At 42.8% G+C, this 72,089-nt stretch overlaps 3 long non-coding RNA genes and 1 pseudogene across 3 annotated transcripts; 1 reads left to right on the top strand and 3 right to left on the bottom strand.

Moving 5' to 3' along the window:
- Positions 1 to 45,805: 45,805 nt before the first annotated feature.
- LOC119002129 (uncharacterized) lies at positions 45,806 to 45,953 on the bottom strand (annotated as a pseudogene).
- A 2,217-nt stretch (positions 45,954 to 48,170) lies between these two features.
- Positions 48,171 to 51,360, bottom strand: LOC119002121 (uncharacterized). The gene is made up of 3 exons (XR_005069688.1): positions 51,133 to 51,360; positions 48,367 to 48,370; positions 48,171 to 48,183 (listed from the first exon to the last, which is right to left on the bottom strand). It is a non-coding gene; the product is annotated as an uncharacterized LOC119002121 (long non-coding RNA).
- LOC119002119 (uncharacterized) lies at positions 49,917 to 57,060 on the top strand. The gene is made up of 3 exons (XR_005069686.1): positions 49,917 to 49,960; positions 53,846 to 53,849; positions 56,721 to 57,060. It is a non-coding gene; the product is annotated as an uncharacterized LOC119002119 (long non-coding RNA).
- A 2,125-nt stretch (positions 57,061 to 59,185) lies between these two features.
- On the bottom strand, positions 59,186 to 61,349 carry LOC119002120 (uncharacterized). The gene is made up of 2 exons (XR_005069687.1): positions 61,263 to 61,349; positions 59,186 to 59,607 (listed from the first exon to the last, which is right to left on the bottom strand). It is a non-coding gene; the product is annotated as an uncharacterized LOC119002120 (long non-coding RNA).
- Positions 61,350 to 72,089: the final 10,740 nt, after the last annotated feature.

Genomic DNA, 72,089 nt, shown 5'->3' with positions numbered 1-72,089 from the left:
GAGCCAAAGAACTTGTATGTATGATCCATGGACATAAAATAAAGGGGGGGGATGTGGTTGGGAGGGAGTGTGCAGAGGGAAGGGGAATAAAGGGGGACAAATGGGAGAATTATAACAAATAATCAATAAAATATAAATAAATATCAATAAAATATATTAAAAATATACTGAATATGGCCCTGGCTGGTATAGCTCAGTACACTGAGCGCGAGCCTGCGAATAAAAGGATCGCAGTTCGATTCCCAGTCAGGGCACATGCCTGGGTTGCAGGCCAGTTCCCAGCAGGGGACCCATAAGAGGCAACCATACATTGCTATCCCTCTCCCTCTCTCCTTCCCTTCCCCTCTTAAGATAAATAAATAAAATCTTCAAATATATATACATACTGAATACCACTGAACTACTTCATTTTATTATGTCAATTTTACCCCATATAATAATTATGCTGAATTAAAAAACCACATTGAAAAGAGAACATACTACATGATTTTATTTACATAAATTTCAGAAAAAGTAAATGAATCTACCAAGAAAAATAGAAAAGGAGTAATTGCTTGAAAATTCTAGAGGTTGGGTGGGGAGAGGAAGGGATTACAAAGGCATGCAAAAAGCTTTGGGTGAAATGGAAACACATGGAGTGCGTGCCAACACTCATCAGACTGTAAACCTTGTATATATGTGGGTTATTACCTGTCACTTCTAGATCAGTCGAGATGTAATCCACGCTTAATATCATGGATTGTTTGTGTGGTCAGAAGAATAGTGTATTGTTTTTCTATTAGTGCTGTTTCCAAGTGGGCAGACATAGAACATGAATCCACAAAAGTGTAATAATGAGAACTGCAGCAATTTCTTAGCACTGACTGCGTACTGTGTATGTGAAGCATATTGGCTCATTCAATCGCAAAAATGTGAGTCAGTAAAATTTATTTACTTCACTCAAATTTTCTACCTCCTGCCCTTGGCACATGCTGTGTCCTATGTCTGGACCTCTATTCCTGCCCCTCATTGAACTCTAGGTGTGCGTTAGCTCATTTTTTTATCAAATGTTTCTCTTTAAAAAGTTTTTACTGATCCTTTATCTAGGTCAGAATTTCAGTTATGTGATGTCATAATGCCACAGATTTTACTCTTTTAACCATTATGATATTTGTAATTTTTTTACTCATGTATCAGAGTACACCAGCCCTGAGATTACCATTTCCCTGAAATTCTTGTAATCAGTAGAAATAAAACAGACAAAATCTCAGTCCTCATAGACATGACATGCTGATGGGAGAGTCACATAATAATCCAAACAACAGTGACAACAATATTGTATGACAGTATGTTGGAATGAAGTAAGGCATACTTGGAGTGATTTTCTTTGTTCAATTCCAATATGTTGGCTCGACACAGAGGATGAGAACTGACTGGAGTAGAAAGATCAGAAGATGAGATTACATGAAGTCAGAAATGAAGAATCCATCAGCCAGAACCTTGGCTTTCCTCTGAGTGAAGTGGGGAGACACTGGAAAGTTGAAAGACAAAAAGGGATTTGAGTAATCTGTGTTTATGAAAGAAACCAATGTTTTGTCACCCTGAAAATTTGGTTTTAGGACATTAATTTTAAGCTATTTATTAGGAAATAAAATGCAGAAAAATACTGTTGACCCTCCCCAAGGGATTCCAACAGGAAACATGCTTCAGGAGAATTCACTGTAGGCTAATTGGCTATATATGGTACATGATAGGGCTTTGGGAAAGTACCTGTTGTTTAGATACCCACTCTGTCCATGGATTCTGAGTTGCCCACAAAATTCTCTTTCTATGTAGGATCTGCTCCTCTCAATTACCTGTAAAGTACTTTCTGACTTCTGAAATATAAGAGACCACATTCCCTTTTCTCTCCTTCTTCAAAAAAATTGTAGGTACCCAATGTCGCCTAGAGTCATAGCAATGTTTATGCTTCTGTGAATTATCCATGATCACACGTTAAAAACTATTTTATTCTGTTAATCTGTGTCTGTTATTTAGATGATTAGGCAACCCAAAAATATTTAGAAGGTGGGAGGAACAATATAATTTTACTTTAGCCTCCTAATTAGCCAGCATTAGTAAGGCTGCTGGGTTGCAAGCAGGGAGCTCAGTAATAAGACAAGTGCATCATCGAGGTGACAGGTAAGAATGGTTGGACCAGCGTGAAAAGGAGTTACAGTTTCTGGATTTGTTCTGAGCACCTAGAGTCAAAGAGTTTTCTGAAGAATTTAATGCCCTCCAGTTGCCCTCCAGCTGCCTTAACAAATCTAACTGAAAGCTCAATCCCACTACACCTAGGCATTAACTAAAGTCACTACACACCTAAATTATTATCAAACAAGATAAAATACTGACATTCTTTTGTCAATCTAAGTGTAGCAACTTTTGACTTCTTATTATAGAAAATTTAGCCCTGGCTGGTGTAGCTCATTGGATTGAGCTTGAGCCTGCGAACCATATGATTGAGGTTCGATTCCCAGTCAGGGCACATGCCTGGGTTGCAGGCCAGTTCCCAGCAGGGGACTCACAAGAGGAAACCATACACTGATATTTCTCTTCTTCTCTTCCTCTCTAAAGATAAATAAATTAAATAAAAAACATTAAAAAGAAAAGAAAATTTAAAAGATACATTTGAACCTGCTAGTAAAAATATCCCAAGCTTTGGTGTTACTGCTTCCCTATCATGGGGACCTTAATTCCTGGAAAGTAACTCAATACATGTGTTGTGATGTTACCTACGTCTGTTCAGGAAGAACTGGGAATCCTGTGACCCTGGCTCATGTCTCAGTTTAGTGTTTATGGTATCATTATTTATTGCTTAATCAGATCAGTTGTGTTTTCACATGTCCCTAATTTCAATTAGTCTGTGTGAGCATGTTGCTGCCTGAAAGACTCCAGCCCCATTTCTCTTGTTGAGGCACTGGAACTAGGAAGTCTCCTAAAGGGGCACCTGCTCAGTTTCATTATCATTCACATACTCCTACATTTAACTTAATTTAGTCCCTAAATTGCTTACAGCACAAATGCTCCAGAGAGGTCCTGATGTGACCACCACAACAGATGAATTTATAAGTGTTACAGAACAGACGCACAGGGGTTCAGACTCTGGAGGATGGTATACTAATACTGTCTGGACCACCTACTGGGCTTGATTGCCCACCTCCAATCAGAAAGACATCTCTCAATGCCAGAGATTTGTGACAAGGCAAGGAAATGTTTATTTAATGCTATATAGACTTAAAGTAGTAATCTAATGTCTTCATTAAAATGTCAAAGTCCTTTAGGATATTCCCCAATGCACACAGTGCTCCCCTCTCTCCCTGTCCTAATTCAGGGTCCCATAACTCAGGAAAAGAGCAAAAATCCAGGATCCAGGCTCCTGCCACTGTCCACTGTGTTGCTACCCAGGCATGATCTCTAATTAATCCAAAGTAATGTGGCACCTTCTCACGGTCTACTGGCAAGAGTTCTTTGTACTTATTTTTCCAGGAAAAGTCTCTCCTGGCTGAAGGGAATATCCCAAAGCCGCGTGGGCCTCTTCTACCAAAGCTGCAGGGGTCTGCACTCTGGCCAAAGCCAAGTGGTCCTCTCTTCTTCCACCAGAACCAAGAGGAGGGTCCTCACTCTGCCAAAAGTGTGTGGCTCTCTTCTTCACTTGGCTGCAGTGGTCCCCACTCTGGCAAAGCTGCGTGGTTCTCCCCCTCAATGGCTGCCATGTCTGGGTTTAAATTCCTGAGCCAATCTTCCTTTGTACCCCATTTCTGATTCCTCTCATAATCAGTTACACCTGCCAGCATTCCTGTATTATTCCAACTTTATTGAGCTGCCATCGTGAGTCTGGGCAAGTATGGCCCCATGTCCTGGAGCCAGTCATTTCCAAGCTCCCACACAGGCACCGTGCCTTGGGGGACCTGCCTCCAGTTATATCTTGGGAGGGAGTGACTTTCATCCCCCTGTCTCCAAGCATGGCCACAGCTATTTAACATAGCCAAGTGACCCACCAAAGGCTATAGATATGTTAAATGACCATGCCATAGACTAGCTGCAAGGCTGTGGCTGTACAAAACAGCCCTGTGTATTTCTGCTCCATGTGTCCCTTTCCCCAACTCACACCTGTGGGGGAAGGGGTGAGGACATCTTATATGTCTCTGCAATATTTCCTAGACACCTTGAGTTCTGGACCCCATCCCAAATTCGTTTTTGGGCCCCCCACTCTTGGCTACACCCTGTATCACAAGGGCCTCTGCAGTCATGGCAACTTTGTAGTGTTGCAGTATTGTCTTAGTCAGTAAGAAATATTGTGTGTGGGGGGTGTTCAGGAGGCATTTTGATTCTTCATTGCTTGTTCATTTGTAGATTCTATAAATGTGTGAGAAACACACACTGTAAACCTACCAGGAACTCTCTGAGGCACCGGGGACACAGTAGCATATGAAAGAGACAAACTGGACATCATTGCTGATGTCTAAGTATTTACTTGACAAACAATGTTTAAATGGCACTTCAGGATGCCTTAATTAGTCTGTGTGAGGGCAGGAGGGCAGTGGAGGGCAGTGGCTGGGCTGTGAAGGGAAGCATAGTTGTCACCCCAGATGTTGATTCTGATCTTGCTATTGGGAACTAGAAGCCTCAAAAATATAACAGTGCGAACTTTTCTCTTAACTGCCTAGGAAGTATTTAGAAGGAGGAGCAGCTGAAGAAGGAACATGCACATAGAAATGCCAAGCCAGTATCTATTTACTATTTATTTGCTTTGGAATCTCTGTGCTATGGTGTGTGTGTGTGTGTGTGTGTGTGTGTGTGTGTGTCCTGAAGCTTCAAATTGCAATGCTTTCTATTCTTTATCTGCAGGACAGCATATGTCTTAACTAACCAATAGTTCTTTGGATCTCTGTTTTTTACTTCAGAAAAACAGATTTTACTAATATTCATTAGTAAAATAGACCGTTTTTATGTTTTTAATTTACTAATGAATATTAGTAAAATCTCTGTTTTTCTGAAGTAAAAAACAGAGATCCAAAGGACTATTGGTTAGTTAAGACATATGCTGATGAGTTCCTGATGAGGTCCATGTTCATTAGTAAAATAGACTCTGTACATTGTCTCCTATTAACCTGCCTCTATTGATTTGATTATTAGATTAATAGCTAGAGGAAGAAAGGTGAGAGAAAAAAACATATTTTGCTCCCACAGCTGGCTATCATGATCTGTAGTTGAATAATAAATGGAAACCTGACTGGTTTGTCTCAGTTGGTTGTCCCACAGTGCAAAAAATGTCTCTAGTTTGTTTAGAGGTCAGGATATATGTCTCTATTTCAGGCTTGGTCCCCTGTCAGGGTCCACAGTAGACACAACTGGTTGATGTTTCTCTTTTACATCAATGTTTCTCTCCCCCTCTTTGTCCATTCCTTCCCCTGAACGAAAGAAGGAAGGAAGGAAGGAAGGAAGGAAGGAAGGAAGGAAGGAAGGAAGGAAGGAAGGAAGGAGAGAGAGAGAGAGAGAGAGGGAGAGAGAGAGAGAGAAAGAAAGAAAGAAAGAAAGAAAGAAAAGAAAGAAAAGAAAAGAAAGAAAGAAAAGAAAGAAAAGAAAAGAAAGAAAGAAAAGAAGGGAGGAAGAAAAGTTTTATAAAAGAATAAAAGGTAAAAGGAAAACACCTGGCTGCTGTAAGTAAAAATGTGGAAACTCGTCAGGAAAACAGGTTGCAAGAGATACATTGACAAATAAGAGAAAAATGTAGCCTGCAAAACATGAGGTAGATAGACCTGTTTTCTGCTCTTAAATTAACCTCACCAACACAGTCCCATAACTGGGTGCCATACTTTGTATTGTCTGAAAGCAGAAAGGCCTCTGAACTCTAGTAACCAATAACCTCCAAAGAATGATGCCAGGGGAGAAATAATTTAGATTTCAAAGATAATAAAAATGGTAAAATGGATGTGGGAAGCTAAGCCTCCAAGGCTACAATCTCTTAGCACAAGTCCCCTCATTACTACTCCAGCAGGCAGACAATGAATAAAGAGAATTTATTTGCAAGTGCTTAGAGAAATGTAAAGATTTTATTAGAAGAGGTGTCAATTTAGCAGGGCTAAAGTAGAAATCTTTTGACATATAATTGATCTAGACATTCAAATTTTTTTTAATTAGGCTCTAAATTTTAACTGAATAAATGGCAAGTATATTTTTATTGGAAATTAGAAGCTTCTGGAAGCACAGAAAAATCCTCTCTTAAAACCTAATAAAAACTTTTAGGGACTATCTATGAACTTAAAGAAGGCTCCTATAGGTAATAAATGCCAGCACCACATATCTCCTCCTTCCCTAGTCCCTTCACTGTCTTCTTTGCCTCTGAGTTACTTTATTATTTAGTCAGAATTGTCTTCTTTCTTTCTTATTTTATCCTTTTGTATCTCCTTTGTATCTGTTCCGCTACCACTACCTAGTAGTCTTAGAGAAAATGACAATAGAGATTTAGACAAAATAATCCAGAAGTTCTAGAAGCCCCCTTCTGAAAAAAAAAACAACCCTTCTTTTATGAAGATGGCAATTAGAGATTACATACATTTCTAAAACTAAAAAATAATATAAAAATTTACCTAAGAGTTTCAAAGATTTTCTGCAGGACTCTGACGGTTTTACAAAAAAATTCTAGTTGAACAGTTGGGACATCATGGCTACTCTAACCTCCTCCAGTGAATGCACCTACGGGTTCCTGAGAGTGAAGCCATAAATTCGCTGCATAAGGTCCACTGGGAAACTCCTGTAGAGAAGTGGTTTTGCCTTAAAAAGTAATATAGAAGCACTGACTGGAATAGCTCAGCAGATTGAGCGCCAGACTGCAAACCACAGGGTCACCTGTTCAACTCCCAGTCAGGGAACAAGTATGGGTTTCCGACCAGGTCATCAGGTGGGGGTGGGTACATGAGAGGCAGCCACATATAGATGTTTCTCTCCTTCTATTTCTCTTTTTCTTCCCCTATCACTAAAAATAAGTAAATACATTCTTTTCAAATGTATTAATCAACATTATAAGAAATGATAAATTAGTGATATTCATCTCACAAGTGCATTCCTAGGCCTTCATGAGGACTTGAAAGACCATGACCTTTTTTGTCTAATGATAGAGACATCAATTAAAAACACTCACCACCATTGTAAGGAAAAAACCTTAACAGGGGACCAACAGCCAAGGAACACCTATCCCTGTCTCTGATGCTTGCCTCTACTGTTTGTAATCAAACGTATTTTGAGGATGAGAAGTTGTTGATATCAGAGATAAACAGCAATCCCAAGATGTCAAAAACAATTGTGTCTACAAATTGATGTTGAACATTATATATTGTTTGCCTTTACCTGTCAATATTAGTCATACTAATAACTATAGTTGTCCTTTGGGCTTTTCTCAAACAGTGTGCATATAACACAACTGTTAATTATTTTTAAAGTGTTATATAATAACACTTTCTATTATAAAATACTCTTTTGAGATTTTCCTTTTGAGCCAAGTTAGTAATAATCTGGGAATATTCCTTTGCAGTTGAAATGGGAAAACTGAGAAAGATGGCCAAACAAACTGGGAGAGAGATTTAAAGCCAGATAACAAGGCCACCAGGGTGAGAAGGCCTGGGTTCCTGGCAATGAACGAAACTTGTGCCGGACCTTGCTTTCAGGGTGGTCTTTCCTCTCCTGGCATATAGCTGGTCATGTAATTTAGACCTTCTGGCCTAGTACTGACCAATTAGTGGAGACCACAACCCCGAAAGGGCACACCTGAAAAAGCTGATGAATATTACCTGCAGAAATTTCCAGAGAACTCACCTAAAATTTTTATCTTTGAAACCAATAAAACTCATCAGGACAAAGAAACCAGTGTGCACTCATCTTGAGGTACACCTACTGAATTCTTTTCTTTTATTGTTTTTCAAGTAACATTGTCTCCATTTTCCTGCCACTATTTTCCCCCATCTCACCCACTCCCACCTCTCACCTTTAATCCTACCCCTTCTTGGCCTTTGTACAAGGATCCTTTCTGTGTGTTCCTTGTAAGATAAATCATATTTCTTCTAATCTCTAGAGGGTTTCCATGAGACTTGCCACCAGGAGAGCAATGGGCAGCAGCAGCTTCTACCAGACAAATACCCTAGGTCTTTCCACAAGTCTTTATCTCTGTGATTCTGCAATAAGCTGACAGCAGCTGCTCCTAGTCTCACATCTTTCCCATAGTGTTGTAACGGAGCCACAGCAGCACCACCCAGTCTCTCTTCTGCTTCTCCTTTTGTTCTAGGCTATTCTGTGTTTCAGTGTCCCCAGGTTTAATGAACATGCCTTCAAAATTACCTGGGCTTGTCTGTGATGTTCTTCTTGCTGATGGTGCTGGGAACCAGGGGAGGCCTGCCATTAGAGAATGGATTACTGAGAAGAACTGGGAGAAGTGAACTGCAGACTTCTGTTTGTTTGTTTTTTCTTCTAGAGGATGGGTACTTGTGATTGGCAGGTTCTGACACCAGCCTACCAGGGGGAAGAAAGGACTGTGTGTGTTTGGGGAGTTGTAAGGAACTTTGGGATTTTAATACAGACATTAAGTCATTACTCTAAGTCTGTATATCTTTGAAATAAATAGTTCTTCTCTTTTCCACCAAACTCTGGCATTGAGAATCATAATTGCAATTCTCTGGTGGCAGGCAAAGAATCCACAGTGACAGAGGGACCCTGTAACCTCTGAGTTCATTCTGTAACATCCTCACCTGTGGAACTTTTAGATGGTAATTGTACTCAACAGCATTCTGTTCTTACAGTCTGGTCTACAAATAAACCTTAAGGTTATACCTTCCAAGTGTACAAATAGCAGAAATCAGATTAATAATTAATAATTAATAATAGACTGGTCTTAGTAAATAAGAACCCATCTTATGGTCAAATGATTAAAACTGGGTTGGTGTATAGTGTGTTCTCAAACTATGAGTAAAAGTAATATGAGGCCCTGGCTGATATAGCCCAGTGGATGGAGCATGGGCCTGTGAAGCAAAGGGCTGCCAGTTTGATTCCTAGTCAGGGCATAATCCTGGGTCGCAGGCCAGATCCCCAGTAGGGGACACATGAGAGGAAACCACACATTCATGTTTCGCTCCCACTCTTTCTCCTTCCCTTCCCCTCTCTCTAAAAATAAATAAATAAAATATTTTTAAATGTTTAAAAAAATAATACAAGATGCAAAACACAGAGAAGTGAGACACCACAACTTAGATCATGAAAGCTTATAGGATAGAAATGACCCAGAGTATGTTTCTAGTAAGGCCTGTGGGTTATGACTGCCTCCCATTCACCTGCTTTTCCTTTTGAGTCCATTCGACTTTGACTTCAATCCAAGGCTGAAGTCCTGCTGCATCACCAATGGGCTATTATTGGTGATAACAGCAATAGTAAACCCTACCATTAAGCAAGACAAACCCTACCACTAAGACTTCCTAAGATTCCTTCCTAGGACTTGAGACAATATTATCTAACAGAAAGTTCGGTCACCAATGCATTTTTCAGATTTATTTATAACCAAAAGTGTCAATGTGGGAAAAAAAGGGACCACGTAGTAAACCTGACAAGCTCAGGGGAGAACTGCATGGTAGGACTTATAAACTCAGAGATCTGAGGTGACCACGTACAATGGTCTGAAATTAAAACTTTTAACACAAAGTGACTCATGGTGGGGAGGCATGTCCTAGGCTGGTATCTTTCCTGACAAAGCTCAGTCTTTATCTTAACTGAGTGTGTTATGGTCTTTTTGCTTCTAACATAACATACCTCTAGAGGGTCAGAGTAATTTTTATTCCGGACCCCCATAGCACCATAGCAGAGACCACATAGCTTTGCATCACTATTGTTATTGCCTTCATCATTAACTGCTAACAGCTTTGTACCAACCAACCTAACAATTGTAGGTGTGTATTTACTTTTGACTCAAATTGCAGAGATTTGAGCAATTTCCTTGCTCCCACCTCCCTAATCTTTTGCCACTGGATTTCATATGACCATGTAGGCCTCGGCCTGTAGCTGCACTGTATAAAACAAGGGGCAAAATACCCATTCTTTGGAGCATTTTCTCAATCCATTGTGATTTTGCTTCCTGTAACTATCCTATTTGGCTTGTGTAAGCTCATAAAAAATTCCCTTCAAGTTGAAGTATTTCTTACGTTAACAGCTGAAAATTCTAAGATTCTGATCACAACTTGGTCTTTCTGGTGATGTGCCCTCACTCTGCAACTACCCAGAGGCCTGCCAAGGGTTGCTTCATCACAGCAAAAGGCACTTTTAGCACCCACATCACTTAGAAAATTCCAGGAGTTTTAGATGTCCTTGTCTATGATCCAAGAAAAAAAGTCAAACATTTTTTCATGACATCACATGAGGGAACTGATGCTAACTGGGGTGAGGTCACTCACCCAGGGTCACACAGCCAGCAAGTGGACTGAGACATGTCATGTGTGGTCTGTGGGCACCTGGCATATATCCTTCATTTTTCTTAGGTTTTCTCTGATTCCAGAGGGATTGAAAAATAAACAGTACCTTTCCCCTACTCCTAGTGATTGAGAACCCAGATATCAATTAAAGGAAGTTTCTCAGGTGCAATGAATCATAATTTAGCAGCTGCAATTGAGATGGGGCCATTATTTCTGCTACTGTGTTGACAGATGGGTACGCTGGGGCAGACACAACTTCACGTGAAGAAGTAGGTGATTCTGTCTCTCTGGGTGTGGCTGTGGCCATGTGACCTTAAAACCAGACTTCCGGGGTAAACTCTCTGCCTTCCATTCCTCTGCTTATCTATTGGTTTTATAATTACTAATTGTTTGTATTACAGAGTTTCCTGCACACATCTTCATGGCTGGTTTACTTATAATAGCCCCAAAGTGGAAATAACACATATATCCACAAAATAGTCAATCAGTAAACAAAATTAATGCAACCCTGGAATGAAATATAACTAGACTATAAAAAGAATGAACTATGTCAAAATATTTGTATTCAGTGAAGAAGCCAATGTCAGCTGAAAATTATATATTTTATGATAAAGCCTTTGAAAATTCTAGAAACTGCAAGGGAATTTATGGTGAAAAAAAGCCCCTGAGACTTTCCTTTGCACTAAAAAGGAGGTAAAGAGGTGAAGAAATAAGAGATTACAACAAGGCATGAGAAGATTTTGATAGTATGAGACATGGTCTTTATGTTCTTGGTACAACTTATCTGCCACATGGACCTGAGAATACTTCATAAATTATGTACTTTCAATATGTGAATCTGATTATACTCAACAATAATGTAATAAGTATGCATAAAATTATATAGGAAATATTACCTAAACTGTAAGTTGAACGAACAGTACTAAATTACAAGAAAAAATACTTAATTAAAACATGACATTTTCTTGCCCATTTTTCTGCTTTTCCACCAGGCTGTGGCAGAATTACCCTGCAGGTTGAAGTCTTTCTTGGACACTGCTGACCCCATTTAACACAACCCACAGCCCAGCAAGGCCCAACCCCACCAGCATTAATCATTACACACTCTTTCTAGCTCTCCACGCTTCCCACAGTGGGCTGGGTCTGTTCCTCTATCCAATCAGCCCATCACCTGCCAGTCCTCTGTAAGCAGACTTTTTTTTTAAATGCCCTCTCTCCATCAAGGGGAAAATGGCTACTAACTCTACAGGTTGCAGCCAAGAAATTACTTTTTCACAAGTGCTCTCTGTCATCTCCAGACAAGCTGAGACTCAAGTACATGCTGTGTATGCACCCAAAGTTCTCCTTCACAGCCCATCACTGGATTATAAGTAACTCCCTAGAGCCAAGATTCATCAAAGACCCTGTCTCTGTTACAACAAATACAATAAGCTCAGGGCCCACATATGTCTTGTTCTCTTCGGAGCTTTCAGAAACCAGCCAAGAGCCCGAAATGTCACACATGTTCGAGAAACACTCATTAAATCAATAAAGTAAATCACACCATCACCCTGGGTGACACTTACAGTCAAATTATGTTTCTTATAGGCATAAAGGCATTGGTGTCAGCATGACAGGAGGCCTCCCCATGCTTGGGGACAACATAGAGTCAGGTCTTGTCTCATAGAGTCATGAGGAAGAACAGGAATCCCATAACACTATGGGGTTTGACTGTTCTTTATTCCCCCCAAAATCACATCCCTACATAGTGCCACCTTGTGAGTTATGTCTCATCATCCCAGCCCTGTGTTTTGTATGTTCTCACAGATACCTGACTGGGCAGAAACTCTGGACTCTCAACCCCTGGATGAGTTACTGTCAAGGGAGGAGGGAGCACACCCTGATCTGATAATAAGAACTGTCCTTTCATTCACAGGGTTCACAGTGTGTGGGACACCTGCCTGTTGTTTCTGAAGACTTCTCCTTAGGTCATGATGCCCTGGGAAACAAGGGAGACTTCCTGGGCCAAAAGGAACAGGAGAATGTGGAATCTGTGGTTGCTTCCATCTCAGAGGGGCTAAGATTCCTACAAGAACCTGTCTTCCCCTAACAGAACACACAGGGCCCCTGGTTGAGTATTCACCTGAAGATGCTCTTCCTCCTCAGCCTTGTGGGCACACAGGACACAGACATGACTTATATGCAACGTCCCAGTGTAGTGATGGTAGATACTCACGGCATTTTAAGAATCAGCCTTTCAGGCCAGCACCCTCCTCTAGGGAAGCAAAAGCCAGTCTGTCTAGGGAAGCAAAAGCCAGTCTGGTGAGAACTTGAGATTAAAAAGGGTCCCTCTTCAATTATCACCAAGCTTGACACCTGCTCACACCCACAGTCATCTCTGTGAGCTTCATGCTGAAAGGAAAAAACAACTGAGAGCATTGAGAGCATGGGGAGGACCCAGTGCCCAGCTGGGTTTCTGTGTCACAAACAGAAGTAATCCAGGCTATTCAGGACACCTGTGGCTCTCTGAGTGGTGCTGACAGTACCAAGACATAGTCACAGCAGTGGCCAAAGTTGCCCTTAGTGTATCAGCCCCTCAGGGACACATGTGCCCCATCAGCATTGCTATTAGAAGTATACCCTACAGGCCAGTTGGGTCAACCTCTCCTGACAGCTGGTCAGATGCAGAGTCTTTGACCCACTGCACCCTAGATTCTGAGGTATAACAGCATCTGGAGACTTCCCCTGTGAGCAGGAGAGCAGGACAAGTGCTTCCACCTTCATATCAAGCCATCACAATTCAAATGGGCACCCACATCACCTGGACAGCTGCTGAAGCTGCATTTTTAAGATTTCACCGGGAAATGGACATGTTTTAAAAGTTTCACAGGGGATCTGATGCATAGGAGGGGTGACATCATTTTGACAGCTTTCTCAGAGTTAGCTCTAGAACTCCTGCTCTGAGCAGAAAAGTCAAATGTGAAAGAGAGAGGGCTGTGAGGGAGGCTGCTGTACAACCAACACGGGCTGTGGGGAATGCCTGAAACCCAGACATCACAGGCTTGGACTTTTCATTACACAACATGGGAATGGGTGTTTGTGTGTGTGTGGTACTGAGAGGCCTTAGAAGTTCTCAGGGAACAAAAGTGTGGGGGGGGCAGTACTGGTTACAAGGCATAAGGGTGGCAAAAATGAGGGCAGGGAAAAGGAGGGAAATGTGCTCAAACCTGCCACCAGCCCACATGACAAGAATAGTAAACGTGCCACAGAATAAAGCTCAGTGCACAGGTAGGACACACAGCAGATTGGACCATTCTGGACAGAGGCACCTGTGAGCCTTGCAGAATCACAGGCTTTCCTCGAAGAGGCAGCCACAGGGCAGGCAGCAGAAACCATGGGATCCTTGTCAGTCTCTACCCACAGAGGACTTGTCCACTGGCAAGGGCTCCTGCTGGTTGGTGAGTAGGAGACAATTTCTTGGAGTTGACCAGGGATCTGACACAGAGACTGGTTGGTGGCTGCTGTAGAGACCAGAGCTCTGAGAAAAGAGGGAAGGCTTCTGTCTGGACCTGAGGGTGAAGGAGAAAGGAGCAGGATGAGGAAGGAGGCTCAGCAAAAGGAAAATCTCATAATCTGGAAGTGGTGAGAGGCAGAAAACCCTGCATTGCTGTGCATTTCCTGTTATTTGTCATTGAATTATTTGTCATGCTGATATATTGATTTATATCAGGAAACACCATGAAAATTTAACCAGGGGTGTTAGACATTATCTTTATCACCAACCTCCTAAATAGGCCAATGAATCCCAGGATATGCAGGACACTGGATCAAGCATTCACTCAACATCAGGTATTTCCAGGCTGTTTCAATCAGAGATCCAAGATGAGACAAGTCCTGTTCTCATCCAGTCCATGTTCTATGGAGAAGAGAGATACAAGGAAGGATCTAGATGTGAGGTCAGGTACCCACAAAACCTATAAAAAAGAGAGTAGGGGCATGTCAGAAGGTGAAGGCAGAGAATCTTTAGATAAGGTGGTCAGCAAAAGGTGCCAGTTCAAAAATGCCCCTGAGTATCAGGTAGCATCTGAGCACAGTGAAGACGTGAGCAAGACAAACAGCTAGAAAAGAGTATTTGAAACAAAATAAATAAATAAAACCTTCAGAGGTGCTGGAGTAAAGGGGGCCATGTCTCTGACCTTGACCTGAGAGAAACAAAGACACCTGCAGACCAATGATGAGACCTAAAGCAGACTGCTCAAGATTCAGGGGCTCAAATTTCTATCCCAAAACGTACATGCTAATAATCATGCTTTTTTTTTTCTTATGTCCTAGTCTCACTGTTAAACTTCTGGAACCAGCCCACCACAGCCCAACTGCCAGTTCACTTAATCAGTGCTCTCGAAGGGACAGATGTGACTCTACGTATCCGCAATAAACCTCCTAATGCTGAAAGCTTCACATGGTTCAGGGGAGATGGCACTCACAGCAGTCAAATAATCGCATTTCTTACACAAAACTCAAGAGTCTACATGAGAAGTCATCCAGATGGACTAGTGGTAATAAACTATGATGGGTCCTTGGTGTTAAAGAATGTCACCATGAAAGATGCAGGAAGCTACACCATAGTAGCCCAACTACCAGGCTGCAAAATAATGCAAGGACTTGTACGGCTTCATATATACCGTGAGTGATTGCTCTCTGACCTCTGGGTGTCGGGTGGGGTCAATTCCACTTCACACACAGGACCAATATAACCTTGACACTACCTCCATTTCCCTTGGCACTTTGATTCAGGGTGGATTTTGCATTTAATGCAGGATACACAGAGAATGCAGACAAACTCTCTAAGACCTCAGTTCCCTTCTCAAATTTCAGCCTTACAGACTGTCAATGCAGACAGAAGGATCACTGTGATGGGACTAGGTAAGCAGAAGAAAACCAGATTAATTTCAGCCTCCTGAGCACCTGCCTATTCACTGGACCTTGAGAATGACTCTGCTGTACTAGGTCAGAGCACAGTCTGAGAGGCCCCCTGAAATTCTTACACGGCCCAGCTCAGGAACCCCTCCCAAGAACCCTGTCCCAACAATCTTTACTCTAAGAACCTTGGTGAGCCTGTGCTAACTTGGGTTTGGCTTCCTCAGAAGCACTGAGTGTGTAACACTGTAATGGGTGCCCAAGTCACTAGGCTCCTGGGGCAGTCACCAGTCAGGGCTCTTGATGAAGAGTCACACCTCACCAGAAATGGAGTTTGGTCTCTCATCACCTGCATTTTGTGTGAAGATCCAAGTTAGACAATGTCCTGGTAGATAGCTGGCTATCTTGAGGGGTCCTGGGAAAGTTCAAAGAAGGGTCAGCATCCCCTAAAAGAAACTGAGAAAAAGAGATGCTCCTGGAAGTTCCTCCTTCACCAGGGATGAGCCAGGGGTTCTCTCTGGGAGTCGATCAATAACAGAGTTGTCTTTCATTCAGCTCTTCTATTTAAATATTTAGGTCAGATCGTCTAAATATTTTATACTCATTAAACTGACACCCTTACAGCCAAATATTCATTGAGAAGAAACTGAGAAATGGGGAGATACAGTCACTAAAAAAGAGTCACATAGACAGTGAGGAGTTGCAGCTAATTCCTTAACATTTTCACCTGAACTTAGACAATTGTCCTCCAAATGCCTGGACTACCTTCTGGTAATCTTTACATAAGTCACTGTGGGCTGTGAGTGGCCGAGATCTCTAAGGAAGCCATGTGGCTGCATGTCTGAAGCCCATTCTCAATGAGTCCCTTTCTCTGTTTCTCCACAGCGCATGTGAGTGTGCCCACCCTCCTAGCCAGCAACACCACAGTCACAGAGAATAAGGATGCTGTGGTCATGACCTGCTACACAAATGCTCCTGCCATCCAGTGGTTGTTCAATGGCACAAATTTGCAACTCACGGAGAGAATGAAGCTGTCACCTGACCACAGAGACCTCACCATAGACCCTGTCCAGAGGGAAGATGCTGGTGATTACCAGTGTAAAGCCTTCAACCCCGTGAATTCTGCTAAAAGTGCATCCCTTGCACTGCATGTGAAATTTCAGTGATTTTCCTTTCCCCCTATATGTAGTTAAACTCTAAATAAAGTAATTTGGCAATATTATAATTGATTCATTGTGAGAGTGAATAGTTCTTGAAGATTTGCGTTGAGTCAATAAACACTAGAAAAATGTGAGCTGACATTTCATTATTGTTGACTTAAGGTCACATTTCAGACCGACCCCCACCTTGGTTGGGTTTCATGTGTACCATGTGCACAGTAAAGGGGCCATTGTGACACTGTGCCCCTCAGAGGATGAGCAGTAGTTGTGTGATAACAAATGACAGAAGGCAGAGAGCTTAGAGAATCTGAGCTCTGTGTCTCATCCATGAACACACATGCAGGGCACCTGTTGTAGACAATGGGAATGGACAAGAGGACAACAACATGAGTAGGAACACTGATTTTTGTGTTTCTCCTTGATGTTTTTTAAAAGACTTCTAAAGTCTCTTGAGTATTCTTCCTTCTGTGGCAATAAAATTTTTGCATGACTTTAGTACATCTCTGTTCTTTTTGTTAATGAGGTATAATGGGAGACTTTGGTAATAAAACCAAGGGTTTAGTTCAAATGTTCTAGTTCAGACTAATGCCCATGGAATTTTAAATGACCTCACACTTTATAGAATCTGGGAATATTCCTTTGCAAGTGAAATGGAAAAATTGAAAAAGATGGATGAGCAGACTGGGAGAGCAATTTACAGCCAGATACCAAGGCTACCAGGGTGAAAAGGCCTGGGTGCCTGACAATGAACAAAACATGTGCAGGACCTTGCTTTCAGTGTGGTCTTTCCTCTCCTGGCATATAGCTGGTCATGTAATTTAGACCTTCTGGCCTAGTACTGACCAATTAGTGGAGACCACAATCCTGAAATGGCACACCTGAAAAAGCTGATGAATATTACCTTGAGATAGTTCCTGAGACCTCACCTAAAATTTTTACCTTTTGAAACCAGTAAAATTTGTCAGGAAAAAAAACAGTGTGCATTCGTGTTGAGGCACACCTACCGATTTTTTGTTTTTATTGTTGTTCAAGTACCATTGTCCCCATTTTCCTGCCACCAGTTTTCTCCATCCCACCCACTCCCACCTCTCACATTCAATCCTACTCCTTCTTGGCCTTTGTCTATGGGTCCTTTCTGTGTGTTCTTTGTAAGGTAAATCATATTTCTTCTAATCTCTAAGGGGTCTCCATGAGACTTGCCACCATGAGAGCAATGGGCAGCAGCAGCTCCTCCAAGACCAATACCTTAGAATTTTGCACAAGTCTTTATCTCTGTGATTCTGCAATAAGCTGACAGCAGCTGCTCCTAGACTTACATCTTTTTCATAGTGTTGTAACAGAGCCACAGCAGCCCCCCCACACACAGCCTCTTTTTCTCTTCTCCTTTTATTCTAGGCCATTCTATGTTTCAGTGTTCCCAGGTTTAATGAACATACCTTCAAAATTACCTGGGTTTGTTTTGTGAAGTTCTTCTTGGACAGAGTCAGGAATCCCTGCACTACTGGCTTCCCTTAGGCAAACCTACCCTGGGCCAGGCCCCCTTTCTGGCAACATTTTGAAATTTAGAAGAAAGGCTATGGCAAAAAGAAGTAAAGAGATGTATAAGTGTTAAGAGGCATAAAAAGTAAGTGCTTTGTCTTAACACATTGGTCATGTCCAAGTGAGTAAAAAGAGACAAAATAAGATCAAGGAAAGTTGTAGAAGGCTACTGGAATAGAAACAATGAGAAATAAATTTTATGAATAAATACTAAAACCTATTTATATTAATGTCCTTAAACCCTAACTCAACAAGGACTACTAATTATATTAATTCAAATGGAAGCCAAAGTGGCTACGAAACATGACCCTCCATACCTGGTGCTGAAGCACAGGAAATTTACTTATAAAACACTTAGTGTCTTCCCTGTAATAGGGTATAGCCAGGCCCCTCCTAAATAAGGGTTTGTAATGGGGTACAGAACTCAAGGTGTCAAAAAATATAGGATATCTTAACCCCTACAAGTCTGAACTGGGGGGTTGAGACTTGGGGGAACAGGGCCACTGAGGGTTATCTTGCATATCAGCAGTTGCCCAGCTTTATTAATGATATGGAAAAATAGTTATTTTACATATCTATAACTACTGGCTAGCTTCATAGATATCTTAAGTAGCTGCGTCCCTGCTTTGAGCCCTGGAGATGGGAGTTACTTTGACCCAGGATGTAACTGGGAGGTAACTCCCTTTGGTTACAGCACTTGCATGAGAGCTTGGAGATGGTTCACTCCACACCACAGGGCTATGTCTGCCCAGATTTATAATGGCAGCCAAGAAAGGGTAGAAGAATATGGGAATGCTGGCAGGTGTGGCCAGTTCTGGGATAAATCAGAAATGGGGGTGCAGAATGAGAGTCACACCGGGATTTAGCCCAGCCACAGACAGCCATTAGGGTGGAACCACAGGGTTTGGGGGCATCCTTTTGCCATGTGACTTAGGAAGCAAGAGAGACAATGAAGGACTAGAGACAGGGATAATGCAAGACTTCGCAGGGGAGGAAAGGAGTGGAAGAACTCTTGCCAGTGGGTCACGAGAAGGTGTCACATGGTTTTGGATTAAGAACTAAAGATCCTGGCAGTGAAATGCAGATGGTGCTGAGGATGCTGGAAAACAGGAGAGGCCTGCCAGCTGAGAACAGATAACATAGAGGAACAGGGAGAAGTAAGTCGCAGATTTCTTTGTGTTTTTTTTTTCCTTCTACAGAATGGGTACTGGCAAATTGTGATTAGAAGATCTGACACCAGGGAGAAGGAAGGACTGTGTGTCTTTGTGGGTGTTTTAAGGGACTTCGGGGTTTTAATGCAGACATTAAGTCCTTACTCTAACCCTGTATAACTTTGGAATAAATAGTTCTTCTCTTTTCCACCAAACTCTGGCATTGAGACTCATAATTCCAATTCCGTGGTGGTGGGCGAAGAATCCACAGTGACAGAGGGACCCCAAAACCTCTGGGTCCATTCTGTAGCATCCTCACCTGTGGGACTTTTATACAGCAATTGAATTTGACAACATTCTCTTCTTACAGCCTGGGCTGCAAATAAACCTTAAGGTTACACTTTCCAAGTATAGAACTAGCGGAAATCAGATTAATAATTAATAATAGATTGGTTTTAGTAAAGACCAATCTATTGGTCTTGGACCCATCTTGTGGTCTGATGATTAAAACTGGGTTGGTGTACAGTGTGTCCTCAAACTACAAGTAAAAGTAATATGAGATGCAAAACACAGAGAAATGAGACAGCACATTAGCACTAACTTAGATCATGGAAGCTTGTGAATTAGACATGTTCCAGAGTGTTTTTCTAATAAGGCCTATGGGACATGACTGCCTCACATTTACCTTTTCCTTAGAGTTCACTAGGCTTTGACTTCCTTTGATGTCTTACTGCATCACCAATGGTGTATCATTCAGCAAGACAAACACTGCCACTAAGACTTTCTGAGATTCCTTTCCTAGCACTTGGGACAATTTTATCTAACAGAAAGCTCGCTCACCAAGGCATTCTTTAGGTTGATTTATACCCAAAAGGGTCAGTGTGGACAAAAATGGAACAACATACAAAACCTCACAAACTCAGGGGAGGCCTGCATGGTGGGACTTACAAACTCAGAGATCTGAGGTGACCACAGAGGATTGTCTGAAATTAAAACTCTAAACCAAAGTGACTCATGGTGAATAGTTGTGTTCTAGGCTGGTGTCATTCCTGACAAAGCTCAGTCTTGACCTTAACTGAGTGTGTTATTGTCTTTCTGCCTCTAACATAACTTACATTTAAAACGTCAGAGTAATTCTTATTCCTGATGCCCACTGCACCACAGCAGAGACCACATAACTTTGAATAACTATTGGTATTGTGGTCATTGTTAACCACTATTGGTTCTGTACCAACCAACCTAACAATTTTAGGTGTGTATTTGTTTTACTTTTGACTCAAATCACAGAGATTTGAGCACTTTCCTTGCTCCCACCTCCCTAATCTTTTGCCACTGGATTTCATATGACCATGTAGGCCTCTGCCTGTGGCTGCACTGTATTAAATAACGGGCAAAATATCCATTCTTCAGAGCATTTTCTCAATCCATTGTGATTTTACTTCCTGTAACTATCCTATTTGGCTTGCGTAAGCTCTTAAAAATTCTCTTCAGGTTCAAGTATTTCTTACATTGACGACTGAAAATTCTAAGCTTCTTATCACAATTTGGTCTTTCTGGTGACCTGCTCTCACTCTGCAACTATCCAGAGGCGTGCCAAGAGTTGCCTCATCATAACAAAGGCACTCTTAGCACCCACATTACTTAGAAAATTCCAGGAGTTTTAGATGCCCTTGTCCAAAATCCAAGAAAGAAGGCCAAACAATTTTTTATGACTTCACATGAGGGAACTGATGCTAATGGAGGTGGGGTCGCTCACCCAGTGTCGCACAGCCTGCAGGTGGGCTGAGACATGTCATGTGTGGTCTGTGGGCACCTGACATATATTCTTCATTTTTCCTAAGTTTCCTCTTATTTCAGAGGGATTGAAAAGTTAAACACTACCTTTCCCCTACTCCTAGCGATTGAAAACCCAGATGTCAATTAAATGCAGTTTCTCAGGTGCAATGAATCATAATTTCGCAGCTGGAATTCAGACGGGACCATTATTTCTGCTACTGTGTTGACTGATGGGTGGGCTGGGGCAGACACAGCTCAGGTTAAGAAGTAGGTGTTTCTGTCCCTCTGGGTGAGGCTGTGGCCCTGTGACCTTAAAACCAGACTTCCAGGGTAAACTCTCTGCCTTCCATTCCTCTGCCTATCCGTTGGTTTTATAATTACTAACTGTTTGCTTTATAGAGTTTCCTGCACACATCTTCATGGCCGGTTTACTTGTAATAGCCCCAAGTGGAAATGACACAAATATCCATAAAACAGTGAATCAGAAAAAAAATTAACGCAACCCTGGAATGAAATATAACGAAAGTATAAAAAGAATAAACTATGTCAAAATAATTGTATTCAGTGAAGAAGCCAATGTCAGCTGAAAATTATATATTTATGCTAAAGCCTTTGAAAATTCTAGAAAATGCAAGGGAATTTGTAGTGAAAAAAATGCCGCTAACACTCTTCTTAACAATAAAAAGGAAACGAAGGAGTGAAGGAAATAGAGATTAAGACAGGGTATGAGAAGACTTTAATAGTATGAGAAATGGTCTTTATATTCTTGGTACAACTTATCTGTCACATGGATCTGAGAAAACTTCATAAATTGTATACTTTCAATATGTGAATCTGATTATACTCAACTATAATGCAATAAATATACATAAAATTATAGGAAATATTACCTAAAGTATAAATTAAATAAAGAGTACTAAACTAAAAGATAAATACCTCATTATGACATGATATTTTCTTGCCTATTTTTCTGCTTGTCCACCAGAGTATGGCAGAATTACCCTGCAAGCCAGAGTCTTCCTTGGACACTGTTGACCCCATTCAGCACAACCCACAGCCCAGCAAGACCTAACCTCACCAGCATCAACCATTACACAGTCTTTCTAGTTCTCCACACTCCCCACAGTGGGCTGGGTCTGTTCCTTTATCCAGCCAACCACCAGCCGATGCATCACCCACCAGTCCTCTGTAGGCAGGTTTTTTTTAATGCCCTCTATTCATCAAGGGGAAAATGGACACTAACTGTACAGGTTGCGGCCAAGAAATCACTTTTTCACAAGTGCTCTCTGTCATCTCCACACCAGCTAAGACTCAAGTACATGGTGTGTATGCACCCAAAGTTCTCCTCTACAGCTCATCGCTAGATTATAAGTATCTCCCTAGAGCCACGATTTATCTGAGACCCCGTCTCTGTTACAACAAACACAATGAGCACAGGGCCCACATATGTCTTATTCTCTTTGGAGCTTCCAGGGCCCACCCAAGAGCCTGATGTGTCACACATGTTCCATAAACTCTCATTAAATCAATAAAGTAAATCACACAGTGGAAGACTGTCACCCTGGGTGACACTTGCAGTCATATGGTGTTTCTTATAGACACAAAGGCATTGATATCAGCATGACAGGAGGCCTCCCCATGCTTGGGGACAACATAGAGTCAGGTTTTGTCTTACACAGTCATGAGGAAGGAGAGGAATCTTGTAACACTCAGGGGTTTGATTGTTCTTTATTCCCCCCAAAATCACATCCCTACATAGTCCCACCTTGTGAGTTATTTCTCATCACCCCAGGCCTGTGTTTTCTATGTTCTCACAGATACCTGACTGGACAGAAAATCTGGATGCTCAACCCCTGGAAGAGTTACTGTCAGGGGAGGAGGGAGCACACCCTGATGTGATAACAATAAGGACTGTCCTTTCATTCACAGGGTTCATGGTGTGTGGGACACGTGCCTGTTATTTCTGAAGACACCTCTCAAGGTCATGATGCCCTAGGGAACAAGGGAAACTTCCTGTGCTGAAAGAAACAGGAGAACCTGGAATCTGTGGTTGCTTCCATCTCAGAGGGGCTAAGATTTCTACAAGATCCTTTCTTCCCCTAACAGAATACACAGGGCCCCTGGTGTCCACCTGGAGATGCTCTTCCTCCTCAGCCTTGTGGGCACACAGGGACACAGATCTGACTTACATGCCACATCCCAATGTAGTGATGGTGGACACACAGGGCATTTTGGGGATCAGCCTTGCAGGCCAGCACCCTCCTGCAAAAGCCTCAGAAGAATCTTCACCAGACCCTTCCTTTTTACACGTGAAAGCAGAGAGCTCTGTCTAAAACAGCACATCCCTCTGGTGGGACAGTTCTCCTGACACAGGACACATAATACTGGGGACATTGCCTGCCTTTTTACTGAGCTCATCCTACACTGGTCAACATTACTGTGCAACCCCTAACATTGGCTGCAAGTCTATCTCTGTCCTCTACATAGCAACACTGAGACATACATGAAATAGACACAGGACCCTGTCTTTGGCTAAGAAGGTAGTGGAGGCTGAATTTCAACCCTGTGCTTTAACAGGATTTTCTTGGTCCCTCCCTCCTGCCTGTTCTTTCCATCCTGCTATTACTAGAGACTGTTAACAGAAACAGTCTGTGAGGCAACCCTGACAAACTCAGGGGGCCATATGGAAGGTCTGACAAGCCTCACAAGATATTCTGATCAGAAATTTCTAACTGGGCAGGTGATGGCAGGTTCCCACATCCCTGCCCTTTATTTTCCTTAGCAAAGCTCAGTGTTTACCTTCAGTGAGCCCTGATGTCTTTTTTTTTCTTTTCCTCTTGGATGGCATAACTTTGACACATCAGAGGGATTTTCTTTGCTCAACCACTCAAAAGCACAGAGTCTGGGACAACTGTATAAAAAAAACACAGATTCTTTATGTTATCCAGTCCCCTGCACACCTTCTCTGTGTCCTGTAAATGTAAATTAGCCTGTACTCACCAACATAAAATATATATATGTGTGTGTGTGTGTGTGTGTGCATATATATATTTCTCCATTTTGCCTTTTATCCAGTTCTGGAGATTCCCCTGCTATGTTTTCCCTGACCTTCTAATAGTTTTATGCATCTTTATTTGCTTTCAATTTTCATTATAATTTGGAAAATAAGCTACAAAACTTCCTTCACCAGGTTTAAGACCTCACTCCCAGACATATGAGGTTAGTTTGGCTTGCATAAATTTATTAAATTGATCTATAGGTTTGGGCTTTTTTTACTCTGACAGAGTCTTGGAGCACCTCCTCCTTCACGGGACTCTGTCCTTCTCTGTACCTCATGAATGGCATCACCCATGGCGAGGCCAGGTGAACACAAGAAAGCCACCCAAGAAGAAATCAGAGGTTCTCTCAACAGCCAGGCAGCACAGGGACAGGTCCAACAAATACACAAGGAGAGGGGTGGTCTACATGAGGCAGTCCCCTGAAAAACAGAAAGCCCATAGGCACCCAACTTTCCTCACAGTCCTTTCTTCCTAGGATGTGCAGGATACTTCCCACTTCACACCCCAAAACTGCAGGTCTTACTGAGACTCCTGCTTTTGCATGTTTGTCCTGGGAAGCAAAAGCCAGTCTGGTGACAACTTGAGATTGAAGAAGGGTCTGCTCTGCAATTATCACCAAAATTGACACCTGCTCACATCAGGAATCATCTCTGTGATCACCGTGGTGGGAGGAAAAAACACCTCAGAGCATTGAGAACATGGAGAGGACCCAGTGTCCAGCTGGGTTTCTGTATCACAAACAGAAATAATCCAGGTTTATTAAGACACCTGTGGCTCTCTGAGTGGTGCTGACAGTCCCAAGACCAACTCTCAACAGTGGTCAATATTGGCCTTACTGTGTCATCCTCTCAAAGACACATGTGCCCCTAGCAGCCTTGCTATTGCAAGTGTACCCTACAGGCCAGTTGGATCAACCTCTCCTGACAGCTGGTCAGATGCAGAGTCTTTGACCCACTGCACCCCAGATTCTGTAGTATAACAGCATCTGGAGACTTCCCCTGTGAGCAGGAGAGCAGGACAAGTGGTTCTACCTTCATATCAAGCCATCACAAATTGAATCAGTACCCTCATTACCTGCACAGCTGCTGAAGCTGCATTTTTAAGATTTCACCTGGAAATAGTGATGTTTAAAAAGTTTCACAGTGGAGCCCCGGCTGGTGTAGCTCAGTGGATTCAGCACAGGCCTGTGAACCACACCATCACGGTTCAATTCCCAGTCAGGGCACATGCCTGGGTTGCAGGCCAGTTCTCAGCAGGGGACTCATGAGAGGCAACCGTACATTGATATTTCCCTCCCTCTCTCCTTCCCTTCCTCTCTAAAGATAAATAAATAAAATTTTTAAAAAAAGTTTCACAGTGGATCTGATGCATAGGAGGGGTGACATCATTTTGACAGCTTTTTCAGAGTTAGCTCTAGAACTCCTGCTCTTAAGGGAAAAGTCAAATGTGAAAGAGAGAAGGCTGAGGGGTGGCTGCTTTTCACCTGTCAGCGGGCCGTGGGGAATTCCTGAAACCCAGACACCCCAGGCGTTTGCTTTTCATACACAACATGGGAGTGGGTGTTTGTGTATGTGTGGTACTGAGAGGCCTTAGAAGTACTCAGAGAACAAAAGTGTAGGGCAGCAGTACTGGTTACAAGGCATAAGCATGGCAAAAATGAGGGCAGAGAAAAGGAGGTAAATGTGCCCAGATCCCGCCCACAGCCCACATGACAAGAATAGTAAAATGCACCTGAATAAAGCTCAGGGCATAGGTAGGACAGCATTCTAGACAGAGGTTCCTGTGAGCCTTACAGAACCTCGGGTTTTCCTGGAAGAGGCAGCCACAGAGCAGGCAGCAGAAACCATGGGATCCCTATCAGTCTCTACCCACAGAGGACTTGTCCACTGGCAAGTGCTCCTGCTGGTTGGTAAGTAGGAGCCAATTCCTTTGGGTAGTAGGCTAAGGATCTGGCACACAGACTGGCTGGGATCTGCTGAAGAGACCAGTGCTCTGAGAAAAGAGGAAAGGCTTCTGTCTGGATCTGAGGTTGAAAGACAAAGGAGCAGAGTAGGATGAGGAAGGGGGCTTAGCTAGAGGAAAACCTCATAATCTGGAAGTGGTGGGAGGCAGAAAACCCTGAATTGCTGTTCATTTTCTGTTATTTGTCATTGAATTATTTGTCATTCTGATATATTGATTTATATCAGGAAACACCAGAAAAATTTAACCAGGAGTGTTATATATTATCTTTATCACCAACCTCAGAAAAGGGCCAATAAACCCCAGGATGTACAGGACACTGGGATCACTCATTCACTCAACTCCATGTATTCCCAGGCTTTTGCAGTCACTGTAGGTACAAGACGAGACAGGCCTGGTTCTCATTGAGTCCATGATCTATGGAGGAGAGATACAAGGAAGGATCTAGATGTGATGTCAGGTACCCACAACATCCATGAAAAAAGAGAGTAGGGGATGGTCAGAAAGTGAAGGCAGAGAATCTTTAGATAAGGTCATGAGCAAAGGTGCCTTTCAAAAATGCCCCCACTTATCAGGTGGCATCTGAGCACTGTGAGTATGTGAGCAAGAGAAACAGCTGGAGAAGAATATTTAAAACCAGAAAAATAAAAGTTTCAGAGGTGCTAAAGTAAAGAGGGCCATGTCTCTGACCTTGACCTGAGAGAAACAAACTCATCTACAGACCAAGGCTGAGACATAAAGAGACCTTCTCAGGATTCAGGGCCTCATATTTCCATCCCAAATGTAGATACCAAAAATGATGCCTTTTTTTTCTTGTTTCCTAGTCTCACTCTTAAACTTCTGGAGTCAGCCCGCCACAGCCCAATTGACAGATGAGTTGATCAATGCTCTCGAAGGGACGGATGTGCTTCTACGTATCCACTACAAGCCTCCCAATGCTGTAAGCCTCATATGGTACAGGGGATATACCATTGACAGAAATCGAATGATTGCATTTCTTACAGTAAAGTCAAGAATCCATAAAAGAGGTCTTCAAGTTGGACAAGTGATAATAAACTTTGATGGGTCATTGATGTTAAAGAATGTCACCAGGAAACACTCAGGAATCTACACCTTACTGGTCCAACTGCAAGACTGCACAACAATAACAGGACATACACGGCTTAATGTATACCGTGAGTGATTGCTCTCTGACTTCTGGGTGTCAGGTGGGGTGAATTCTACTTCACACACAGGACTGATATACCCTGGACACTACCTCCATTCCCCTTAGCATTTTAATTCAGGGTGGATTTTAGTACTTCATGCGGGATACACAGAGAACGCAGACAAACTTGCTAAGACCTCAGTTCCCTTCTCAACTTTCAGCCTTGCAGACTGTCAGTGCAGACAGAAGGATCAGTGTGATGGGACTAAGTCAGCAGAGGGAGACCAGACTAATTTCAGCCTCCTGAGCACCTGCCTATTCACTTCACCTTGAAAATGACTCTGTTGTACTAGGTCAGAACACAGTCTGAGAAGCCCCCTGATATTCTTACACAGCTCAGCTCAGAATCCCTTCCCAAGAACCCGGTACCAAGGATCTTTACTCCAAGGACCCTTGTGACCCTGTGTTAGGGTAGTTTTGGCCTCCTCAGAAGGGCTGAGTGTGTATCAGTTTAATGGGCGCCCAAGTCACAAGGCTCCTGAGAGGGTCACCAGTCAGGGCTCATGACCAAGACCTGCATCTCGCCAGAAATGGAGTTTGGCTTCTCATCACCTGAGTTTTGTGTGAAGAGCCAAGCTAGACAATGTCCTTGTAGATAGCTCACTATCTTGGGGGGGTCTCAGAAAAGTTCAGAGAAAGATCAGCATCCCCTGAAAGAACCAAGAAAAAAGATGGCCTTGGAAGCTCCTCTTTCACCAGAGATGAGCCAGGGGTTCTCTCTGGGAGTCAATCAATAACAAATGCCTCTTTTGTGCAGCTCTTTTATTTCAATATTAGGTCAGATCCTCTAAATATTTTACAGTCATTACACTGACACCCTGGCAGCCAAATATTCATTGAGAAAAAACTGAGAAACAGAGAGATACAGGCACTAAAGAAGAGTCACACAGACAGTGAGCAGTTGATCAGGGTGACTAGAAATCTGTCTGTAGCTACAGACTTAATTTCTCTATCTCTGGGGCCTTATGAGGGAGTCTTCAGATTTCTAAACCAACAAAGTGGTTCAAAGCCTTTTCTCTCGGGTGTTTTCAGTCACAGGAATACATTTTAGTGTGTGAAAAATTGAGACAATTTATTTTTACTCTAGAAAAACATTATCTTCAGTAGCAGTCAGAATCACTGCATAGATTACCCAAGCATCCACCTCAGGTGGCCCATCCACACCTCCCTACACTGGACTTGATGTCAGATATTTCTTTCCTGTTCTGGTGCAGTCTCTCTCAGTAGATATAAAAGTAAGGACTTTTCTTTCTTATTCTCCACTCTGCTCCTGAAACCAGCTCAGGATGAACATTTAACAAGCTCTCAGTTGCTTTTGATGAATTAGGAAGAAATAAATGGTGGTTGAATGAACGAATGAATGATCTTAAATCTCTTTAGATCCAGGAACCTGGATGCAGAGTCCTTGGAATCTTTACCATAGAGAACAGGCTTTTGTGGCCCCAGGAACTAAGACCATTATCTCAGATCCTTTTCTTTTCTCTAATAAAATAGGACTTGCTCTTGGTCTTAGGCCCTGGGGTATTAATAATAATTTTCACATACAGAAGAATTTTAAGTGATTTTCCCATTTCTATCTCATAGCCACTTAACACAAATTGCCCACTAGTGCCAGAATTTCAGCAAGTCCATGCTGCCCACCTGCTCTAAGACACTGATTTTGCATTTGCACAAGTCCTCACCTGCCCTCAGGGGAGAGAGAATGGCTTTCATGGTCAAGGGCAGAGCACATGATTCTGCTGCCATTATCAGCTTCTGCCAGTCCTTCTTCCTCTTTGCTAAATCATTTCTTGGACCTTGCTCTATCATTCACTAGCTTACTTGCTCATTTCAGTCACATGCACCTTGAAAGACCTAATCTACCTGTTAGCCCAGGGCCTGAGTGGTCAACTTATCACTGGTTTGCTTTGGTTCTCTATGTGTTATTTCTCCTCAAACCCCACCCAGTTTCTAGGATGTTCTTGAAAATAGTGATTCATAGAAACATACCTCAGCTGGACAATAGATGTCTGTGCAGCTGGAATGAATGGCTTCTGGTCAGGCAGACAGTCAAGTGGTCAGTGACGAAGCAGGAGAATTGCAGTGTTCTGTCTGAATCCCTGTCTTATGTCTTTCCTTAACCAACAATGGTGCTTAACTGACATTTGAGAAAGTCTGCAGTTCCCCCCAGATGTATAACTGGAGGATATGCATCCTCTGAGTGCTCTGATTCCCAAACATGTTCTTGTGATATGCTGACCTGCCTTGTTAGTTCTAAGACTAAAGTTGACTGAGAGGTGAGAGGTACCAACTGTGCTTGAAGAAGCTTTTGAAGATATCAAAGGTAGCACACAGAGCATTTTTTTCTCTTTCCTGCAGAGCAAAGTTAACCACAACCAACATAAGAAGCAACAAATTCAACCTTGAGAGTTTTGATTTTTATTTTTGTACATAATAGTGGTGTTGAGCATCTTCTGTAACTATGTGCTATTTGTACATATACTCTGGAGAAATGTCTATTCAAATGTTTTTTTCCATTTTTAAATAAGATTATTTGGTTTAGTGGTTGTTGTTTAGTGTAGATTTACTTTGTGTGTCCTAGATATTAACCTTTTATTTTTCATATGATTTGCAAAATATTTTCTCACACTTCATGGATCACCTTCCAACGTGTTATATCTTTTTTGATGAAGAGACATTTTCATTTTGAGAATATCCAAGTTGTCTGTTTTTTGTCTGTCTTCTTAGTGTCACACACATAAAATCGTTGCCAAATTCAATGTCATAATGCTGCTCTCTATCTTTTTTATAAGAATTTTAAAGGTTTATGTCTAAGCTTTACAATTTGAGATAGTTTGACTTAATTTTTGTTAGTTTTCATATTTACTTGAAATTAATTTTGATACAATTTTTACTTAATTTTGTGTAGTGTCAGACAGGAATCCACATCATTAATTTTCACATGAATATTGCTGTTCAATAGCATTCATTGAAAAGACTGTATTTTCTCCTTTGAAATACTGGCCTTTTCTCTTTTTAAATTAATTAATTATTTTTTATTGTTGTTCAAGTACATCTGCCTCTATTTGCCTGCCACCACTTTTTCCCATCCCATCCACCCCCACCTCCAACCCACAATTCTTCCCTTTTGGGCTTTGTCCATGGATGCTTAATACATGTTCCTTGATGACCCTTTCCCCCTTTCTTCCCCTGTTGTTCCCCTCCTCCCTCCCCTCTGCTTACTGTCAGTTTATTTCAGTGTCTCTGGATATATTTTGCCTAACGTTATATAGGGACAGAGAGGAGTTGCAGATCTTTCCTTATTATTTTCACCTGAACTTAGACAATTGTCCTCCAAATGCCTGAACTAGAGGCTGGTGAGTTTTACATAAGTCACTGTAGGCTGTGAATGGCTGAGATCTCTGAGGAAGCCATGTGGCTGCATGTCTGAAGCCCATTCTCAATGAGTCCCTTTCTCTGTTTCTTCACAGCATTTGTCAGTGTGCCCACCCTCCTAGCCAGCAACACCACTGTCACAGAGAATAAGGATGCTGTGGTCATGACGTGCTACACAAACGCTCCTGCCATCCAGTGGTTGTTCAATGGCACAAATTTGCAACTCACAGAGAGAATGAAGCTGTCACCTGACCACAGAAACCTCACCATAGACCCTGTCCAGAGGGAGGATGCTGGAGATTACCAGTGTGAAGCCTCCAACCCTATGAATTCTACTAAAAGTTCATCCCTTGCACTGGATGTGAAATTTTGGTGATTCTCCTTTCCCCCTATATGTAGTTAAACTCTAAATAAAGTAGTTTATGCAATATTATAATTGACTTGTTTTGAGGGTGAATAGTTCTTAAAGATTTGCACTAAATCAATAAACAGTAAAAAAAAATGTGAGCTGACATTGTCATTATTGTTGACTTAAGGTCACCATTCAGACCAACCTCCACCTTGATTTGGTTTCATGTGTACCATGTCCACAGTGGAGGGGTCATTGTGACACTGTGTTCCTCAGAGGATGAGTTGTGTCATAACAAATGAGAGAAGGTAAAGAGCTTAGAAATTCTGAGTTCTGGGTCTTGTCCATGAACACATGTGGAGGGCACCTGTTGTAGACAATGGGAATAGACAAGAGGATAACAATGTGCATAGCAACACTGACTTTTGTGTTTCTCCTTGATGTATTTCAAAAGACTTCTAAAGTCTCTTGAGTATTTTTCCTTCTATGACAATAAAATTATTTGCATGACTTCAGTACACATCTGTTCTTTTTGTTAATGAGGTATAATTGGAAAGTTTGGTAATAAAACCAAGGCTTTAATTCAGATGTTCTAGTTCAGACTGATGCCCATGAAATTTTAAATGACCTCACACTTTATAGAACTAAGCTGGTTTCCTTTGCTGGTACCATAGACATACAGGTGTTCACATCTTCAGACTTTTGGTTCTCTTGCAGAAAAGACATCACCCAAAGCAAGTGAAACTGGAGGTGAAGTGTTTAGGTAAAGCTACCTAACTTCAAGAGGCTGTTAAAACCCCCATCATATTTGTCATGGAAAACCCTCATCAGAGCACACTATGTAGTGAATGTCAGTTCCTCTGCACTTAGGTAACTGACTAATCAGGCTAAATCAGGTGACACCAGCCATGTTGTAGGGTCAAGAACACACTTCTCCCTTAGTGATTCATTTTGATGAATGGGAAAGTGACTGTAAAGATAAATATAATGTCTGAATGGAAATCTCCAGAAGCACAGCCTTCTGGGAGATCAGGTTCTGGCCCTGTTCAGGGAGTCTCAGTTATTTTGCACCTCTTTATAAATTGCAGGAACTGATGCAGATGCAAATTATGTCTTGGCTGCAGGAGATTTAGCTGTGTTTCCCTCCACTGTGCAGAAAGCAGTTTGGTTATGACCCAGAGGTCTTAATGTACTCTGAGAGACGTTAACCTTCAGACAGTTTCTTTCTGATTGCTTGCCTCCAACCTCCATATTTTAGAGAATTGTATTTAGAAATGTAATTGCAATTTGTAATTACAGATTATTTTGCCATCTGGAGTACACACGAGTCCCCTTAAATTATCTCGCTTGTGTTATGATTCAGAGAGTATTTATCAAAAGGACCTGTGCTTATCTCTTCAAATTTAATCAGCCCAGTGTTCCTGTGTCTCAAATTCTGTGGGACATACAAGTGTAACTTGGATGAAGACCTGTAAAGCCATGATGTAAGAAGACCTTCTGTGAAGATTTTAAGAAGAGTTTTACTTTAATATCTTTTAATTGAACTCCCAGTTTGTTTTAAATTATTTTAATTACTGATATTTTTGTGTATAAACATTATTATATTTTTATTATTGTTCAAGTACAGTTGTCTCCATTTTCCTGCCACCACTAGACCCAGACCATATATATCTCCTCTTCCACCCTCCATCCTATACCACTTTGTCTTTGTTCATGTGTCCTTCATATATGTTCCTCAATGACCCTTTCTATTTTTCTCCCATTATCCCACTCTCCCCTCCCCTATGGATATTGCCAGTTTGTTCTTTTTTTTCAGTTTCTCTGGTTATATTGTGCTTGCTTGTTTGTTTTGTTGTTTACCTTCCACTTATAGGTGATGTGACATGGTATTTGTCTTTCACCGCCTGGCTGATTTCATGTAGCATAATTCTCTCCAGTTCCATCTATGCTATCACAAAGGGTAGGAGCTCCATCTCTCTCTCTCTCTCTCTCCCCCTCTTTTTTTTTTGGTGCATAGTACTTCATTCTTTTAGAAATCTTTGATAGTTTCCAGGGTATACATCTTCCACTTTCTTGGTTAAACTTATTTCAAAGTATTCTAGTCTTTCTAATGCTATTGTAAATGGAACTGTTTTTTTAATTCAATTCTTTAATAGTTATTGTTGATGCAAAGGAATGAAATGATGCTGTTTGTCTCCTGAAACAGCACTGAATTTATTAGTTTTAACATTTTGGAGGGGGTGGAAATCTTTAGTGTTTTCTACATGAAACATTATGTTTTCTGTTAAAATAGATCATTTTCTTTTTTAATTTCTCATTTTGGTACCTTTATTTTATCTTTCTGGCTAACTGTTTCAGCCAAACTTCCAGTACAATGTTGAATAAGTAGGAATAGAAGCATTTTTATATGGTTCATAATCTTGCTAACATTTTTGGTGTTTCTCCTTATAGTATTGTGCTAGCTGTAGGCTTTCAAGCATGACATTTAACATATAGAGTGGTTTCTTTCTATTTTTACAGTCCTTGTCTTTTATCAAAACCATAACTACTTCCCTCTAGAGATTTTACTTCAAGGAGATATTCAGGTCACAGGCCAAGAAAGTAAAGTTTCATAGGATTGAGAAATATTTAGATGAAACTTCTCAAAATTCAAGATTATGAATATTGGGTTGGTTCATCTTTCTTTCCTCATAAATTACTTAATGAAAGGTAAATGTCTTTCCAATTACTGTAAAGTTTCATTCTCCCCAGAGACTTTTAGAGGTGGTAAACCTGCCTTCTTTGACATTTATGGAAGTCTACATGAGGAATGTGACTTGAACATTTTCAAAGTCTAAGAAACTTCTAGGAAAGAATCAATAAAAGCTTATGAGAAAAAAATTTCATGTGATAATGTGGACAACACATGGGCCAGGAAGTGGTTTCCTTTGCTGGTACCATAGACATGTTCACAGAACAAGTCAGGCTTAACCCTGGAGTTATCTGGCATCAGAGAAGGTGATGCCCACTTTTTATACATTGTCATCTCAATGATGACAATGGTCATTCTGCACAGGTCAGGACATCCCCTGGTGAAATTTGCAGAGCCTACTATATACTATGAGTGGCCAAGACCTCTGAGGAAGCAGCATGGCCCCAGATCCCAAGCCCACTCTCAAAACATCACATCAAATGTTTCTCTATAGAGCCCATGAAAATGACCATTCCCCTAAGCAGCAACACTACAGTCACAGAATACAAGGATGTCATAGTCATGACCCACTACACAAATGTGATCTCCACACAGGAATTGTTCAATGGCATGAGTCTGTCTCTCAGGGAGGAAATTAATCTGTCCTGGTGTTACAGAAATGACTCCCCACAGGGTCTTTTATTACTTTAGGTTCTTCAAACTACTGTATCCAGGAGTGTTTCTCTCAGTATAGTAAAAGGAAAGGAATTATTTAATTAAAAGACATACAGGTGTACAATAATGGCAGAATTCTGCTTTAAATCTTACTTCCTTCAGAAAACAAAGATAGAACCACAAACACCATTCTGCTCTCTATGCTTTGTCTGGTCAGGCCAGTTTCAGAGCATGGCAGTCAGAAACACTGCATTCCAGAAGAAAAAAAAACCAAAACTGAATTCTGTAGCTCAATTCTGGTTCCTTCCCATACTCTCTGCTTGGCTGGGCAGTTTTCCCTCAATTTCCAACACCATCAGCTATGTCGCCCACATCTTCGGTTCTTAATCCAAAACCATGTGGGACCTCCTCATGGACAGCTGTCAAGAATCTTTTTCACCCCTGTTTCCCCCACATAATCCTGCCAGCTCCCATATTATCCCCATCACAGATGGTGGCCCACCTTTTTGTTTAAATCCTAGTGTGAATCCTCCTCCATAATCCCATTTCTGACTCCTTCCACAATTGGCTACACCTGCTAGCACTCCCATAGTTTCTGCATTTCTCAGCTGCCATAGTTAGTCCAGGCAGGCCTGGCCCCATGATGCAGAAGCTGCCTCTAAGCTGCTCTCACAGGCTCAGAAAGTCCCTCTGGTACATTGCATCATAGCTTAGAGTCATACCCATCTCTCTGGCTCTGCCAAGGCAAAGTTTTAATATTATTACAACACTGGCCAAGTTACCATGTTACACTGGCACAACAGAATCTTCATCATAGACCTTGTCAAATAAATAATGCTGAGAATTACCAGTGTGACGTTTCCACACATCAGTTTCTTCACATTTGATGTAATACATGAGTGACACACCTCCTTCTTCTGTGTTATGGAAGTTAGAATTTTTTTTGCAATATTAATAGATTTTTTTGTTGAAGTGGAAAATCCTCAGAAGACTTTCACTGAATAAATAAATACTCCAAAATGTGAGCTGACATTGTCACTATTGTTGACAATATCAAAAATAAAGTCATATTCCATACCAGATTCGACCTCTGGTTCCTCTAAAATGATCTTCATTATGGCAGTGACACTGTTTCTTCAAGTACAAGCAGTGGTCTTGAGATGACTGGTAGGAGCACATGGCAAGCTCACAGGAATCTGAGTTAAGACCCTCCTACTTGTGGATGTGAGGAGGGCACCTGGACAGTTTTAAACAATGGAAATGGACTAAAGGACACTCATGTGGGTAGTGACACTGATCTTTGTTTCAATATTTGATTTCCCCTCCAAATTTTCTAGTCTGTCTGAGTATTTCTGTTTCCACAGCAACAGAATTATTTGAATGAGTTCAGCATGACTCTGTCCTATTTGTTAATAGCATATAATTGAAAACTTTCTTAATACAACTAAGACTTTGGTTCCAATGTCCTAGTTAAGCACAATGGTCAACTAATTAGAAATCACCTCACCCTCTAAAAAGCTAAGATTGACCTGATTGGTATTTTGGTATCTGTTAAGAGAAGAGAAAATTCCCCAAAGCTAGGCAGACTGCAGGTGAACTGTGAGGGTACTTCTTCCTACCCTCAACAGGCTGTTAAAACTTCCAAGTTTGCATAAAAATAAGTTTTGTCATAGTACACTATAGTCAGTTAAGTAACAAATCAACAAATTTAGCCATGTTGTAGGATCAAAAATTCTCTTCTTTCTTGGAGATGACATTTGATCAAAGGGAAAGTCACTATAGAAAAAAATAGTGTTTCTATGAAAAACTTAAGAAACACAGCTTTCTGGAAGACCAAAACTTGCCTCTCACATATTTCTGAACCTGTTTATTCACAGCTGTGGATTTGCAACTCTTCGTACATTGCAGTAATTGATGGAAATGCAAACTGGGTCTTGGCTAAAAGAAATTTAGTTGTGTTTTTTGACACTGTGTGAAAAGCAGTTTTGTTATGACCTAGAGGGTTTAATATCCTCTCAGATTCACTAATTGTTTGACAGGTATTTTCTGAATACAGGTCTCTGACTTCCTTTCTCAGAGCATTTTCTTTGGAAATGTACATGCACTTTTTAGTTACAGATTCTTGCTCTGTCCTTCTGAAATGTGCACAAATATCCTCCAAAGCTTCTTGCCAGTCTATCTGTCCAGAAAGTTGAGGTTCATTCTTCTGAAATGAATTCTGCTGGTGAACCTGTGTCCCAGTCTCTGAAGAAAGATAGAAGCTTAACCTGTATGGGAAACTTTACAACCAAGATGTAAAATGACCTCATGTCAGGGTTTCATGAGAAATTTTATTTGTCTTTTGTGTATAGCCAGTTAGCAAACAGAGATCCCTATGCTTCCTCCTCTTCTTAAATTCCTTCCAGGCTTCTTTTTCCGAAATGTGAGACTCTCAAAGGAGCCCTCCTGCATGGCACCCCCAGGCCCTTTGGAACACATATAATGTGTTGAGGCCTCCATAGCCTCAAGCTTTACAATTTTTATCATTATTTTGAACAGCTTCCATTTCTCCAGGGCTTCCCTATAGGCCCACCCCTGCTTATACACAAGCAAACTCTGGCCAGGTTCCCAAAGATTTCAGACGCACACCTCACAGGATACAGAGAAGCAGGAGAGGAAACAGAACCAGGGGAGAGATTTATTCCTCATTTTCCAGGTTCCAGTCTCAGGCTCTTTAAGAACAGACACAAGGACTTTGGACAATCAAAAATACAATAAAGAACAAGGACACGGGTGTCTTTCCTGAGCACCAGGTCATAGAGGGCCAGAAACAGGTCACCCAGTGCAGGTTGGCAGATGGCCATCATGATGTGGGCCTGCTCATTTACTAGAGTAGCTGAGTTACGTGACAGCATAGTGTTAAACCCCCCGTGATCTCGTTCCTTGAAGAAACCGTGGAAAAAGATGTGGAATGAGAACACTGACGATGGCTAGGCCTCAGGGAAGGCGCACCCTTTCACAATGATGTGTCTTCTCAGATTCCAGGACAAAGGCCACTGCAAAACAACCTATGGCCCCTGAAGAATCTGGGCAGTCAGGCCACCTGCTGTTGCGGCTGCCAAGTCAGGAGAGAGGGAGAAAAATATGGAAACATTTTTTTAAGATTTTATTTATTTATTTTTAGAGGGGAAAGGAAGGAGAGAAGGAGAGAAATATCAATGTATGGTTGCCTCTCATGCGTCCCCTGCTGGGAACTGGCCTGCAACCCAGGCATGTGCCCTGACTGGGAATCAAACCGCGATACTCTGGTTTGCAGTCCTGCGCTCAATCCACTGAGCCACACCAGCCAGGGCTGGAAACATTTATTTGGAAGATTGTGGCCAGATTAGAAAAGAAAATTAGAAAGATTTAAAATATATTAAGGATTCACACTGTTAGCAAGATGACAAGACCCACTTATTGGAGGTAGTTGATGTCAAAGTAAAACATGCATCACACAAACTTAAAAAGGCAAAAAATACCATATTAAAGACCATGCAGTAAGGCAGTGAGACTGAACTCAGCACTCCTGAAACAAAAATCTGGTGAGATTTTACAAATAGGAGAAAAATCATAGGTATGTATGTTTTCTAATTGGCTTTATACACACAAAAAGTGAAACTTCCCATAAAATTATGACAAAAGCTCATTTTTTAATTTTGGTTGTAAATGTTCCCACCTAAGTTAGGAGCCTACCTTTCCTCAGAGACTGGGACACAGAAACATCGGGAAGATTAAATTTAGAGAAACGAGACCAGGCCCCTGAGGCAGATATTACTGGCACGAAGCTTTCAAAGAGACTAATGTATACTTCAAAATGCAGATAAAAGAATCTGTCCTTACAAATTGCAATTACATGGTAAAAGAAAATACTCTAAGGTATTTTCCGGAGGTTAAAGGTCTGAAGTCAGGAAGAACCTGTTTGAAGTTTAGCGATTCTGAGGGAACATTAAGGTCTCTGAGTCATAACAATCGCTTTCTGCCCAGGGGAGGATATAACCTAATATAAATCAGTATTTAATTTAAATTAAATATTAAATTAAATTAAATATAACCTAATCTCTTTCAGCCAAGAATTGGTTTACATCACCATCGATTCCTACAAAATATAAAGAAGTACAAATTTCCAGCCATTTGAAATCATATGCAAAACAGCTGGGAGTCCCTGAACAAGGCAAAGATCTTGTTTCCCAGGAGGCCGTGCTTCTGAAGTTTTCCCTGGAGACATGACATTTCTTTCTAAAGTTACATCCCTCTTGATCAAACATCATATCCAAAGAGGAGTATTCTCGATCCTATAGTATAACTGGTGTCACTTGGTTCAGCCTGATTAGTTAGGTGCAGAGGAGCTGACATTCACCACATAGTTTGCTCCGATGAAAGTCTTTTTGTGAGACCTGAGATGAGGGTTTGAACAGCCTCTTGAGGTCAAGAAGCCTCACCTTCTCACTGCACCTGCAGTCTCTCTAGCTTTGGGTGATGTCCTTTTCTCCAAGGAACAACAAAAGACCCATCAAGTCTAAATTAGCTCCAAAAAGGGTAAGGTCATTTCTTATTCTGTGGGCATCAGTCTGAACTAGGACATTTGAGTCAAACCCTTGGTTGTATTACCAACATTTACAGTTATGTATTATTAGCAATAATAACAGAGTCATACTAAATTTATACAAATAAGCTTATGGATATGAAATAAGAATACCCAAGAAAGCTTTAAAATTTTTTGAAATAAGTGTTATTCACAACACTTATTAACTATTTGGGTGTCCTTCTGTCCATTCCTGTTGTCCACAACAGTGTCCAGGTGCGCTCTGCATGGCCCTTGGAAGAAGTACAGGGCTCAAATTATTGCAAGCTCACCATGTGCCTCCACCAATCATCACAGGACCACTGCTCATCCTCTGAGGGATGAGACACCACCCACACTGTGGACACAGTGCAACTGGGACAAACCAGAATTGGGATCTAGCATGAAATGTGACTTTAAGTCAGCAATAACGACAATGTTAGTTCACATATTTCCATATTTATTGACTCAAAACAAGCCTTCTATTTACTTTTCACCTTCCAACAAATTTATTTCAAAAGTGCAAGAAATTATTCAGAGTTTAATAACAGAGGAGGAGCAAGGGTCACTGGTATTTTATGTCCAACTTGATGGTCTTGCTTTCAAAGAATCTGATGGTGGTGCTTACTTCACACTGACAATTCCCAGAATCCTTTTCCCTGACAGGATTTAAGTGGAGGTTCTGTGGCACTGGGAGAGCTTCGTCTTCTGGCTGAGCTGCAGGCTCGTGCATTGAGTTATGGTTGGGTGGAGATCCCAATTGTGCATCAGACCAAAACTGTGTCATTTGATGCTCTGTGATGGTAGTGTTTCTGACTGGGGGGTGGGCACTTTAAGAGGTTCTGTGGAGATAAAGAGGACTTGACTGGTGGAGAAAGGACCTGGCACCTGGGCCACACTGCCTCCTTGGACACCTCAGTCCCTCACCATCCAGATCTCTGTGGAGGTCACCAAAGCATGGTCTTGATCTCTGCAAAAAGGTTTTTTGTTTCAAGTGACAATGTGGAAGGACAGGGCTACCTATCTTTTCTGACCCCAGATCACCCCAGGGTGGCCCCTGACATGTTTCCACCAACACCCATGTACTGTCATCACAGTGACACCCTTCGCAGCCTGCATGTCTGACAACCTCATCATCAAGGGAGCTGTTTCTTTCATGAGCTTCCACTGATACCTTTTGAACTTTTTCTGAATGTTTTGATGTCAATATTTTTGGACTTTAAAAAATATCAGGTTCCACTCCTCATGTAAACTTCCATGTATGCTGGGAAAGGCAAGCTTCCACCCCTGTCCATCTCTTATGCTAAGAAAACTACAAAAAGTGAGAAAACATTCACCTGTAGTTAAGTAATGCATTAGGCCCAATGTCGTCTTCATGACCTTGGACCTGGAGGAGTTTCATCTAAAAGGGTTCTGCGTCTGAACAGGGTTTTATTTAATGGCCTGTGTATTGCAAATCATTGCAAAATAAATCTTACAAATAAATGACTATGATTTTAATAAAACCCAGAGACTGTCAGAAGAGAAGAAAGCTATTCAATATGGTAAAGGTCATACATATATGCCCACAGCTAAAAGAATATTTCATAAAGAAACACCGAAAGTGTTACTAAGATCTTGAACAAGACAAAGACAATTTATTCAACATAGTTTTTGAAGTCTTGGCTAACAAATTTAAACAAGAAAGTGAGATAAAGTAAGAGGAATTCTAATGGAAAGAAAAAAATTAAAAATATCTTTTTAACAGACAACATCTTATATGTTAAAGAAAATACATTCCACCCTACACACACACAAGAAAGTTAGAAATAATAAAGTGAAATTACGAGAGACAAAATCAACACTTAACATCATTTCCATGTTTCATTTTTTGCGACAATGATGAAGAAATCTAAAATGGAATTAAGTAAGCAGTTTCCTTTATGATGCATCAGAAAGAATAGAACACTTAGAAAAAAATTTAACCAAGGTGGTGGAAGATGTATACAATAAAAACTATCAAATGTCTTTGAAAGAAAGTTAAAACAAACAAATAAATGGAAGGACATCATGTTTGTGGTTTGGAAGACTCCCTCAACTCTCTACATATTTCATACAATCCATATCAGAAATTCAGTGACTCTGCAAAGCTCCAAAGACACCCTGCCTCTATCTCCTCCCATCAGTCACTCGGACACCCACCACCAGTCTGCTCCTCGGCCTCTGCTGGGTGCCTTCCCATGAGCACTTACTCCCAACAGCAGCCTCAGCCTCAGATGTCTTGGGTTACTGGGGAGGCAATATTTTGCATTTCTGAGGCACTTTAGGGTCAAGCTAAAATTGCCTGATGCAGATTGGCACTGGAGAAAGATCAGAACCTGCCTCCCCTTGGTCAGATTTGACACCATGCACCTTGACTTCCTTTATTTTTGGAATCTTTTCTTAACCTTCTTTCCAGCTTTCAGCTGATTGTGAAGTCCCCATTGCCCTCTAATCTTTCCTTCCTTTCTAGCCTCACTCTCAGCCCTGGTCTCCCTTTTACCCTTGTCCAGGGCCCCATGCCTCCTGCCCCTTGGCAATCAGTGTCCAAACTCTGCACTCCTGCATCCAAGTAATTAGAACTCACGTGTTTCTCCCACCGCCTCTGTTTAGGGCCACATTCTCTTATGATGTTAATGTGAAATTAAGTACATGTGCACAATCAGGTTGTACCAAAATGTTTAAAACACACAATCACATTAGTAATAAACAACACTAATGGCTATACAGCACTGAGAATGTATTTAATGCCAACAAATTATGCACTTAGAAATGGTTACAATGGCAAGTTTCATGTATGTGTGTTTTACCACAATAAAAGGTAGGTTAAGGGGGAAATGACCCTGTGCTCGCTGCAACGGGTCTGACACCACTTAACAGAGAATGAAAGATTCACAGTAAGTTTGCACTCAGAGTACAATGTGCAGTTTGGGGAGTTTGAGTTTGGGAAGGTGAGTTCAAAACTCCAAGTCTATGTTTAGCATGATTTGAAATACCATAGTGAAAAATGAAAGGAAAGGACTACAGATTCATGAAATTGTCACTTCTATGTCCAAGGGAAAAGTCTGTGGCCAGGACTGCACACAGAGCAGCTTCTGAACATAGGCAATGACCTCTTTCCCGACTTGGGTGGTTACCCAAGGGTTAGCTTATGTTTTGTTAATTCCTGTGCACATGGTATGAATTTGCTCATGCTTTCTAAGTAAACCAGCTTTTGAAGGAACATTCATGGTATTGCTCCATAGTCATTTTGGCTTTATATGTCACTGCCTTATCTTCAATATTTTTACAAATATATAATGACTCATTTCAAATAAATGACATGCTTGCCTTTTATAATTAATAAAGCGTTTATTAAAATTATATTGTTTTTTCCAAACAATTAAAATACCGGTACCTACGTGCATTTAAAAATGCAATATTGAGTATTTTTTCTTTATTTTTATTTCTTTATTTTTTATTTTTATTGTTGTTCAAGCACAGTTGTCTCCATTCTCTCACCACCACTCCCAGCAACCCCAGCCATCCCCACCTCCTGCCCTTGATCCTACCCACCTTTGGTTTTGTCCATGTGTCCTTTATATATGCCCCTGAAAGCCCTCCCCCCTTTGCCCCCATCATCTCCTCTCATGTCCCCTCTTGTTAGAGGTAACTAATAAAAATCAATAATGATGATCTCCTTATTAATTGTGCAGACAGTGCCTTTTGGAAAAGTATGCACTTTTAAATGTGTAATGACCTTCACCTTCCAAAATATTGTGTCGCATGGACACTCGATGATCCCGCCTTTAACAGACGTCGCTCTTCCTGCAGAAGCATAAACATTCTGTGGTAGTGACGGTGAGAAGGATAAGACCACACATTCCAACGTGGACGTGTCTCAGAGACATGACTCTGAGTAAAAAGGAGTGATACTGATCCGTGTGTGTGACCCGGTAAGTGTAGAGGCGACAGACCAGTCCCCCGAGTTCTGTGCCTTGTGAAGTGACAGCCCCAGGCAGAGCCTGTTTTCTCTCCAAAACACAGAGTGAGAACAGTGTGGATCCCTGGGTGTCATTCCGGATGTGGAGTGAAGAGGCCTGAAAGGTCAGGACAGTGGACCCTTCAAAGTGACCCAAGTGTCCCTTCTCCAGAAAACCTTACTCAAGGGGTGGGTCTTCGATGCCTTTGCCAAAACTGACCATCTGTCTTCATGATTGGAGTTTGTCATTTTCAGGTCCTTCATAATTTCAGACATGCAGCAATTTTAAGTTTGGAGCCTTTTGTTACATTACAGTAAATATCAGAAAGGAATCTTACCCATCGACAAGGCTGGAATTGTTCACATTTTACAGGCAGTGACACTGTGGAGACTGTGCTTACTTCCTGAGATGTAATCATTCACTGGTGAGTTAATTCCCTTTTGGAAGAACGAGCTTACGTTCTGCACAGGCTTACAGTGGGGGCCGGGCCACAGAGGTGAACCTGACAGTCTGCATTTTGTTGGAGCTGATATTCTAGGGAAGAGAGAGAGGCAATCAAGAAATAAACAAGCAGCATTTCAGATGGTGATAAGTCCTCTAAGTGGCAATAGAGTGGAGGAAAGGGGATAGAAAGAGATTGGGTTGGGGAGTTACTTTATTACATAAGGCGGTCAGGGAAATCCTGCCTGACTATGCGACAGTTAAGTGAGACCTAGAATAGGGAAGAAGAGATCGGGTAGGTCTCTGAAGAAAGATCGCCTAGGGAGAGGGAACAGCCAGTGGAAGGATGCTGGGGCAGCAGGACATTTGCCATGTTCGAAGATCAGAGTAAACGAAATGAGAGGAACGACATGAGCAGTGCAGACAGGAACCAGAATGTCCGGGGCAGTGCTCTCCAAGGGCCATCTTCTAGGAGCTACAGAGCCTGGGACAGAAAGTGGACCACCCACACCACCAAGTATCCTGTTCATTCCAGCTGACAGGTTCTTTTTTTTTTTTTAATTATTGTTCAAGTACAGTTTTTCGTCCCCCACTCCCATCCCAGCCCATCCCCCCATGCTCCCTACCTCCCTCCCATTTCTACCCCCCTTAGTTGTTCTCCATGTGTCCTTTATACTAGTTTCTGTGAATTCTTCCCCTTTTCCCCTGAAATTCTCTCTCCTCTCCCCTCTGGTCCCTGTCACCAGCTGACAGGTCCTTCATTGCAAGACTCTGAACCAAATCACTTAGTTGCTTGACCCTCTAGTGGAAACTCCTGTCTTGTGCTGACCAGCGAACACTGTGAGCAGCACTGATGTAGGACATTGCAGGCTGTGGTGAAGGTTTGAATCTGGGCGTGAGCAACAGGAAGGCTTTGAGCAGAATAAAGATGACCTCACTGGGGTTTTAAAAGAATTGATCTCTAAGGATTCACAGGTCCTACTCTGTGGAGACTGTTATTAGGTGGTCAAGGAGATGGCAGGAAGGCCAGTTAGGAGACTGTTACAATAACCCCGTGTAGGAATGGCTGTAGGTTTGACCTAGGTGGCCAGAGTGTTAAAATTTCATTTATATTTTATAGACTGATTGCAATAGATTAGAGATCATTGCAAGAGCAAGAGAAGCATCAAAGATAACACCAAGACTTCTTACCTGAGCACCTGGAAGGGTGGGGTCAACCTTACTGAGAAAAGGAAGAATACCTGAGGCTCAGGGTGGGAGGTGGAGAAAACAAAGATCTTGGGGGTGCACATGTCACATTAGTGGTGCTCCAGTGATGTCTAGGAAAGATATCTCAGATTGGCTGAGCTCATGCTCTTCCTTAACCTTTGGAAAACACATACACACACAAACACACACACACACACACACACAAAACCAAACCTGAGGAGCTAAAGATAGCAATTGTCAGAACCTCTGACAGCAGATTCAACATGTGAAGTCTGGAAAAGGGAAATAATATTTTTGAGGTGCTGGTTGTACCTCTGCCGGTGCTCAGGGCCATGGAGTTCATGGGTCTTGAGAGTGTTGCCGCCAGGGGCTTCAGAAGAGCTGTGGCCTAACACTAACACAGCATTTTAGTGTTCCCACTGTTTTCTTCCAGGAAGTGGCAACAGCTGTGTGTGTGTGTGTGTGTGTGTGTGTGTGTGTGTAAGATCTTCCATCCTGACCTTCGAGATCTTTCTGGAAGGCATAACTTGTGTTTATTTTTCAAATATATAAGTAAAACATGAAAATTCTGTTAAGTAATTCTTTTCTAGAAAGGGAAGGAAAGTCATGTATGGACTGATGATAATAATGGGTCATGAACTCAGGATTTCAATATTTTTAATTGAATTAATTTAACATGTAACATTGTGTCATTTTTTAAAATATTTTATTTATTTATCTTTAGAGGGGAAGGGAAGGAGAGAGGGAGAGAAATATCATTGTATGGTTGCCTCTCATGAGTCCCCTGCTGGGAACTGGCCTGCAGCCCAGGCATTTTCCCTGATTGGGAATCGAACCGCAATCCTCTGGTTCGCAGACCGTACTCCATCCATTGAGTTATGCCAGCCAGGTCACATTGTGTCATTTTAAGAGGTAAATGTGTTCCTTGGGTACATTTGCCCACTGTCATATGACTGTCAATGTAGGAACATGGACGTATTACATATAGAGAGTGCACTAATATTATCCTATACATTATAATGTGCATCCGTTCCCTGTGGCTTGTTTACTACTCATTTCAAGATTGTACCTTTGCTCCCATCCCCCTTCACACAGCTGCCACTCTGCTGTGCCTTACACGTGTAACTGTTTGTGATTGATTTCATCTGTAAGGAGTACCATACAACACTTGTCTTCACAATCTGTCTTACCTCATTTAGCGTAATGCGCTCGGACTCCACCCATGTGGCCAAAAATGAGAAGATCCCCGCTTTTCCATTGTTATGTTATTATGCCGCATTTTTATCCTTTCATTCCTTAATGGGCGTGTGAGTTGTTTTTATATATCCAGTTATTGTGAATAATGCTGGAATAAACATCAAATGCACATATCTTGTCAAAATACGGTTGTTGTTTTTTTTAAACTGATAAGAACAGATACTACACTTGATCTTAGCCAAAAGGCCGAGAAGCGATGGTTGTTGTTGTTTTTAAATTACTTGTCTCTAATGTTAAAAAAGAGAGAACAGCCCTGGCTGGCATAGCTCAGTGGATTGAGCACGGGCCTGCGAACCAGACGATCGCGGTTCGATTCCCAGTCAGGGCACATGCCTGGGTTGCAGGCCGGTTCCTTGCACGCTAACTACCAGCAGGGGACGCACAAAAGGCAACCATACATTGATGTTTCTCTCCCTCTCTCCTTCCCCTCTAAAAATAAATAAATAAGAGAGAACAGGTGCATCTTCATCGTGGGTCATACACTTTCATGAGTCAAGAAGTTTGGGCTTCTTGGAGGAGTATTAACTAGGTGCATAAGGCTTACACAGAGTAAGCATTTTATTTTCAGGCGAATCACCGAAAACCCGCGGAGGTTTTAACTCCCCCTTCCTCCTGTTGGGTGGGAGTTCCCAGCTTCCTCCTGTTGGATGGTCTCACCTGCATTTGTGACACCACCAGCTGTTGCTGTGGTGAGCTCTGCGTTTCACTGTGTTTGTTCAAAGTGATCACAGGTCTGGGACCTGAGTCATGCGGAGAGCATGTGCCCCAAACAGCAGCAGTTCCTTCCCCAGGATGGAACTAAAGTCGTCTCAGAACGGTTTGAGGTGATTTTTCACCGACATTTCACATTATGTATTACCTGAAATAATCCGTCTTGAACGATGAGGACTCAGCTGGCTTCTACTCCATCCCTACACCACACACTCATTCTTCCCGTCCTGTCTTGCCGGTATTTGCCTAAGACCAATATTTAATGTGGATTTTATGTCTATTTTTATGCTATTTACATTTGATCCAACAGTCTGTGATTTTTTCCCCATTTCCCTTGAATTGTAAAGTCAAAAATTTTCATCTCTGAACTACATCAGGGATGGAGAATATTTCCTGTCTAAGCTGGGGCTTTGGAGAAGAAAGTTACATAGTCCCGTGAGAACAAACAAAATAGGAAAAGCGAACTCCTCACAGACAGCGACCATGGCTTACCAGGTTACCCGGTGTAGTGCCGCCCTCTGGTGGCTATAGTGCATATTGCACCCGCTGGTGGCGGCACACTTTTTTTTTTTCCGTTTCCCTGACATCTCCTTAGGCAATTTATTTATTTATTTTTTTATCCTTCTCAAGTACAGTTGTCTCCAGTTTCCCTCCACCACTCTCCCCACGCCACCCACCCCCACCACCCACCCTCAATTCTGCCCTCCTTTGGCTTTGTCCATGGGTAAACAGGAGCCCAGCAATTACGAGAGGTCCAACTTAGAGCCAGGACCAGCGACATAAATTTCAGGTAGAAGCAAAGAAATTCAGGGCACCATGTTTAAAACTAAGAATTAAAAGCAGAGCATTAACCCTAACACAGGCCTTTCTGAGTGACAACGTGACCACACAGATTGCCAGCCCAGCCTCAAGGGACAAATGAATGAGCTTCTCCTTCCTGTGAATTGCCCATTGACCCAAGCCATGAAAACCCACGGAAATTGAAATCTCTGAGTGCCTTAAACACCCAGTTGAAAGGTTCTCTTTCTTCAAATATTTCACATTTGGGGCTCTTTCGTTAGGTAGGTATTTTGCTCTGATCAAATCCCTGACAAAATTTGAGATGATTTTAGCATCAAATAAAGATAAACTAAACACATTGACTGTGTGTTTAAGAACATAATTGCTCTACAAAAGAAACACCAAAAACCATCCCCTAAACGTCCCCCACTAGAGGTGACAGCACCATCAGCTTATTCTGGAAGTCATGGTTTCCAGGGAAAGTGTCCAGCCTGGGTCCTGTTTCCTCAGCGGGGACCAGAGTCCAGGGGTGAGGGAAGCTCCTCTGCACAGGAGGTGTCAGCATCTGAGTGCACGATGGACGAGCGAATCGGGGATGGTGCTTGTGCAACAGATGACCCAAAGGGGCTCAGACCAAAAACAGGGTGACCGATGTAGCAGTGGAACTGGGGATGTGACACCCCTGGGTGCTTAGATTTCTCCTCAGTTCCCACAGGACCTGCAAGGCTCTGAAGTTAGTACTGGGAGACAGAGATGTCTGTTTGTACTGAAAGGTGGTCTCTGTTGTCTTGAGGGGTCAGTGCATTATATTCCTGTGGCTGCCACAATAAATTTCTACAAACTAAACGGCTTAGAAGAAAAGAAGCTCGTTCTCTGACACTCTAGAAGCCAGAAATTGAAATCAAAGTTACGGGTAAGACCTCATTTTCTCCACAGGCTCCAGAGCAGATTCTGTTCCTTTTTTCCAGTTTTGGAAAAACTGTAAAGATAAATGCAAAATATTAACCTACATCACTTTCTTACTCCATAAACAAGAATGATCTCAAAATAAATTGATGCCTTAAATGTTACACTCAAAACTCTAAAATTTGTTTAAAATGTGGGCAGTATAATGACTGACACTCCTCATAGCAAAATATTTATTTTTATGTATACTACTCAGGCAACAAAAAGAACAGAAGGAAAAAAGGAAATGAAAGTACATCAAACAAAAAAATTTTTTCACAACAAACTCTTAACAAAATGAAATGATAACCCAGAGAGTTAAAGAATCTATTTACCAAAGATGCATTCAATAAAAGATAAATATGCAAAAATTTTAAAGAACTTATACAAATCAACATTAAAAAATCACTTAAAAAATGTCAAAGAACCTGAATAGAAATTTCTTCAACGAAGATACGCACATGGCTAATAGACATATGGAAATACACTCAACTCACTAATCACTGGAAAACTTCAAACTAAACCACAATGAGTTAAAACCTCACACCTGTCAGAATGACTACGATTAACTAATAAATCAACAAACAAGAAACGTTGGGATGGAAAAGGAGAAATTGGAACATAAGTGCACTGGTAGTGGCAGTTATGATAGGTTAAGTCACTGTGGAAAGCAGTATAAAAACCTCAAAAAATTAAAAATGTAAATCCATTATGACCCAGAAATTTTATAATGGGAATGTATCTGAAGGAGCCAAAAATTAATTTTCAAGAATATATGCATACCTATGATCATCAGTGTTATTTACAAAAGCCAATATTGGGGAGGCACCCAAGTGTCCATCACTACATGAGTACAAATCCTATGAAGCCAAATCCTATGTTTTATGAAAAAAGTTCTGTGTCAGCTGAAACAGAGTCAAGAAAACAACTGTTCCTGGGTGGTGTGACACACGCGCATTGCTCAACACTTCTCACGAAGGATGAGTTCTGTCCAATGCTCCTCTATAAAAAAGGCCGATCTCCTACAGTGAGGGCATTGCTTCCACTAAGCACAATGCACCAAGTGTTACATTATTAGTATAAATTAACTTCATTTAAAGTAGGACTGGGAATGGAGAATGCAGTGTGTGGCCTCACTCCTTATTGCTCAAATAGGACATGAAGTTTAGTAAGACATCAATTACAGAAATGGGGTATGCGGTACAACCTTTATCTCTTGTACCTACTGGATCCACCTCTAATCATAGAAATGCTGCTGATGCAGCTGTCAAGACACTGAAGCTTCCTACAATGAAGTAGATTTGAAGGCTTTAAAAAAGAACATCACATATCATTTCAGAAAACTGAGGGGTCCTGTGACCTGGAAACGGACTGTCCAGGTAAGCTCTGCCTATGAAGCCAGCTTATCTTTACACAATCTTGTGAATGCTTACAATACACCCCGACATACTGTTTTTATGAGGCGATACCCTCTGAAGAATTCAAAGAGGAGATTGGGGCTCCTTCACTCTCCGTAAACAGGTGAGGTTAAACTCCTGGTCTAGAGGACAGCACACCCTCTCATCTGCATTCCCTCCCCCAACTCACCCCTGCACTACACCTTCAACTGCCAGAGACCATGGAATTTCAATGCTGATCTTAGATTTCATTGTCATACCAACTCCACCACCCTGACAAGAAAGCCACCTTGAAAGGGACCAAATAAATGATTTAGGCAACAGAAATGCTGTGTCGTTGTGGTTCTGTGGTGACTTCCTTCCCATTTGGGGGTCGAGTCCCTGGCTCAGCTTCTGAGCCTCGGTGGGCTCCCATTCAGAAGGGAAGCCCCCAGGGGTTGAGAGGACAGCTCCATGGGGCAGGAGTGGTCTGGATGGTGAGCCCTCTGGGGATGTAGCAGAAAGAGAAGTGTCAAAGTCACCTCCTACACTCCAGTTCTCAGGAGCCTGCAAACACCTCCCCCGTCAAAACAGAAACACAGGCATTGATTCTAAAAACGGACTGAGAGAATCCAGAGGGGGGGTGAGAGGGGACAATGAGGGGAAAGGTTAAAAGGTTTTTAGGAACATGTATAAGGTACACAGGGACTAAAACAAAGGGCGGGCGGAGTAGGGTCAAGTGGGGAAACCGAAGATGAGTGGAATGTGAAGGGGAGGAGGCGTTGGGGGTAAACGGAAACAGATATACTTGAAATACAATGAAAAAATGTGGGGGGAAGAAACCCCGCCGGCTTCAGTATAGAGGGCGGAGGAGGTGGCCATGAGTACAGTTCCCTACGCTGGGTAAGGGCATTTCCACTCTTGAGGAAGACAACATGAAACGGCCGCCTCGGGAAAGTCAGATCCGCCAAGGGCCCTGAACAGCTTCTCGGGACAATAAGTCTCCAGGAACAGGTTAGCGCCAAGAAGGGGGGAACATGAAGCACTAGGTTTCAGAAACTACCAGCAGAAGTGTAAGCACAGACCTTGGCTGCGGGACAGTGTGGACCTGACCAGCCCCTCCGCCGTCCCAAAGGGACCTTTCAGACCTTCAGTTTTAACAAGGTGAGACTCCACTAAACCCCCTTCTAGCCCGAGCAAAGAAAACTGCACAAGCAGTGTCAACCCCTGAAAAGTGATTCCTAACACTGAAATTCACCTCCGTGACTTGCCCTCTCTTCATCTGTCCCCCCTTATTTAACCAATTCTTCTCCAGCCACCCTTCTCGGGTTCCTCTGGGCTCTCCACTGTTGGGAAGCGCCCTGCCCGATTTCAGCAGCTGTAACCCTCACCCCCCCACCCCCCATGGCTATGACTGCCCCAGTGACCTTAGGACCATAAGCCGCTAAGGAGACAAAGCTTATCTCCCTGGCAGGAGCTAAGCTTGCCAGGCCCATTCGAGGCGCTCCCCACTCGAGGGACTAGCCTTGCCATTCCTTTTCCTCCCCTGGAAGGAATTCCTCCACAGTAGTCTGTGTGAGTTTATCTCGTGGATCATCAATGATGCCACAGGCACCGCAGGCCCGTGTCTGCGTCACCTCACACTCAAGAACACTTTGCCTTTTGTCTCACACCCACCTTCTCTGCCTATGTTCTCCTGGGCAGTGAACACCCCAAACTCTTCTTTCACCCTCAGCACCCACCTCTTCATTCTCTGCCTTTTGCACATTGATCGGCTTTCTCACAGCCCAAATTCTTTAGGCTTGGGCACCCTGCCCCAAACCACAAATGTTCCACAAGCTCGGAGGCAATGCACACTGCACTCTACACTCTTCCTTGTTTGGGGTCCCCTGCGCCTGCCCCTCCACCCATTTTTAGGTTCACCTCAGTTCCGAACACTCCAAAGCCTCTCACCCTGCAGCCCTGCCCTTACACCTCACCTTGCACAGGTCTTTCCTTCAGCCTTCCCACAGGATCTCCGCAAGGTTTCCTCACACATGTCAAAATCTGCTTACATGGAATGGGCTGTTCTGCGGCTTGAACATCGGGGGTCGACATTGCCTTTCTGACCCAGAGAGAGAAGGACTGCCCTCACCAGCAACCGGACCCAGCTTCCAGCAGCTGTGCAGTCTCGGCCAGTGAAACACTGAAACTGGAACGCCTGCCCCACCCGGCTAAAAAAAAACAAACAAAAAAAAACAACTGTGTTGGAGGTGTCTCTCCGCCACCTCCCACAGCTGGTCATTGGCCATTCTCCTCCCCTGGCAGTTCAGGAAACCACTTCAGCTCCACATAATAACACACGACTCACAGCTTGCTTTTAAAGTTTGGTTTTGCTTTTGTAGTTCTTTTGAAAGAAAAGCAGTTGAACTGCCTTTTACTTTTTACATTTTTCATTGTTGTTCAGGTACAGTGGTCCCAATTTCCCTCCTCGACTCCCCCCGTACCACTCATCCTAACCTCCCACCCTCGATCTTCCTGCCCTTTGGTATTGTCCCTGTGCCCTTGGTAAATATTCCTGAAAACCCCTCCCTCTTTCCCCCCACTATCTCCTCCCACCTCCACTCTCGTTACTGTCCTTTTGTTCTTCATTTCACGGTCCGGGGTTGTATTTTGCTTGCGTGTTTGCTTGTTGATTAGCTTCCCCCTGTAGCTGTGACCATGTGTCATTTGTCTTTCCCGGCCTGTCTCATTTCACTTAACAGGATCCTCTGCAGACACATCCATGTTGTCACAAAAAAGGAGGAGTGCTTTCTTTCTTTCTGTTGCGGAGTATTCCATGGAGCAAGTGGACCACAGTGTTCTGATTCATTCATTCACTCATGGGCACTTAGGTTGCTTGCACCACTTGGTTATTGTAAACTGTAGCGCTATGAACATTTTGACGTCCCGTGGACATTTAGTCCCTGCATCTTTCACACAGAGAGGAAAGAAGAGAAGGAAACGTCAATGTCAGAGAAAATCATCGATGGGTTGCCTCTTGTTCGCACCTGGACCGAGCATCAGAACCACGCAAACCACCTATGGAACCAACAATCTTTCAGATTCGGGACAATGCTCCTACCAACTAGTCCACAGTGGCCGGGGCGACTCAATTCCTTTTCAGAACTGGCTCACACACTCAGCTCAAGCTTTCTGTCTCCGCGGAGACCTCATGTCATTTTCCAGACCTCGCTCAATCTATAAATCTCCGGCCTCGGCTGAATCTGAATCCCCTCTTCACCTTATGCTTGCCACTCTATCCCATTTGGCCTGTCCCTCAGGACCACCTGCCTGAGTCCTGAGCTTCTTTCTGTGCCCCTAGAAACAGCAATTTTTCAACCTGTGTGCCCACGAACACTGCAGAGCTGCTATGGCCTCGGGGGCTCCTACCCAGCCAAGGATGCTATTCCACTTCTGGTCGGGCTAACTGTGAGACGAGACCTCTAACAACCCCCACCCTTTCCCCGAGATGAGGCCGACGTCCATTCATCTGGACACAAAGGTGCTTTCTCATAAACGTAGCATTTGGATGAGAAAAACCATTGCACTCCACCTCTTTTGAGTGTATCCAAACACTTCAGCATGAACTGATGAGTCGCTGAATTCTTCTTCGTGTTTTGGGGCAATGGGAAACAGAAGAAGGCATCCATTAAGGTAGACCATGGGGTTAGCACCTCCAAAATCATGAAGCATTCTGTTCAAGATAGAGGGCAGACAGTTGCCCCAGCAACAAATTTCACCCCAAATTCCGTGAATTGGAAACAGTGATGTTTGCAGTGAGACAAGTGACTTGGCTTGGAAATTCTTCAGCGATCTCATACCTCCAGCAGGAAACAAGCAGTGTACTTCCACATCAGATCAAACAAAGATGTAATGAGTGAGGCCAAACACACCAGAAACTCTGGTGTGAATCTGCATCACAACAAGATTTCCTGAGAACGTTATTTCATCAGAGAAGAGGAACTGATGTGCACGCATGAAAGTGTCTTGAAAACAATACGAAGCGTCAAAGAAGAGACCCTGACAAAATTTCATGGGAAACAGAGGATTTTGTTTCCCTCAATCCTGCGGATGCGGAATTTGAGCAATTCCCCGAACTTCTAAAAGAGAACAAAACCACCGAGAAAGCCAGAAATTAAGGTCTTTGGATTTTTGTTTGTTTGTTTGTTTTTTGACACATTGAAGGAATTTAAGGGTCCCATAAGGAATTAGAGACCGAAATTTGGACACGGAAAACAGTGTGCTTTGGAAGGGCAGGCGGGTGGGGGAGGCACACAATAGGTGGAAAGGACACGAATGGTGGTGGGAGAAGACTCTGCTCAGGATGGTGGACGCACAACACAACACACAGGGGACACACTGTGGGTTGGTCGACCTGACACCTGTGCTACTCTACTGACTAAGGTCACCTCAGTTCATCCCATTCAAAGACGTGACACCAGTACCTCAATAAACAATGTTTTTGAAGCAAGAATTCTCTTTCCCTAAACACTGCACAAATATGTGCCCGTGAAAGATTCTGTTTCTAACAGTTATCATGATGATTCATGCATTCGCTCACCTAAGGAAGCTTTGCCGCTTCCTTGTCAGATACCTGTCGCTAGACATTAAAACGCCTAAGAGAAAAGAATTTAAATTCAGTCAGAAAGAAACTGTATGTTTTCACTAATAAAAGCTCTATGGGAAGGAAATCCATGTGCATTAAGAAAACCGCAGAGGAATTACATCGCTCCCAATGTGTCAAATTCTGAAAGAGTTAAGAGGAGACAGACTGAGCAAGATGAGAAAATGTGCCAATATTTGGTGGTGAGGAATTTTAAGAAACAAAATTTTACATGTGGTTAAGTTGAATAACACATATGATGATGCAATAAGAATATCAAATACTCAAATACCAAAAATACACTGAAAAGAGTGTGACTTGGATTTCTCTTCTTTCCAATAAACGAAGGAAGTTACGACGTACAAGCTTAGAATCCAAACTGTGTGTTTTCTGAAAAGAATTACGTGTGGGTGGAACAAGGTTTGGAAAACATCCCTTCCTAGGTCATGAGGCACCCATGCATTGCTCAACACGTCTAGTGAGGGATAACATGTATGCACTAATGCTCTACCAGAACAACTTTAGAAGCCAAATGCTAGGTTTTAGGAGAAGCATTACGTGTCAGTGGAACAAGGTTTAGAAAACATCCTTTCCTGTGAGATTTCCCATGCAAACATTGCTTCAAACCTCTGGTGATGGATAAGATGTATCCACTAACCCTCTACCAGTACAAGCTTAGAAGCCAAATCCTACATTTTCTAAAAATAATTACCTGTAAGCGAAACAAGGTTTAGAAAACACCTCTTTCTGGGTGAGGTGGCACACACCCATTGCTCAAAACTTCTCATGATTGACAGGTTCTATCCACTGCTCCTCTACCAGTACAAGCTTAGAAGCCAAACCTTACATTTTCTAAAACTACTTACATGTCACCAAAACAAGGTTTAGAAAACATCTAGTCCTGGGTGACATGGCACACACCAAGGGCTCAAAACTTTTCATGACTCACAGGTACTATGGACTGCTACTCTACCAGGACACCTTAGAAGCCAAACTTACATTCTCTAAAAATAATTACATGTCAGCAAAGGGTTTAAAAAATTACCTATTCCTATTCTCTAAAAATAATTACATGTCAGCAAAGGGTTTAAAAAATTACCTATTCCTGGCCTACATGGCACACTACAATGGCTCAAAACATTTCATGACTCACAGGTACTATGGACTGCTACTCTACCAGGACACCTTAGAAGCCAAACTTACATTCTCTAAAAATAATTACATGTCAGCAAAGGGTTTAAAAAATTACCTATTCCTGGCCTACATGGCACACTACAGTGGCTCAAAACATTTCATGACTCACAGGTACTATGGACTGCTACTCTACCAGGACACCTTAGAAGCCAAACTTACATTCTCTAAAAATAATTACATGTCAGCAAAGGGTTTAAAAAATTACCTATTCCTGGCCTACATCCACACTACAATGGCTCAAAACATTTCATGACTCACAGGTACTATGGACTGCTACTCTACCAGGACACCTTAGAAGCCAAACTTATATTCTCTAAAAATAATTACATGTCAGCAAAGGGTTTAAAAAATTACCTATTCCTGGCCTACATCCGCACTACAATGGCTCAAAACATTTCATGACTCACAGGTACTATGGACTGCTACTCTACCAGGACAACTTAGAAGCCAAACTTACATTCTCTAAAAATAATTACATGTCAGCAAAGGGTTTAAAAAATTACCTATTCCATGGCACACTACAATGGCTCAAAACATTTCTTGACTCACAGGTTCTAGGCACTGCTCCTCTATAAAAAGGCAGACTCTCTCTCTCCTACAGGGAAGGCATTGCTTCCAACAAGGGCAGAGGACGTGAGTGTTACATGCCTCATTGGGACCTGCTGGGTTAGTTCAAAATGGACCCGGGCATGAAGAACAAAGTGCGTTCTTTCACTCAACTTTATGCGAAGAAGATCTGGGATATCGGAAGACATAAATTACAGGTGTATGGAATGCACCTACCTCTTTTTCTCCTGGACCCACTGGGTCCATTTGTGATCAGTGAGATGCTGCTTTTTGTCCTTGACAAGATCGCTGCAGCTGTGTACAAGCAGATCGATGTGCAAGCTTTAAAAAGGAAAATCAAGTATTATTTTAGAAAACGGAATCTGCCGTCCCACACGACACCAGTTATTGTGGTTTAATCTCTGTCTATGTGTTTCCACGATCCTGTGCTTGCTTTCAAGACAAACCCACATGATATTTTTATGCAATGACTCCCCGTGAGGAGTTAGACAGTAGATTGTGGCTTCCTCATCACATACAAATTTGCTATGTTACAATAATGGTCTTCAGGAGGGCCCCCAGTCTCCTTTCTATTGGCTTCCCCAAGTTGTTCCTGCCAGCACCTTCAGTTGCTAGGAAGCACGGAATTTTGGTTCTGGGACTGGCTTCCTTTACCCCACCACCCCCACCTCCCTGGCATGAGAGGCACCTTGAAGCCCAGAAAATAAAAGAATGGTGCAAAAAGCCTGTGGTATCCTTGCTGTTCTGTGGTGACTCCCTTCCCATTAGGGAGGTGAGCCCCTGGCCTGCTTTCTGAGCAGGGGATGGGTGCGGGTGCCCGGAGGGCCTCTCTGTGGGGCGGGAGCTGTCTCTGCCGACACCCTTCTCATGATTTGTAAACTAGAGAAGTTTCAAAGATGAAGCTCTAGAGTCCAGTACTCAGGACTCTTGAGAAACCTCCTGCTCCAGTGTGGAGAGCAGAGGGTGTGGCCACGACAACAGAACCTGGTGCCTGTAAAGGGGATTTCCACACTGACAGGACCAGGACCACAAGATGGAGGCGCCGGCCTGAAATGGCCCCCACGGGGAAGGAGGAGACATCCACGGGGCCACGAGCAGGGTCTTGGGGGCAGAAAGACTCAAGGAACAAGGTAGGCTCAGGAAAGGGGGAGCATGACGCTCTGAGTTCTTGAACCTCCTCCTCCCCCACAACTGTCAGGACAGCCCTTGGCACGGGAACCTATGCTCTGGACAAGCCCCTCTGACCTCCTCAAGGCACCTTTCAGACCTGCCCTTTCCACAGAGTGGGACTCCACTGAGGCCCCTGTGTGCGGGAGGAGAGAAAAGTGTGGACAAGCAGTGCCAATCCCTGCAACGTTCATTATTCCTACCCTTCAGATTCGCCTCCATGGGCTTATTCTACCCAGCTCACCCTCTCTTGCTTGGTCTCTCTCTTCCCCTCCCATCCTTTCCAGGTTCCTCTGGGTCGGCCACAGTCAAGAACCGTCTGGCCCTCATCTGTCACACACCTCATCTGTCTAGATTTTTCCCACTCTCTCTCCATTTGAGGCTTAGTCTTGGCACTGAACACACTAAGGCCATTTCAACCTCCATCCCTGCCCCGAGTCCCCTCACCTTGCACGGGCGTCTTCCTCAGCCTTCCTTCAGGGTCCCAGAACGTCGCCTTGCACCTCTCAACACCTTCTTACATGGAACATTGGCTGCAGTGGGGCTTGAAGCTCTGGGCTCTAAAGGCCTTTCTGAGGCAAAAGAGGCACTGCGACCACCAGAGCCAACCCCAGCACTGAGCAACTGTGCCATCTGGGCCACTGAAGAACTGAAACTGAGAACCCTGCCCCAGCTCCAAAGACTCCCTTACATAAGCCTGGCCACCACCTCCTCCTGCTTCTCATTGGCCATCGTCTCCCAGTGGCATTTCAGGAAGCCTCTTTGGCTCTGAAGAGTAACACTTTGCTCACATCCTGCTCAGTTGAGCCTGGGTTCTTCTCTGGGGATGGCAGGACTTGAGCACTTCCCTGAAGTTGCTCAAGAGAATAAAATGAAAAAGGGAACAAGGAGCTATGGTCTTTCCTCGATGCCTTGGAGGAATATAGTGATACCATAAGGAATTAGAAAAAGAAGCTGGCACTCAGACACCAGTGTGCTGACTGTGGAAGGGCAGGCATGTGGACCAGGCAGGAAAGGTTAGAGCGGACAGAAATGGTGGTGAGTGGAGATGCCACTCTGGATGGCGGATACACAACACAACCCACAGGGGACACACTGTAAACTGGTCACCCTGACAGCTGTGCTGTTTTATTGGCCCAGCGCACCTCACTTCATCACATTAAAAAAATTGAACAAGTTTATCAGTAACTAGAGTTTTAAGAGCAAAAATTATGTGTCTTTTAAACTTCTGTGTATGCATTGGCCAATGACAGATTCTGCTTTTAAGAGTAATGATGTTAATTCCTCCTCTTACTAACCTAAAGAATGGTAGTTGCTTACTTGTTATGTGACCTCAGAGACTAAAGGGCCTAAGAGCAGAGAATTTCAATTACTTTCATAAGAAACTATATGTTTTGAGTAAGAGAGCTTTTTAACATGTTTCTAAAACTTGAAGGAAAAATGGGCTGTTCCTAACAACACAACCTCTTCATTAAGTGAAAAATAAACCATACGTGTATAGCAGAGAATTTTGAAACATTGGCGTCAAATGCTTTATTGTTGTTCCAGTACACCTGTCTCCACTTCCCCCCACCACCACTCCTACGACCTCAGTCAAGCCCACTTCCCAACATTCACCTCCCTTCCTTTGGTTTTCCCCTTGTGTCCTTCATGCATGTTCCTCAAACACCCTTCCTTCTCCCCACCCTTCATCCCCTCCCACCTCCCCTCTGCTTATCTCAGTGTGTTCTTACTTTCAGTGTCTTGCTCATCCTTTTTCTTCCTGCTTCTGTTGATTACGTTCCACTTATTTTGACTACTGGAACTGAAAATGAACTGCTAACATGGTTTCAAAGGTTGAAGACAGAATGCACAGTTCTACAGAACAAAAAAAAAATGTTCATGAAGGTTAAAAGACACCATATGTGGTGTCTTTTGAACAATGTCCTTTTGAACATTTCTTTTGCCATTGAGGGGGAAATGGACACATGACACTCTTTGAAAAAGTAAGAAAAGAATGGACTGTTGTACACATTGTAAAGACTCCTGAATTTCAAATAAGTTAGACACAAACAGTATCATTTCAGTAATAGAACTATTTAATAGGGTTTTTTTAATGGAAAAACACACAAACAGTTAACTTTTGTAAAAAAAATTTGAAGAGAAAATGGACTTTTCTAAAGAGGAAAGAATTACACTTCAGTTGAAAAACAATCTGTGTGTACTTCATAATACAAATAGGTGACATTGTTTTAAATATCTTATTGCACAGGTCAACTGGTCTCCATGTTCATCCCACCACTCACCCCCACCCCCATCATCTCCACTTCTCAACTTCCCACCCTTTGTTTTCTCCATGGGTCCTGGATAGATGTTCCTCAAAACCCTTTTCCATAACCTATCTGAGGAATCCCCTCCCATCTCTCCTCCAGTTTCTTTTGGTTTCTTCTTAATCTCAATGTCTCTGCTTTTGTTTTGCTTGCTTGTTTGTCTTCAGGATCAGGTTCTCCTAATTTCGAATGATGGAGGGGAAAATGGATTGTTAACTCTGTTTTAAAACTTGAAAGAAAAGAGACTTTTCTGAGGAGCAAAAAATATTCAGTTATGTTGAAAACATACCATATATGTTTAGTAACACTATTTTTTAACATTTTGAGAAAATTGAAGGGGCTATGGACTTTAATGTTTTTATTTCAAGAGGGAGTTGACTCTTTTATATATACAGCCCAGAATTTCACTTAAGTAAAAAAAAAATGTGTTTAGTAATAGAATTGTTTAACATTTTTTAAAAAACACTCAAGGAAAAATGAACTGTTAACCTTTCTGAAAATTGAAGAGAAGTTGGACGGTTCTAATTTTGGTTATTTCTGAGAGGTTGGAGAAGAGACACACTGAGGAAGATGAGAAAAGCTGTGAAGGGTTGCTGGAGAGGAATTTCAAGAAACTCAATTTACCCTGTGGCCAAGCTGAATACTGTCTTTGATGATATAATTTTGTGCAAATATGAAAGGTCCAGTGAAAAAAGTATGAGTTAGGCTCCCCTCCTTTGGAAGGCTCTGCTTCTAACAGTTATCATGTTGATTCACGCATTTGCTAACCCAAGGAAGCATAACGACTTCCTTGTCAGATAGATGCCACTAGAGATTAAATCACCTAAGAAAAAGAATTTAAATTCAGTCAGAAAGAAACTGTATGTTTTCAGTAATAAGGGGTCTATGGGAAGAAAATCCGTGCGCTTTAAGGAAACTGCAGAGAAATTACAGAGCTCCCATTGTGGCACGTTCTGAAAGAATTAAGAGGAGACAGACTGAGCAAGATGAGAAAATGTGTCAAAATTTGGTGGCGAAGAATTTTAAGAAACAAAAGTTTACATGTGGCTAATTTGAATAACACATATTATGATGAAATAAGAATATCAAATATTCAAATATCAAAAATGCACTGAAAAGAGTGTGAGTTGGATTCCTCTTTCTTCCAATAAAGGGAGGAAGTTTCTCTGTACAAGCTTAGAAGCCAAATGCTACATTTACTCAAAAGACTTACATGTCAGTATAATATAATATAGAAAACATCTCTTCCCAGGTGACATGTCACAGACCCATTGGTCAACACTTTTCATGATTGATAGGTTGTATCCACTCCACGCATACCAGTACAAGCTTAGAAGCCAAACCTTACATTTTCTAAAAAGAAGTACATGTTAGCAAAACAAGGTTTAGAAAACACCTCTTCCTGGATGACATGGCACACACCAATACCTCAACACTTCTCCTGACTCACAGGTTCTATACACTGCTCCTCTACCAGTACAAACTTAGAAGCCTAAACTTACATTACTAAAAAGAATTACTTGTCAGCGAAACAAGGTTTAGAAAACATCTCTTCCTTGGTGACATGGCACACACCAATGGCTCAAAACTTCTAGTGACTCACAGTTTCTATCCACTGCTCCTCTATAAAAAAGGCAGACTCTCTCCTACAGGGAAGGCATTGCTTCCACCAAGGGCAGAGGAAGCCAGTGTTACATTATTTATTAGGACCTGCTGAGTTAGTTCAAAATGGCCCCAGGCATGAAGAACAAAGTGCGTTCTTTCACTCAACTTTATGCGAAGAAGATCTGGGATATCGGAAGACGTAAATTACAGGCGTATGGAATGCACCGACCTCTTTTTCTCCTGGACACACTGGGTCCATTTGTGATCAGTGAGATGCTGCTTTTTGTCCTTGACAAGATCGCTGCAGCTGTGTACAAGCAGATCGATGTGCAAGCTTTAAAAAGGAAAATCAAGTATTATTTTAGAAAATGGAATCTGCTGTCCCACCCAACACCAGTTATTGTGGTTTAATCTCTGTCTATGTGTTTCCACGATCCTGTGCTTGCTTACAAGACAAACCCACATGATATTTTTATGCAATGACTCCCTGTGAGGAGTTAGACAGTAGATTGTGGCTTCCTGATCACATACAAATTTGTTATGTTACAATAATGGTCTTCAGGAGGGCTCACAGTCTCCTTTTATCTGCTTCAGTGACCCATTCCAGCAGTGTAACTTCAACTACCAGGGACCATGGAATTTTCATTTGTACTTATCTTCCAAGTTCATACCACCTCAATCTCCCTGGCATGAAAGGCACCTTGAATCCAATAAAGAATGGTGCAAAGGAATTTGATGTCCTTGTTGTGTTTTTGTGACTTCCTTCCTATTGGAGATGAGTCCCCTCCTGAAATCTGAGAAGGGAAGGGGTCCTCATTTTGAGGTATCCCCCTAGATTTCGAAGGACAATTCCATATGGCAGGAGTGGTCTGAATTGTGAGCCTTCAGGGGATTTAGGATAAAGAGAAGTTGCAAAGTAAACCTCTAGAGTACAGTCCTTGGGAAGCTATAAAATCCTTCTGCATCATAATAGAACCAGAGACATTAAAATCAAAAACAGAGTGACAGTATTTAGAGGGGAGGTGGGAGGGAATAATGAAGAAAAAAGGTTAAATGTGTTTGTGGGGGTGACTTTTCTCGCAAGTCCCCCCCACCCATGTGCCACAGATGAGAGTAAACATCAATGAGACATGATGTAATCTGCTTGGGGGTGGGGGGAGGTGGCCAGTTTCCTAGAGGAAAAAAGCCTTGAGCAGTGGCCAGTTTCTCAGGGGAAAAAGGCATTGGGCCCCTTCCTCCAAGGACTTTTATTGGGTTTTAATACACAGGAATGCAGGGTGGCAAGGATCAAACAGTCGATAATCTGAGTCAGAGTCTTTCAGGAAGAGCACTTTTAGAGTTTCCCGCTCGAACCCTTAATATATGAGTGAAAGCACTCTTAGCAGAGCAGATTTCACAGGTTTTTCAGGAATTCTTTGTAATGCCAGATTTTTCCCCAGGACAGGCTCTANTGGGAGGGAATAATGAAGAAAAAAGGTTAAATGTGTTTGTGGGGGTGACTTTTCTTGCAAGTCCCCCCCCCATGTGCCACAGATGAGAGTAAACATCAATGAGACATGATGTGATCTGCTTGGGGGTGGGGGGAGGTGGCCAGTTTCCTAGAGGAAAAAAGCCTTGATCAGTGGCCAGTTTCTCAGGGGAAAAAGGCATTGGGCCCCTTCCTCCAAGGACTTTTATTGGGCTTTAATACACAGGAATGCAGGGTGGCAAGGATCAAACAGTCAATAATCTGAGTCAGAGTCTTTCAGGAAGAGCACTTTTAGAGTTTCCCGCTCGAACCCTTAATATATGAGTGAAAGCACTCTTAGCAGAGCAGATTTCACAGGTTTTTCAGGAATTCTTTGTGATGCCAGATTTTTCCCCAGGACAGGCTCTAGCAAGACAAGGAGCTGCATGCCTCCCATCAGGTATTCAGGTTTAAGGGGATTAGAGCTAGGAAGCGCTTCTCCCAGAGGACAAGGGGACTCAGGCTATCTCAAAGCTGTGGGGCGAGAGTCCATTGCTCTTTGTTGCAGCCCCCCGAGTTTTTCCATGATGGCCTCCCAAGTGATCTCTCTGGCCTAGGTTGCCCCTCCTTTGAGGGGTCTTTCCGGTCAAAGACTTCCGACCATGCTTTGGGGGCAGGGAGGAAACAGGCAGCATTTGCTACCAGAGACAAGCTTTGTCTCCTGTGGTTCACATTCCAGAGGTCACTGACTCATCCTTAGCTACAGAGGGTTGAGAGTTACAATTTCTAGAACTAGGCAGAGCAGTCCACAACAGGTTTTTAGGAACCCGTATAAGGTACACATGGACTAAACCAAGGGTGGGTAGTATCAAGGGAGCGAACTAGAGATGGGTGGAATGTGAAGGGGAGGGGATGTTGGAGAGGAAATGGATACAACTGTACTTGAAAGAAAGTGAAAAAAAATGTAAAAAAAACAAATCCACCAGCTTCAGTATGCAGATCAGAGGAGGTGGCCATGAGTCCAGATCCCGGTGCCAGGAAAGGGCATTTCCCCACTTGCATAAGGCAACAGTGAGATGGACAAGCAGACGTGAAATGGCTGCCTCGGGGATGACAGATCCACCCAAGGGCCCCGAGCAGCTTCTCAGGACAGTAAGTCTCCAGGAACAGGTTAGCGTCAAGAAGAGGGGAACATGAAGCGCTATGTTTCAGAAACTACCAGCAAAAGTGAAAGCATAGACCTTGGCTGGGGAACAGTGTGGACCTGACCAGCCCCTCTGCCGTCCCAAAGGGACCTTTCAGACCTTCAGTTTTAACAGGGTGAGACTCCACTAACCCTACTTCTGTTCCGAGCAAAGAAAAGTGTGCACAAGCAGTGTCAACCCCTGAAAAGTGATTTTTACTCTTGAAATTCACCTCCGTGACTTGCCCTCTCTTCATCTGTCCCCCCTTATTTTACCAATTCTTTCCCATCCACCCTTCTCAGGTTCCTCTGGGCTCCCCACAGTAAAGAACACTTTGCCCCTTTTTCTCACACCCATCTTATCCGTCTACATTCTCCTGGGCAGAGAGAATATAGATTCACACCCCAAACTCCTCTTTGACCCTCAACACCCACCTCTTCACTCTCTGCTTCTTGCACATTGATCTGGTTTCTCACAGCCCAAGTTTTCTAGGCTTGGGCACCCTGCCCCAAACCACACATGTTCTACAAGCTTGGAGGCAATGCACACTACTCTCTACACTCTTTCTTGTTTTGGGCCCTTTGCACCTACCCCTCTCCCCACTTTAGGGTTCATCTCAGTCCTAAACACCCTGCAGCCCTGCCCCAACTCCTCATTTTGCACAGGCCTTTTCTTCAGCCTTTCGACGGGATCCCCGTAAGTTTTCCTTATGGATGTCAACATCTGCTTACATGAAATTGGCTGCACTGTGGCTTGAACCTTGGAGGTCAACGTTGTCTTTCTGACCCAAAAAAGAGAAGGACTGTACTCACCAGACCCAGACCCAGCTCTCTATCAGCTGTGCAGTCTCGGCCAGTGAAACACTGAAACTGAGAAGCCTGTCTCTGCTCCAAAAACTGTGTTTGATGCATCTCTCTGCCACCTCTCACCACTCGTCACTGGCCATTTTCCCCACCTTGGCAGTTCAGAACACATCATTTTCTACAAACAAAAACACATGACTCACATTCTGCTTTTAAAATTTGCTTATGCTTTTGTAATTTTTTGAAAGAAAAGCAGTTTTAATACTCTTTATCTTTACTTTCATTTTTTTTACTCATGTTATTGTTGTTCAAGAACAGTTGTCTCAAGTTTCCCTTCACGACTCCCCTCTCATGGGGGGCTCTACCTGCAGAACTGCCCTGGCAGTTGCAGACGTCAAGGAGACTTGCAGAAAGACTGAGATCTCAGGCTACAACAAAGCCAAAGTTTGAACATCTTTCTGCCCCTCCTTTGAAGACCCCTAAGACCTTCCCTGTTGGCCCATTGTGACAATGCTGGTCTTAGGTTGTCCCTCCTCCTTTGAGGAATCTTACCCATCACTGGCTAACCTGTCACCTGCCTGGGCCAAGCAGAGGGAAGTGAGGGAGGCAGGAGCTGCACTCTAGGCAGGAGGTAATGTTCTGTCTCCTTAGTGGCTCAGGTCTCTAAGGCCTTTACACTCAGCCCTAGCCATGGGGCAAAAGGGTACAGTTCCTGACACCAGGCAGGAGGACTCCCAACATCTCCCCCTTTTTTGTTAGTTTTGGCAGATGCAGGGGTAAGTCTGATGAAGCCTGCTACTTGCCCTTTGCATACACAATCTTTGGAAACATTTTGCATATACATTTCAAGGCACAAAAGACCACAGTAATAGGAGGCACCCCACAGCCCCCATGACCCAGATGCCCAAATTCAGTCCTCCAAACCAAGTTTTTGGATTGAGCCATTGTAAGTTATTATGCAGGGTCTGAAAGACCTCTAACTCAGTAATTTGTTTAGTGTCCTGAAGCTGCGGATGCAGCTCAAGCTGGAGCTGATCAATTTGCCCTTTAAGATTGGAGGAAAAAGCCCCTCGAAGGTGATGTTGGACCGCCTCCTATGGACGCTGACTGGAGTTCCACTTTAGGGGAGTGACACACAGCTTCAGAAGCCGGGATCGCAGGTGAGCTGCTGGCAAGTGAGAAGAGCATCCTGCCATTCTCCCGGCCATATTACTTCAGAATCTATAGCTGAGAGCCTGACGAAGATCTCCTGGTCAATATGTGTTTGTTGGATCATTTCTTGGGTTGTATTGGTGAGGAGGGCATCAACAGTATGAGCAGTCTGGACAGACTCAGCCAGAGCAGGGGCAACCACTGCAGCAGAGGCAGCTATGACGACAGCAGAAACAATACAAGCAGTGAGAGTTCCTAAGAAGCACTGCACTCTCACCTGAGAGAGAGGACAGTTGAGGGCGGTGAGGCTCCCTGAGTCTTCCCATTCATGCGCCACATTGACTGGCAGCCATGTTTCTTTTTGTCCAGGAACTACAAAAACCGTAGTGAAATTGGGTTGAGTAACATCAGCGTGGGTAAGATGGCTGGCATAGGTAGGGCCAGGGGAAGTATGGAGACAAAATATCATTGAGTTTTTATTGTAAGTTAAACGAGGCATCCTTGGGACAGCTAGAAAAAGATAGGGGTGAAAAGAACAGGTAGAAACCCAGGAACTATTAACACCCTTCTGGATTTCACCTTCTTTTTATATAGAAGGCATCCTAGAAGGCGTTCCACAAAAGGGAGTCCCGTTCTCCAAGTTTTAGGATGCCAGGGGCTAGCTAGTGTGGTTTGGAGACATGACTCTTAAAACGGGAGCTCCAGTTCCCCGCGCCGTCCCACCCCACATTCCTGTAGGCAGTGTTAAGTTTGGCAGGGACAGTGGTAGAACCCACACTAGCATACACTTCCCACTGGGCACCCCATTTTTTAAATTGTTAATGGGGTATTAGGAATATCAATGAGTGAGGGCTGTTGGTCTCTACACAATGACCAAGTGATAGGCTCAGAAGTTGGGTTTTTTTTAATATTTTTATTTATCTTTGGAGGGGAAGGGAAGGAGAGAGGAAGGAAACATCAATGTATGGTTGCTTCTCATGCATCCCCTGCAGGGAACTGGCTCCTGCCGGAAACTGGCCTGCAACCCAAGCATGTGCCCTGACTGGGAATCGAACCGCAATCGTCTGGTTCACAGGCCCGGGCTGAAGTTTTTGTCTTAAGTTTGCAAACGGGTACATCTGGAGAGGCAGGACAGGGGTGGCGGTTACTATTGTCCCTATCCATTTCTTCTCTAAAGCCTATGGCTCCTATGAGGGAGATATCAGCTTGAAGTTCCTTATTATCAGTGGCCTGTGCACACCATTTAAAAGTTATGGGTAAACAGAGAGTGTCAGACAGTGTGGAAAAACAAGCAGGCAAATGTTTTGACACATGGACAGTATTTGTAAGGACAGATTACCAATGTCGTTTTTCCTCTAAAGGTCCATCTGGGGGCAGGGAGCCAGGTGCTTCCTGTTTTTTGGTATCATTGCTGGATAAAGGAGGCTCTGAATTCCACCAGGTATGGAGTTCAAATATGGGTGGATCCAGGATACGGCTCCAGTAAATACACTGAGTCTCAACAGCAAGGCCCAAGCCACCAAAACCAGCTAAGAGGACAAGAGTCAACATAACTTTGATGGAAGTAGAGGACACTATAGACAAGTAGGCTAAAAACCTGTTTTCTGGAGTGTCATCGACCCCTGATTGCTGAATCAATTGTTTTTGCCCTGTAAATAAGGGTATTCAGAACACCCCACATTCCTCCCTGGGGTTGACATTGAGAACTGTGTTCAGGGGGTTGCATCTCCTGAAGTCAGCATGTCTTCACTTTTCTTGCTCAGATCTGCTCTTTCTGTTCTTTCATCCAGACTACTTCCTGTTCGAGCCGTGGAGTCCTGACCAACAGTCACATCTGATGCCGGAGAGGGTCTATTGTGATATGGCTTTACTCTTTTACAGCCACAGTGGTCCTATAGGAACAGAAACGCAAGCATACCCTCTTCCCTAGGTTAATGGTTCCACCGGGCCTTCCCACCTTCCTTATCCCAGTGGGTCTTTGTATAAGACCAAAGGGTGCGAGCTTGCAGGCCTGTGGTGTACAAAACATTTGTCTATGGGTGTTCTTAAACTGTCATCACAATTTAAAAGATTATATGTGTACATTGCCAGCATGGTTAAATTTGGGGGAGAGGTTTCCTGACTCCCCCTTTGTTTTACTTAATAATGTGTTGGAGGTTTGGTGAGCTCTTGACCTGTAGGATTATAGCAGATACCTGTTTTATGCTGAACTCCCCACTTTTCTGAAACAACCTGAGTGGCTTTCACAATGTATCCTGGTGCACTATCAGTTTTGATTTCTTCTGGGAGGCCTGAGTGACTGAAGGCCTCGAGCCAATGGGCTCTAATGTGTTTTGCAGATTCTCCCATAAGTGGGGGTCGTGTGAGGCACCTGAACAAGTATAGATACATGCAAGTATTTGAACTTCCAAAAGGAGGAAGGGTAATGAGTAACATCTGTTTGCCAAATTATCTGAGGCTGTAACCTTCTGGGGTCAATGCCAAGAGCAGAGGGAGCCTTACAAAGAATCTGACAGTCAGGATGTTCCTTACGTATTTATTTGGCCTGTGCTTTAGGAATTTAAACTCTCTACATAGGGCTTGGCTATTTGGATGGAAAAAAATGATGAGATGTTACCGCAGGTTGAAAAGTATCTGCTAGGTTGACAAGGGCATCAGCGAGTGGTTACCTTCTGCCATAGGGCCAGGCGAGCCTGAATGAGATCAAGTATGGGTAACATATAAAAGATGTTCTCTTTTATCCAGAAGACACTTTAAGGTTAGAGAGAGATGTAATAATTGAGGTTCCATAGAGCCTTACAGCAAGGCTTGGTCCATATGAAGAAGAATATATACAGTGTATCCAGAATCACAGACTAAATTAACAGGCTCCTCAGGCCATTGCAGGTAAAGCCCTCCAGAGATAAAATGTTTCTATTCATTTCCTTCCTTCCAGGTGATGGCAGCTTTACCTGTTCTTCCTGAGCCATCAAGAAAAATGGTTTCAGCCCTGGGTGGCATAGCTCAGTGGATTGAGCGCGGGCCTGCGAACCACGCGATCGCGGTTCGATTCCCAGTCAGGGCACATGCCTGGGTTGCAGGCCAGTTCCCGGCAGGGGACTCACCAGAGGCAACCATACATTGATATTTCTCTCCCTCTCTCCTTCCCTTCCCCTCTAAGGATAAATACATAAAATCTAAAAAAATTTTAAAAAAGAAAAACGGTTTCAGCTTTAGGAATAGGAGTGGCATTGAATTTGTCCCCTAAGCAGATATTAAGAGTGAGGAGGTTTTGAAGAGGTTTATCAGAAGGTACATGAATGTTCAGATCTCCATCGAAATCAGCGCTTGCACACTAGAATTCTAAGAAGTGACTATTAAGTTGTTGTAAATAGGTTTGGGTGAGTGGAACATTTATCACAGCTGGGTCGTGGCCAAAAATCAGAACTACCCTGTCATGCCCCTTAACGATAAGCTGACACCCTGCAATGACAAAAGTAGTCATTGTACCCTGAGGTGAGGCTGATGAGATAAAAAATACCACTGGATCATTTCTAAATTAGGTGACAACTGCCCAAATAAACCAGTAGGTGTCGCTAGAGTAGGAAAACAACAAAGTCTGAAGGGGGGAGTTGTTTGTTAACCCTTGTAAACTGTCTGCAGGAGATACACTGATTGACTAAATTTAATTCCTGCAGAGCCTGGCTACTGAAAGTTCTGGGAAAGTTTAAAATCGGGCTCTCCTTTAAGGGTATTAAATAGGTGAGTTAACTGTCTTGTAGTAATTCCCAATTAATAATTCCTAACAGCTGCTGTAAGCTGTTGAGGGTTAAAGGGATCTGGCACCTGAGTGTGAACTATTTATGGTCTGACTATGAGATGAAATAAAAGGTGCCCCAAATATCACCAGGGCTGACACTGTTGTACTTTTTCTGGGGCTATAAATAATCCTCCGGAAGAAACATTCATCTTTAAGACACAGGTAAACTTGCTTTAACTCTTTCTGAGGTGCTGCCGCAATTAAGGTGTCATCCGTGTAATGATCAATAACACTTTGCGGAAATCAGTTTCTGACTGGCTGAACAACCTGATGAACAAAATGCTGACAAATGGTGGGGCTGTTTAACATCCCTTGAGGTAAAACCTTCCAGTGAAATCTCTCTAAAGGTTGTGAATTATTAAACATGGAAACTGAAAAAGCAAACCTCTCAGGATCCCTTTTAGCTAAGGGAATGGTAAAGAAACAGTCCTTTTATTTTCCCATCACTTTTACTATTTAGCCCCAAAGTCTGATCCTTGCCTTCCTGGGAGGGCTCCTCATCTATAGGCTTTGAGCCCTTAACCCTTGGCTGCCCAGTTTCCAACCAGCAGGGACCAGTGCAAATGAGGCTCCAAGCAGCAGCTGAAAAACAACCTCAGCTTTAAAAAAGCTATTTTTTTTCTTCTGCTTAGAGAGACAGGCCCCCTGCTGTTTCTGCAGGCTGCAGTGAGTTTGAGCAGTGAGTTAGTTGCCCTGTTGTTCTCAGGACCTGGTAGCTCCTAGGTTCACAGTTTGCAAGGAAAGTGGGAAGAATGGGGGTGCTCAGCTTAAATATGTTTTAGACAAAAGTGTTCATGTGCCAAGGGCCTTTCATGACTTGATTGACTAACTAGTCCCTCTGGGAGAATAGCCAGTTGTTCCCCATGGGAATGAATAGTGTTTACAGTTAAAAATGAGTTAAAAATGGTGCTTAATATTTTGTGGAGAAGGGCTAGTTCTCCCCGGGAGACAGTACACCTATATTTCATTTTTAGAATAAAAGGTCACAGCTCTGGCATAAACAAGGAGTATTATTAATATTCCTTTAACATGTTACACCCCCATCCCATTTACAGACATGTTTGTTTTCATTTACAGCCCCTCCAGGAACCAATATTGGCTAGAAATAAGAGGCATATCTGCTCCTATGTCTAATAGACCATGGAATTCTTGGTGTTTTATTGTTTATCTTTAACATAGGCTTTTTTAGCCCTTAGTGGTCATACTAGACCATCGTAAAGTTAGTCCTACCAGCCCCGGGGGCAATGGCCCCCACATCCTTTTGGAGCACTGATTACCTCACCTTGTCCCTTTAAGATGAGTTCCATGGTGGTGCCCAGGTCCAGACTTGGGCTCCCCCCTAGTGGCCCTACGGAGATTGCAGACCCAACATTTTCCTGCGGCCAGAACTGCTGGGGCTCCTGTTTGGGTTCTGGGGTACTGGAACTTGCACCCCTCCTCTCGTTTTCCCTAAGGGAAAGCAGTAATTTCCCATCCCTGTCATGGGTATACCCGCATTGATTGGCTTATTGTTTGCCTTTACGGCAGCAAGGACACTCCTTCACTGGAAATTTTTTATTCTTACTGCCACACTCTTTCCAATTGTGTCCTGCCTTGCCGCAATTAAAGCATTTAATCTCGCCTATTGAGGCTGCAGCAAGTAACATCTCCTTTTGCTGTTCTGTTCCAACATTCTGACAGGCTTTGATTTATACCGTTTGTTACTAAAGCTATATGTTTTTCTCAATTTAAATAAAATCCTCAACCTTTGCTGACAACTAAAAGTAAGTAATTAGCATGCTTTACATCGACAAATTTGTGAACACATTCATAACTTTGAGAAACAGTTTTCCCCCCACTGGCAAATACATTTACTTTTTTTCCTTTGCTGATTACTGCATTCCTCCAGTGTGCTCAAAAGTGAGCTGTCTCATTATCTAGTGCCCGTGACAACTTTAGGGAGGCTGGAGAAGAGGGAGGGATGATACTAATCTTGGCATGGCTTGTTCCCAGGACCAAAGCAGCCCCCGAGCCTCCAGAAGGAGAGTTCAGACATGTTAAGAGATACATTCAATCCATTTTTTTCTTCCTGAGATTTTTACTGTCTCAGAGGGGAGTGAGATGTTTTTACTTCCTTAAACAATCAATTGAAATTCTTTCTGAGTAGAATCCTTATGATATAACAACATTAGAGATCTCATTCCACTTAACAGAGGTTTAGCAAAACATTTTGAGGCCAAGACTGAGCTGTTCCTTTAAAAAACAGAAACAGAAACAAAATTCAAGCAAACCAGTATTTTTGAATTAAATCCTCTAAAAGGAGGGAGACACTGGCCTTAGAATCTTATCTCAAAACACCTGGTGCCATTTCAACTTCTGCCCAACTTTTCTCTAAATAGCTAAGTCTAAAGATCCCTTATCCAGGAACTAGGGGTGGTACTCATTCCTTAACAACTCAAAGCAAATTATTTCTGGTCTTTGACCTGACAGAACACAGCCTCAGGGAGCTGCTGAATTAGCCTGAAATATTGCTCTTGCTCCTCAGAGACCCCGTTTTCCATGATTGAGGGCCTTGTAACAAACCTTTAAAGGTAACTGCTCAACTAATATATGAAAGAACCATTTTGGGAAACTTCTCCCACCACAAGGGCAGCAATTATGAAACCAGTTTCACCTCCACCTTCACTCCATC

This window comes from Sturnira hondurensis, unplaced genomic scaffold, assembly GCF_014824575.4.
Source record: "Sturnira hondurensis isolate 20B ecotype Veracruz unplaced genomic scaffold, ASM1482457v3 Scaffold0017418, whole genome shotgun sequence".
NCBI classification, from domain to species: Eukaryota; Metazoa; Chordata; class Mammalia; order Chiroptera; family Phyllostomidae; genus Sturnira; species Sturnira hondurensis.
Note: the sequence above shows the minus strand (reverse complement) of the source record. Positions and strands in the feature narration are given on the sequence as shown.